Source organism: Ochotona princeps, chromosome 19 (genome assembly GCF_030435755.1).
Source record: "Ochotona princeps isolate mOchPri1 chromosome 19, mOchPri1.hap1, whole genome shotgun sequence".
Classification (NCBI taxonomy): Eukaryota; Metazoa; Chordata; class Mammalia; order Lagomorpha; family Ochotonidae; genus Ochotona; species Ochotona princeps.
The window spans coordinates 41,109,422-41,181,510 of record NC_080850.1 but is presented as its reverse complement, the minus strand read 5'-3'; positions in this window follow the sequence as shown (position 1 = coordinate 41,181,510).

The window sequence follows — 72,089 nt, the reverse complement described above, 5'->3', positions numbered from 1 at the left end:
ACTGGCAACCACTAATTGTATTTATACTACAAGGTAGAATCTGCTTTTAGCCCTAAGTACCTGAAAATACAATAGTCACAGCGAATGCTGAAAAGAAATTACAGCTGAGTAACTTAAGCCCATGATATTGGTTTGGAGGTAAGATTTTATTTTGCTAACAGTGTATTTAAATTATCCCATTAGGATTTAATAAACTACCATACTAGCTCAGTGGCATAGTCCTTTAATAATAGTTATAAGTTTTCAAGTTTAACATTCTACTATTTAACTATATCATGGCATTGTATGCATAGTCAAAGTAGAAAATTAAATTGGCTAAGGGTAAGATTCAGTATATTTAAAGAATATTTATGATAACTTAAAGTTTGTCTTTGGACATTCTTAGAATAATACTATAAATCTAAATAAAGATAACTGGCTGGAGGGATTGACTTAATATTTTTAAGATAGCATGTACATAAAAACCTTTTAAAAGCCTAGTGAAGAAACATGAAAGGTGTTGATACTGAACAGAATGCTAAGTTTTGACTTGATATTTTCTACCATTGAGTGTACTAAAAGGGCTCAGCCCAACACTGAAAAGGGGACTTGAAACTACTAAACTCAAATAAAAATGGTGAATCCTTTCTTCCAAAAAAAAAAAGTGAATCCTAGGATATAGGATTTCAACATATTTCAAAATTCTTGGCAACTAAATGTTACTCAACTTGTCCTAGAATTCGTCTTTCTTCACCTGGACAAAATCTTACAAAAGACCTGAAACTCATGCCATATAATGGCTTTAGCCTTGAACTTGGCAAGCCCCTTGACAGCTCCACTGAAGGTAGAGACTTGGGTCTTACAATACCTCATTCTCAAAGCACTCACGATGGGAAAGAGACTTCCACCTTCTGTACAGTCAGCCGTAAGATACCAAATACAAGGCAAATGGGAGAATTCCTCCAAACTACCTCAGTGGAGGGACAGCCACTGCAGACCTGAAGAAATTCAAGGACTGGGGGAACCTGGCAGCCTGGCCTGTTCACTCCTGGATCTCAGCTCTCTGGAGGCATGGGAGGAGGTTTCCTGATGAAAAAGAGAGCTTCTCCTGTCTGCGCACTGGTTTCTGTGTATTTCTTCTTTGTGATGCTTTTGCTGTCCCTCCAAATCCAAGGTCTCCTGAGATTTTTACACTGGGTCACCCTTGACCGAATCAGCTTTCCACTCTGGGCACAGTAATGCCACATGATTTAAAAGGCAGCCACTGCAGAAGCTTTGCTACTGTCCTAAATGTGACAAAGGCAGGCTAAGCCTCCTGGAGCCATGGGAGCCACTTATCTATTTCCATTCTCCCTTCTCTTCTGCTGCTTTTCATGTGTCTGTGTGTGGGGTTGGGGAGGGGAGAAGAGGGGGTGGCCACATTCATGCCTATTTTAAAGCAATCTTAATGTCAGGTTCACTCAGAGACCCTCAGAATGCCAGTCTCAAAGACTTTCTCTGAAAACAGATTACAGAAACAAAGTCCAAGAAATGCAAAGCTAGTACTTGGGGAGTCAAAATTGGGGCAGGAAGAAGGAAAGCAAAAAAATAAATAAATAAAAACAGACTACTGTTAAAAGCAAAATTAACTATAAATTAGAGGCTACATTTCCATGGCCTGGCAGAAGAAACCAATAATTCTGAATTGTAGATTATATGAGGGGTGCTCCACAACATCATGCAAATAGGTATTAGCAAAACATTAGCAATGAATTTCGATGATTTAGCACCAAAAAAAAAAATTCCATGTTCATATGAACTGTTTGAACGTATTGGCCAACATCTTGACTCACACAGTTGCCACTTATATCCCAAACACCTTTCCAAAAAAGCAAAACCTCATTTTTCGGAATTGAGAAACACATGGACTTGCCCTGACAATGAAATGGCCTTCAATTCAGGAAAAAGCTCAAGACCTGTGGCTTATTACTCAGCACAGTTCATGAGGCCTGACTTCTAGCCTCATCCTGTCCTGCCAGCACTGTGTGTGCGTCCTGATGCTGGGTGATTCCTACAGGTCGCATTTGCTTGTAGTGCCAGTCCTGAGTACTTGGTGAGTCCTTGCTTTGGTTTGGGGGGTCCTTCCCCGCCTCATTTCATTTTTGAAACATTTTTTATTCTTACGAGGTTTGTGTTTATGAACACAACCATGCCAACAATAGAGAACATTCTGGGTACTAAAGCTCAGTTACTGCCATAGCCAGAATATTTTTATTATAGAGAATGATTTTATAATGGATTACATCTGCACATTTAATCCAAATATTAAGACACTGTATTACTCTGCGCGTGTGTGTGTACATACCCTGTACTCCTGTACTCTTAGGGAACAATAAAGCAAAACAGGAATGAAAGTATGTTTCTGTAAGTTTATGAAACAGGCAAATATCGCTATCTGTGGGGAGATCTGTCTCCATCACAGCATGACATTTTCCCCGCAAACTAGGTGGTAGAGGATATATTGATTCTCTTTGTACAAAAATAAATATTTCATCAGCAAACATGTCAGATTTATACTACATCTATTTTGTGGCACCCATAGCACAATCTCAGTTTATATACTGAGTTAGATTTGCCAAATGACAATAATCCTTTAAAACCATAGAAAAATAAAGTTCCAAAAAATTTGAAATTGATCCATAATTCCAAGGTTTAATGATTTCACTTCAGAAAACATATTACAGAAGATGAAAATACACCTATAATCTTCAGTCTTAAAATCTGTTTACTTAGTTAAAAACGGGTCAAGAAGCTGGACAGATATCTGATCACTGAGGATAGGCAGATGGCAAAGACATTTGAAAGGGCAGCCTATTATCAGAAAAACGCAAATAAGACATTCATGAGACATGTCCACAACCTATTACAATGGTCAAAACACCAAGCAGTGCCAACACCACAGGCTGGCAACCATTTGGTGCCATAGAGGTGCCTTTCAATGGTGCTGGGAAGATAAAATGATACAATCACTGTGCAATACAGTTCTGCAACTTCTTACAAAGCTACCCATGACTCACACCACAGAATTCCACAGTCACCCCCCTCTTAATATCTACCCAGAGGAATTGAAAACTTATTTCAATCTGGAAACATTCACATGGTTTATTCAAAGGACATCATTATTAATGATTGGCAAAACTTGGAATCACACAAAATTGTGATATACTCCAACAACTGGAGAATATTCCATGCTGAAAAAAAAAGAACTATTAAACCTTGAAAAGACATGAAGAAAGCAAATCTATTTCCAAGTGAAGGAAGTACATCTGAACAGCCTAAACACGGCATTTCACTAACTACAAAGGTACTTAAGTGCATGAAAAATTGAATTAAAAGATAAGTTTATATTATATAGAAATTACAACAACATACACAAGATATTCTGGAAAACGCAACTATGTCAACAATGGAAATATCAATGCTTGCCAGAAACAAGGGAGGCAGAAGTGCATGGGTGGAGTCCAGTGTTCTTAAGATGGTAAGACTGTTCTGTAGGATACCAGAAAGATTCACTCAAGAGAATAAAGCCTAACACAAGAGTACATGAGAAGTTCATACACATAAGGGCATGTATCACACACAACCAACTTTTAAATGACTACTCCTGTGTGCCTTCTAGTTTGTCATCAATGGAGATTATCTACAATTATTGGCAAATGTTATTTCATATTCCTCCCATTTTGCTACTTCTGAGTAAGAATATGCTTTCTTCACATGTGTCAACGAAAAATAACAGATTACAAAAGTGTGATCACAAGCAGATATAAAACTTGGCGATAGAAACAGATAGATAATACAAAATGTCACTCATCTGCTAATATAGTTTTCTTTTGAAACATATATATTTACCACAATATGTGTTCTGATATTCTATATATATTAACACTAACACATTAAAATATTTCCTGGAGTTCTGGCTCATAGAACTTCCAATCTACCCCAATATTAATTTAAACTTCAGCAATTTTGAAGATTGACAGTGTACACAATCTTATATAACTTATGGTAAGTTAAATTTCATCATAAAAGCACATAATACACACAAAAATTATTAGTCATACATAATTTTATTTTTGTTTCTCTAAGTTTAAGCAAATATATAGGCAAATATATAGGCAATATATAGGCAAAATATATAGGCAAATAGCTATGAACATTCTAATTTCAAAGAATAAAAATTGAAGGTATATGAAAAGTATTTAAGTGTACTTTATTTGGCTACGGTAAGAATAAGTACAACTTTGCTATTTCTCCTTTAGAATTAATAGGATTTTCAAATTGTGTTCAATTGCTTGTAAACATTAGGCTGGGAGGAAAACTAAGGTAATTTTTATTTCCTAAAATTCATAGATCGCCTTCTATCATGAACTTTTATCAAAGTCTAATTAGGAAAGAAAGCATGACTGAAATCCCCAAACACATGAGCGTTGTTCCCTTCTCGACATTGCCCATCCACTTGTTGCTGTGCTTCCTTCACTCCAGCAGCAATCTGCCCAGCCTGAACCAGTCTTCTGGTCATCTGAGAAGAGAGACCAACACCCCCCAGGAGTTCAGAATCCAAGGAAAGAGGAGAAAGGGCCAGCAAATTAAAATAGCATATTTATTCCAGATAAAATGCCATTTGGATTGCAGGATAGAGTTGGACTGGCATATAAATCTTCCCCTGAAATTAAAATTCTCTTTTACAATGTTTGTCAAATCAGTCCTTTATAACCACTCCAGGAAAGGAAGCACTTACAGTAGTGTGGAAAATATTAGTGTTTATATACAAAAATGATATGATACAGATTAATACTGCTTTATTATCTGGCAGAAAGAGTTAGTTTCTTTTCTAAGCACAGTCACTTTTTAAAGTAGAAAATGATGATCACTTTTCAGCCTTTTGGCTAAGATCAAGTGTAAAGTAGAAAATGATATTCTTCTCTACTTCTAATCATGGTACTAAGTCTACAACATTCTCATTTACAACCTAGGTGGCGAAGAATCGTTTTTTGAAAAACTATCATCAACAACAACAACAAAAAAAAACATTTAGAAAAACAAAAGAACAAAAAATAAAAACTATCATTATTTTCTCCAAGTGGCAAAGTTAGTTAGATCTATTTCTTTGCAACTCTTGGAAGAGTTATACAAATTCCTCATTATGATGTATTTAAAAAGAGATACAGAAATTTATCTTTTTCCACATTTGGATTGTCTTCACAGATTAAACTTTGGCTATTTCTTTTTTTTTTTTTTTTTTTTTTGCTTTTTTAAAAATTGTTGACAATCTTTACATAGCTAATTACAGTAAAAAGGTTCAGGGGTATAGGGAAGTGGGTAAGACTATTATGTCCATATTGTTTCCTTATTGTATCTGAGGTAAAGGGGGCTATTGAGGGAGAAGCCCCACCCAGTTATTTCTATGACTGGGTTCTCAAGCTATAAAATTTTCCTCTCTAGTAAATCTTACATATGGTTAAATGTCTTACAACAAAATATACATCACTTACACCCCCTTTTATATCATTTTTCAGGCACTGTGAGTCGCATTTCTGAATAAGGAATGCTCATGCACTTAACAACAGTTTCAACAGACATTAACCAAGATATGTCAGACTGACAAGGAAAACCCAATTCTGTAACTGTGACTGGGGACTTAAACACTCTTCTCTCAGTAATGAATATGCAGCAAAAAGTAGGTAAACAAGAACGGAGGAAACCTGAGGAATGCCATCTATTAAACGGATCTAGTTGATATTTATAAAACACAACACTCAGCCAGAGCAGAATACATACTCTTTCAAGTGCACAATGAATATAAAATAAATAGATATGTAGATACACATAGATACACATATATTACCATAGATGAAACGTGTAATGAAGTTTGGATGTAAAGATGTGTTACAGTATGCATCTCTACTCCAGAATAAAAAGAGGACCCCCAGTAAAACTGTTTAATATACCTGGACAATAGGATGCTGACTATCCAGGATTATCTATAGCTACAACACCTTGATGCACTAAATAGCAGAATCTATTTGTGACTGTTGCTTAAGGGCTATGCTATTGTAATAACACGGGTGGGGGGGAATAGTGGGTGGGATGGAGGAGCAGGGAGAGAATCCCTGTGCCTATAGAATTGCATCATGAGAAATAATCACTTAAAATTTTAATTTAATTTTAAAATGACAATAATAATAAATAAAATGTCATAGAATAGACAAAAACATCAAAGACAAAGACAGCAAGGAACACAAAGTAACAAGGTCATTAATGAAAGAGGAAATACTTAGGCCTCACAGAAATTCACAAGACTATTGTAGTGCTGTGAACTTCTAACGCCAGTCCAGAAATCTGACCACTTAGACAACAGTTCAGTTCCTCAAAAATCACAACCTATTAAAACTCATCTATGATGAACGGCATAACCTAAAAGTCTCTAAAGAAATTAAATTCATAGTTTAAACCTTTCCCCAAAGAGAAATTTGCAGGCCCAGAATGTTTTATTAGTAAAGTCTCTAAAATATTTAAGGAAAAATAACAGTTAATTCTACATACTATTTCAGAAAATAATGAGCATTCCTTCATGGTTTTCCAAGATCCATCTGGAAGGGATTTTTGTATGAGCACATCCAACAATGCATGAAAAGTACATAAACCACTGTTCTCTAGATGCAGAGATGGGAGATAAGATAGATACTGTGTGTTATTTATTCCATCTACATGAATGCGGACTTGAAATCTCCATATTTTCAAAATGTTCCTGTGTGGCAAGCAATACATAAAACAACTAATAATAAATTTTCAGGAAAATCACCGTAAGTAAATTTTATATGTGTATTTTTTTCTTACATCTCCTAAAACAAAGGAAGTGGGACAAAGGACAGCAACAGAAAGAGAGAGAAACAGTGGACAGGATTCCCATTGCTGACGCATGCTCAGGAGTGAGACTCTGCTGTGTCTTCAGCAGATCTTTGATCCCGAGTGACTCATAAAATCAGCACCTATGCTTTTGAATGTACACACGTGTCCGCTACAATTTTTATATGTATATATAAGCATGAATCTATGCACATGTGTCGGCTATACTATATATTCACACAAATAAACACGTATCTATACATTTTACCAATATTTATGGCATGTAATTTGTAAAAACTCTGAGAATAAAAGGAAAAAAATGCTAATAACTCATTAAAGGAATGATCAAACACATGACAATGAATGTGGACTAAGAATGCTGGAGAATGAGAAAGCCTTTGAACACGGAAGAGCAAAAAGGGCATTCTACTTTGAAAAGAAACTGGCTCTCCAGCTCGCATACACCCTGAAATCTCAGTCAATGGATTAATGTTAGTGGTTGATGGGCTGAGGGTGGAGATTTCACGAAATTAGGGTTTCTAGGAGGTGGAGCCAGTGAAAGGCCTTTAGCTCATTGTTTGTGTGGCCTCAAAAAAGTAGTTTTGATGGAGGGTTGGTTATTTAAGTGGAGTTAAGGGGCTAATTTATCTTGCTCTGTGATCCTTCAGAAGGAAAAGCAAACTACAAGAAAGAATAAACCTCTTTTCCTTTTAAGTTAACTACTCTCAGGTATTTGGACAGAGTAATGGAGGCATAGAGAAAGATAGGTGTCAGTGGTCGGCACTGAAGAGCACAGTGTGCCCCAGCACAAGCCACTAGAAACAAGACCACACTAAGCATGCATTCGCACTCAATTCTAACAGCAAAATGGCCAACCTTCCACTAAATGGGACAATCATTACATGACCTACCTAAGCAAATATGAGATTCTGTGATCTTTCCATCCATGGGGTTGTTACATCAGTCTAAAGAATTTACTCCAAAATGTTCCTAAGCAGCTAACGGTGATATTTTTTCTGAACTGATCGTGTGTTGTAATAAATATTTGTTTACTAACAGGTGCCTAATTGAAAAACGATTACAATTCATTCTGTCAGAGACTTTTGCCGAACTGAAAATCACATGGGGATACTGAGACTTCTCCCTTCAGTTACCTTCAGCCTGATCATATCCTTCAAAGTACCAATTTGATTTACTGGATTTAACATAACTTAAAATGACGTTTTTGCTCTATTTTTTGTTCCACCCACCCAACCAACACTTACATTTCCTGAAAGTAGGAATTGTGGTTGGCTGGAGATGCCACTGGGTGTGTAGTGCTTAACAAAGTACTGGATACAGAGTTTTCAGTAACTATATCTCCTCCAGTTGATAAGTAACTGGGTTGCTTTCATCCATCAGTACTGTGAAATCCAAGCAGATTTTAATTTTTAAAAATTAAATCTGAAACACTCTTTTTAAAGGATCCACTATATAGCAAAAACACTTCTTCCTTATAAAACCAGATGATTTCACAATACTATGTAATTGTTCATGCAAGTATATAATTGTATAGATGAGGGATGAAGAAGCAGGGAAATTAGGTCAGTTCCTCACAGCTTAGCTGTGAATGGTACAGGTAAACTACAATCCCAGTTCCACCTGATCCAGAACTCAGACCTATTCCCTGCACTGTGCGGCCTGCAGGTGAGCACTCATGATTCACAGATAGCTTCAGATTATCCCCACAAACCCTGCACTGGAAGCTCATTGCACTCCAGGGTTCCTCTCCATCCCACATGCCCTGGAATGCACAAGCAGGAAACAACTGATTCCTGTAGGAAGCACTGCAATCACATTATTTGTGCTTCAATTTCCCTGTCACGAAACTGTCGGGAAATATGATTATATATCGTTTTGCTTAAAGACATCTCATTTCCATAAATCTTAGACCTGGATTCTTGGGGTATGATCCATTTGCAGATGTCATATTTAATACATATAAAACTGATGTTTCCCTGGATAACTGAGTCACTGAAATTGCACAGAATATCCATTTCTATATTTGAGGGAAAATGTGTGATGAAAAGTGCAACCACGGTACACAGTACCAGGGCAGACCTAAGCTGTTGTCCAGCCTACATGTTTAAGACTCAGAGTGGAACTCAAGGTGCCTAGGAGTTCAATCATGGGCATAGCTAGCAGCAAACTAATCCTGCTATAATATGCACATTACTAGAGAGTTACTGGGCTAGCCAGTGGTGAAAGGAGCAGCATGCTAAGCACTTTATAATACACACTACTTATTAACTACTCTTTCCCCTGTGCATGTTTCATTAATAATAAATTCTAACATTTCTTCCTAAGAGTGCTGTGACTTCTTACTTCCTGACTTTGGCATAATTCTGCTTTGCTTCAGTTCCAAAGTCCACCTTCTCATTGAGTGCTCAAGTCTGTCACTCATGCCCTCGTAGCACAAAATTGATTAATTATACTAATTGGACAATAAACTATTACTCTACAATAGGGGAAATGCCTACTAATTTCAGGGATTATGAAAATGGAAATCCCATATGAACTATATGAGCTTGGAGGCTGGATTGACACAGTCCAGAAATCTTAGTAACAGTCGCTTTTGACAGTCCCAGATTTGCTCCAACATTCATACATGAAGTCAACACACCCTGACCTGAACATTTCACATGGTGTAAGATTTGCTTACATAAGCATGGAAAATTTTCATTCCTTGCTAAAAATGAACTTGCAGATTAGTGGCATGAATATATGGTAAGAGAGATGGTTACAATATTATGACATAATTTCCTGGGGGAGGGGGGGAAGGTACAGGTGAAGTGATAGAGAAAACTTTGGATGAAGCTTACTCTTCACAAGAGGCACAAGTCACTTGGGAAGGTACACTTGCCCAAGAGAGGACATGGCACAGATGTACAAATGAAATGAGGAGGACCTGAGGAGGTCGCTAGTTTGTATAAGATGAAGCATGCACACAGAATGCTAACTTATCTAACAAAGGCAGCATAAAGAATGGATGCCTATATATTTATTTGTACTAAAGAAATTAGGACAATTATAAGCAAAACTATGAGAGAAGGTGAATAACAAAAACAATTTTCTTTTATCTTTGTTTCTTCCTTAGTTTCTTCTTGAACATCTTATTTCAGGTAAAGATATACTTAAACAAATTCCTCTAATATAACTGCCACCACACAATATTACACAACAACAACTAATTAATCTTTGACAAATGAGCTAAACTCACTCCCTAGACAAAAGTGTGAGATTTCCACATGCAGAATTTTGGAACAAGATCTCTACTTTACACCCTTTAAAAAATTAGCTCAGGATGAATTAGGGATCTATTTTGAAGACTTGAAACCACCAAACACTACAGAAATACTGGAGATATGCAAGACATTGGCATTGACAAAGATTTCTTGGATAAATACAGACAGTTCAAAAACAGGAAACCTGGATTATATCAATCTAAGAAGCTCTATATAACAAACAAAACTGTGAAGAAGCAACTGACAGAATGGGAGAAACAATTTCCAAACTACGCATTTGATGAAAGATTAGTACACAGAATTTCTGAGGAGAAACTTGACAATAATGAAACCAAATGGATCAAAAGAAGTGATCGGGCATTTTTCAAGAGGAAATATCAATGGCAAATGAACACATAAAAAATGCACAGGACAAGCGATCGGGCAGGTGCAAGTGAAAACCACAGTCAGGCCTCATCTCACCCCACTTAGGAGGGCTAGTATCAAAACCTGAAAAAAGCACTGGCAAGGCTGTAGAGAAAACGTATCCTAATACACTGTTAGTGGGAAGCTAAGCTGCTGACACAGAATAGAAGACAATACAGAGATTCCTCAGAAGATGAAAAATCTATCACATGACCCAGCAATCCATTTCTGGGAATATATCCAAAGGAAACAAAATCAGCATATGAAAGAGATGCCTGCACTTCCATGTTTATAACAGCTCAATCCACAATAGCAAAGATATGAATGTCCATAAAGTGATGATTAAGCAAAATATTACAAATGTTATGTATATGTGTGTATATATGTAACTCTTTATACACATTACATATATGTGGCTGTTTATATATTCAAATATTACTCATCTATAACAAAAAAATTAAATCTTGGTATCTGCAACAAAGTGGATACAAATAGAGTTCGTTGTGATAAGTAAAATAAGCCAGACCCCAGAATACAAGCATCATGTTTTTTCTCTTACTTGTGGTGGTTAACATATACAGAGGATAAAACTTGGGTATATCATGTCATCTGGTTTATGGTTACAAATATTTAGTGAGTCATACAATGTAAATTACAATATGCTCTTGCATATTAAAAAAGGAGGTAGAAAACAGCAAGAACACTGGCAGTACTAGTAATGCTTTGCTCTTAAGTTTGGTGTTCAATACGAGTGGCGATCAGATGACAAAAGGATGTTTTATCTGTATACTTTTTATCTGTACTTTTTTTAAGCGTTAAAAACAGGTATGGCAAATATGGATATTTCTATTCAGAAAGGATGATGACCAGAGCTGGCAAAATTAAGGGACAAATAGTTTTGAAGAACTATTTGCCAGCATCTACTTAACATTGTAAATAAGCAAACTTTACAACCCAACAATTTTACTTGATATCGGCATTAGGAAAAAAAGTCTCATGTGTGCAGGTGCCATGGTGCAAGAAAGTTCATAGCAAACCTCTGCAATTAGAGATCATCAGAAAAACCATATTTACAGAAATAGATCATATTAACTGTACTATTAAAAGATGTATAGGGCTCGGCGGAGTGGCCTGGTGACTAGGGTCCTTGCCTTGATCCCATATGGCCGCTGGTTCTAGTCCCGGCAGCTCCACTTCCTCTCTATCTCTCCTCCTCTCAGTATATCTGACTTTGTAATGAAAATAAAATAAATCTTTAAAAAAAAAAAAAAGATGTATAGAAGTTGACATAATTTGAGAATCTGAAATGCAAAGACTTTAAAATACACGCTTGAGGAGTTAGCACTACTGGCTAATCCTCCATCTGCAAGAACCAACTTCCCATCTAGCCACTGGTTCATTTGTTGGCTGCTCCACTTCCAATCTAGTTCCCTGCTTATGGCCTGGGAATGCACTGTTTGGGAGACCCAGAAGACACACCTGGCTCCTGATTTCAGATTGGCTTAGCTCCAGCCATTGTGGTTATTTGTGGAGTGAGCCAGCCAATGGAAGATCTTTGTTGCTCCATCTCTCTGTAAAATTTCCTTTCAAACAAAAATAAATAAATCTTATTTTTAAAATAGACTGTTGAGGGTCTGGCCTGATCGCGTAGCCTAATGACTGAAGACCTTTCCTTGAACACGCCAGGATCCCATATGGGCGCCAGTTCTACTCCCGGCAGCCCCACTTCCCATCCAGCTCCCTGCCTGTGGCCTGGGAAAGCAGTTGAGAATGGCCCAAAGTTTTGGGAGCCTGCACCCACATGGGAGACCTAGAAGAAGTTCTTGGCTCCTGGCTTCGAATCGACTCAGCTCCACCCGTTGCGACTGCTTGGGGAGTGAATGGAAGATCTTCCTCTATGTCTCTCCTCCTCTCTGTATATCTGCCTTTCCAATAAAAATAAATAAATCTTCTAAAAAAACAGATTGTTGAGCACATAGCACATGAGAGAAAAATACAAGTTAGCAGATCAAAACAGCATTTCTTTTAACCATAATTTGATTCTGCTTTATGGAATGTGTATAGGGTTGTGTAAATATACACAAGTTATATGACAGAATTTCTAATTGTAGAGAACTTTGGAAATGAGAATGGTGGGTCAGGTGTAACATAACTGTAAGCTGTTTATAAGAATGGTCTATAATGAAAATACATACATGTACTGCCTGTGTATTTAAAAGTAAATATAAGCTTTAAAGAAAAGAAAAGAGATTCTGAGTGAGCATTTTCAGGGCTTAACATTCAGGAGCTGGATTGGGCACTCCAAGAACTGTGAATCAAGGCCAGGCAGCCATTAGTTCCTTAATCCAGAGACCTGAGATTTTATTCAAAGGAGTAAAGAGAAAGCCTTTCTCTATTTCTTTTTATATTATATTATATTATATTATATTATATTATATAAAAGGACCTTTGTCCATGTTATACCCTCTAACTGTTCTGTCCTTTTGCAATGCACGTTTACCAAACAGCATTTCTCCCTGCTTATGTACTCTGTTTTTGCCAGTAAGGTTCTAAAAAGGCCCTTATTCATACAGACTTGCTCTGGGCTTGTGCTGGAAGTGAACATCCTGTGTCTCTCACTACAAAAACTGAGTCTGGGTCTTACGGTCACCTTCTCCATCTTTAGACACCTGACTGACGCAGTGAGTCCTTTCTCATGGTACTCCTTTGAGTTGAACATGATATATGTCTACATATCAAAGTTTCCTTGTAAACATCTTACTAACAATGACATTTCCCTACATTATCTGATCACTTTAGATGCTGTAAAAATAATCTTGCCACAATACAACTTAGCTCTGGTTTATAGATGTTATCTAGATCGATTTCATTAATTAGTTTAACTGAGAGGAGAGAGAGAAAACAATTATGCTCCTAAATGCCCACAACAGCTGAAGCCGAGTCAGACGAAAGCAAGGAGCCTTCTGCAGGGAGGAGAGCAGAGACCCAGCTCCTCAAGACATCGCCACTCCCTCCAGAATTTTCACTGGCTGAAGCAGGAGTCAGGAGCTAAAGGGCAAATCCACGTAGTAGAACAAAGAATGCAGGCATCCTCATCACTGGATTAACCTGGAGGCCAAATGCTTGCCCTAAATCTCTTTTTAATTATGTTTAAAAGCACTACAGATTACAAAAAAAAAAAAAAACACTATTCATACATCAGTACCAGTGAACAGATTATGGTGAGATTCATGGCAGAAACTCATTCATTCATTCATTCATTCATTCAACTATTCATTGATCATTATTTAGTCTGTACCAGGCATTTCCCATGTATTGTGATGTACAAACAGATCTAAACTGACAACAGAAAATCCTACCTTATGGCTTCATGAAATACATACTTTAACAACAGGTAAAAACCATTAACATAATTAATAATTAAATTGCATGCAATGAATCCAGATGTATCAGATACATGTTATGAGACAGAAGGGGGAAGAGAAAAGTAAAGAGGGTATGGTGGGAAATCAGGTAGGAGCAATTTCTTGTGGCACTTTGGGTCACTTTACTGATTGCAAGAACTTTGCAGAGATGCGAGATTTTGCTGTAGTCCATCTACTGCCAAATCTCACAAATAAGATCATTTCTGGCACGGATGAGGAACATCAACAAATACAACCAGAACGAAATCCAAAAACATGGAAGTTTAAAAGATGAGGAAGATCTGGCAAGAATGACTGAAAAATAAAATTCAACGATTTTAAAGACAACCCAAGAAAGTGTAGTATGGAAACCAGCATACAGGGAAGTGAAGATATCCTGCAGTATGCATCTCTGCTCCTGAATAAAAGGAGGACAACCAATAAAACTGCTAAATATATCTTGATAAAATGACACTAGACTTTCTACCATTACCTACACCTTGTGACTATTGTTGAAGAACTACACTATTGTAATAAAATTGGGGGTGGGGGCAAGTGGTGGGGAAATGGGGAGGGTGGAAAGGGAAATTAAAAAACAAACATAGTATCATGGAAACCAAGCTGTCAGGATTGTAATGACCCATCTGGAATAATGAGTCGTACAACATGAAAGCGGTGGGTAAAGCAGCATGCAGATGAAAATCAGAGCCATGAGATACGAACCTTTCAGTGACCTTGCAAAGAGCAATGTCAGAGAACACTTCAACACTGGAATGTTACCAGGAGAAAACACACAGGACTGCAGGCCCGATGCTGCTAGGGATACCAGCGGCCCACAACAGAGCACCCGCTTCCAGTGTAGCTCTGCTGGTCTCCATGCAGCTTCCTGTCACTGTATACGCAGGCAAGCAGGAAATCACGCCTCAAGCACTTGTGTCAACACCATCATGTGGGAGACCAGGTTAGATTTCCAGGCTCTTGGCTTTGGTGTGGCCCAGCTCTGCTGTTGTGGGAATTTGAGAAATGAACTAGCTTGACTGGAAATTTCTATCTGCTTTTTAAGTAAAAGTGAAAATAAAAACGCAACAATTTTTCAAAAGAATTAGACTAATCCTAATACCTATATGCACTTTTTATCTTATATTCTGCATTCTCGCCCCGCCAAAAAAATCTCACAGAATTTTATGCTCATCATCTCCTTATATTCTTTATAATTTCATCATCAGCAGGGTCCCAATCTTTAGGCCATACTGCACTGTTTTACCAGGCCAGAAGCAGGCAGCTAGATGGGAAGCAGAGCAGCTGAGACATGAACCAGCACCCATATGAGGTCCTAGCACTTTTGAAGGGAGGATTAATCAACTGAGCCTTCACACCAGGCCTACATAGACCAATTTATAAAAAGAGATCTATTATGTAAGATTGGCTCATGTGATTATGAAGCAGAGAAGTCCCAGGATCAACAACCCATACGTTTGAGATCCAGGAAAGCTAGTAGTGTGATTCTAACCCAGATCAAAAGGCTTGAGCACTTATATCAGCTCCTGCCTGTTTAGGAACCAAGCACTGACATCTGTGGACAGGAAAACAGACAATGCAGATCAAGCAAGGAGACCCGATTCCTGCCTCACTTCCTTGCAACGACCTATCTCACTTTCTTCTCTTTTAGGGGATGTTAGTATTTTGGGATCTTCTGGTTTCCATAAACATTTTAGAAGTGTCTTAACATATATATACATTTGCAAATTTAGTTTCAGAGAGTGGCACCTTTCTTCATCATTGAATTGACTTTTGATTTTATTTTCCATATATACATATATGTGTGTACATATACACGTGTATGACAGCATCTTTGGCTTGACAGTAAGTGCAGCTGGACTCACAACAGAATCAAAGTTCTCCTCATTAATCTGCTTGAACACTCAGTATTTTTGAAAATGAGGCTTAGTAAAAGCTACTTACAGAGCTTTCCTCCTTATCTATTTGGTTACAACAGCTGGCTCTTCAGATTAACTTTCCCTATTAGCTTTTAGATTCACTTTTGCTGTCAATTTTTCTTGAATGAATCTTGATAAAGTATTTTTCTGGAATATCATTATTTATTTTTATTCAATTTTTTTGAAATATAAAGCTGTGTGTGGAATTCCCTTGTTTTCTGTTTTTTTTTTCACTATCCACTTGAGTTTACAGTCACCCCTTTCATTTCCAATTAATTCTCAATTCTTGACTTTCTTCTCCTCATTTTCCTGCGCTTTTCAATATGTCATCTATTGCCTTTTGATTCCCACAACTCAGTTCTCTATTTTCTTGATAATATGTGAGTTTGCATTTATTAACTCATCTCTGTTATTTTCTCTCACTTTATTCTTTGCTTTCTGACCTCTCAGTTCTATTCTTGGTCAACTTTCTCTTCTCTTCCTTTCCCATATAAACATTTAAGGAGAAACTGCTCTTAAATCTCATCTGCTATACATCCAAATTTGTGTATTTCAGATTTCCACTATGATATCTGATTTAATCTGTGCATTTTAATTCATTTGTTCTCATTTTGAAAGTGCATGGCTTTTTTCATGTTTTAATTGTTGTCAGTGCCAGTTCTTACTTTATATTTTCTTTTTATTGTCCCATCACCACAGAGCAATAAGCATTTTTTTCCCTAGTGTCTTCTTTCACCACTTGAAGTCTAGGAACACAGAGCAAAGAAAAAAAGTCCTCATTTCAAAGGTTTTCCAAAGGCTGACAACTAAAGAGAGATAAAAAGCTCTCAGGAAAAATCCAAGAACTCAGTTCTTGTGCTTTAACGCTGCTTCTCTGAAGGGAGGGGCAGGCCTTTGTAGATGAGCTGTTTTCCCATGGAGGAGAGGTGCAGTTTCTCAATAAGTCCCTGAAGACATACTTCTTTCTGCAGTGTATTTCATAACGCCCTTTTCACCAAAGCATGGCCTATGGGAGACAACTGCAAGGAGAATCTGTGAAACATGCTACATTTCAAGGATATCATTTTTCATTCAATATGCCAGCGAGGGAGTCTGGGGATTTATGTTTTCTACATTTCATGCACATCAGGCTATTTATGAGATGCTACGTATCCTCCTAAACTTTCCAAATTTTCATAATACTGGGCTGAGTCCAGTTTTGGAGATCATGAAGAGACCACACTGGATCCAGTGAAAGAGGACACAGATCAGGCTCTGGTTGATAAAGGGAATTTGGGTCGCAAATGAGACATATGAGTGAGTATTGTTTTGGACAAAAAAATGTATAGCAAGGATTTCAGTCATGAACTTCAGTAGCTATCTAATTTTTCTTAGATGGGTGTTTCCACGTATCTGTCGCAATCTCTACAAAACAGTTAACAATAGAATGAACTGGGATGATTTCGAATGAAGCAGCAGGCTTTTAGAATCGCTAGAGAAGAGCCAGAAATGTGATACTATAAAGTGTCCATTCATTATATTCCGTGTTCAAATAGTTAGGTTAGACAGCATATCCAAGCATGATGGGACAGAAAGAATTTTTCAGTCAAAAATACAATGTAGTTTCACAGTTAAAGGATGTCTTACTATGGCACATGCCAGATATTTTACTACACAATGGCTGGCTAGCATTCCTGGCAAATCACAACTTCCAACTTAACATTGATTGCAAAAAAAAAAATGTGTAAGCACAGTGTACTCTGAGGAGTGATCACATTTTGGTTAACTGAAGGACCCTTCTCTGATTTGGTGACCCCCTGCCAACAAGAGGAATAAATCATACCTCTACTCTGCAAAAAATTTGGTCTTCAACCCTCATTGCATAGATGAAATTATTCATGTGGAAATCTAGGAGGAGAGAGGTGAGAAAAGCTTTCTTTACTTTCCAATATCTTCCTAAAAAGAGGGGACACCAGTCTGGCAAGTTAAAACAAATGATCTCCATAAACCTTCATTAAAAAGGAGACCTGATCAGCTTCAGGGAAGACAGACCTAAGGCAGCTTTTCCCCATGGTCAGGGTTGACAAAAAGAGTTGCTTTCAGGACCCTTGGATCCCTACTATGATGAGTATAATGGACGCTGAGAAAAATAACACAGGGGTTGGAAGTTAAACATCGCAATAAAGGTAGATATGACATTCATAACAGCAAGAATGACAACCAGGGAGTTATGGTTGAGACCTGTGGCAGCGAGTACCAGAGAACAGCATCTCCAGAGAAAGATGCAAAGCAGTGTTGACTTACACAAGAACACAAATCAAAAGCTGGTAAGCAGAAGGCTGGTATCTACTTTAGCAGTGGAGAATCCAACCCCTCATTAACTGAGATCTCAGTAAGGCCCAGCCCATTCCATGAGTTCAGCCTGCTGAGACTCCCTGAACTTAATCCCCTTGATGTTCATCCTAACTCCTGATCCATGGAAATTATATGGTAATAAGACAGTATGCTTTAAGCTGCTAAATTTATGTCAGTTTATTATATGGCAATTGAAACCTCATACATTCAGCCAGTCTAGGCTTTATTGAACACCAAGCAGTTCATTTGATTGGTTTGTAAGTGTTGTATATGAGCTGGCACAAGAGAGTACTTAGTATATGCTCCAGCTTTAATACAGTATGTTTAGACGGGCCATGTGATCCAGTAGATCCAGCAGGATCTGGAATAACTGTGACATGGGAAGGCTATGCCCTGTCACTAATAATCCCTGAGTTACAGCACAGACCTTCATAGTGCCAGAGCAAGGCCATGATCTGGTGCAGAGAAATATCACTTGAATAACCGCTCCTGTCATACTACCAGATGCTAAGCAAACTGTCTAACCATGGGGCATTAAATATCCCCTATATGTCAATGTGAGATGGGTACAAGACCAAGCAAATAAAGCAGTAAATTCTCATAATAATTCCATGGATTTATAAAATTATAAACAAGCATATATAGACAAGTAATTTATTCAAACAAAAGGAGCAAAATATTTTAACACCTCGCTCTTTTGCACTGGTACATCTGCCTCAGTTCCCATTTAAGACCTTGTAGGAGAAATCCTAAATCAAGTTCATAGAGATGTTGACTCAATGTTTTGCTGCTTGCATCCAATGAACTGCAGTTATATCAGTGTCCCATTCCAGAGGTGACACTAAGAGACAGCAGTGAGCAGAAATTTTTACAAGTAGAGAACTTTAAGTTTCATTAGAAAGAAGGAAGTATTCTCAGTGTCACTGGAGAAGACTCAAAGGTTGCGGTCTCCCTGGGGACATCAACTGTTGTATAGCAAAGGCAGGAGAACTGTGAATCTGGACCTTAGAAGAGTGCAATTTGCCTGTTTTCTAGATAAGCAACCAAAGGATCCTAAGAATGAGCTGAAGGAGAGGGGAACCTACATCGGGCGGAGAAGGAAGTGATGCATGTCACTGTCACTTACTGCCTTGGAACCAGCTGCAACAGCTTTTACACATTGCACTGAACTTCCTACTAAAAGCCATTTTTAGAGACTGTGGCCAGCTACAGCTGTCAAGTGTCAGCAACACAGAAGATCAAAACAGCTTGAATGGTGCAAAACAATTTTGATATCACTCCCCAACCCCTGTCTCACTTGCCCTCTAAGTTCACTTACGGCTACCACTGACAGTTCCCTACATGTTGACAGATCCTGACTTTGGCTCTTTGCTAGAGAGTTTCAATAGCACAATGGCTGATTGCTCTTTGCAAGTGCAAGGCAACAGAAAATGGCTAGAGATTTAGGTCCCTCAGCACCACACTGAGCCTGGGACGGATAGGAGATAATGAACAAACACTTCAACTGGCCCATTTTTATAAGGTTATTCTTGTGTGGTCCTTGACTACATAGAGCTCTTTCAATTGCAGTAAATAATGACTATTCAAAAAGCAATGGTCTACACACTTTTTGCTTGCATACATTCTTGAAAAGCAGCATATTCTTGAACATGGATAAATCAGTAACAAAATGCTTTCCTGTAAGTTGCTTCTGAACAATAATAGTTTAATTTATAGATCACTGCCATACATGATATTATTATTAAAAAGTATACATATGTATACTTAATATGCAATTCTGGTGCATTCACAGTTTAATTACATGTTTAAAATATACTTTTAGGCCAGCTGGCCTTTTCCCTGGCTGTTCCAGACTTTCTATATCAGTGTCTCTCTCTCTATATCTGAAAAGCCAAATGGTAAGCCTGATAGTAAGGTACAAGCTGAGCGATTATCAACTAGCTGACCTTTATTAGTCTATCTGAACTAATTTTGGGGCTCACAAGCAACCCTGATGGTCGGTATAAGAGAGGGCTGGGAGCCAAAGCTGGAACTAGATAAGGACCAGAGAAAGCTCCTCTCCTTGGGGCCAGAAGGAAATTTACAATCCTTTTATCTCTGAGTGCCATCTGGGCCTCCTGGCTGTAGTTCCAATGTCACCAGACCCTATGAGAGAGTTCTGGTCAGGCTCCCTATTTACTTCTCCTAGACTTTACTAGGTAGGCTGCAGAGTTAAATTCTTCCTCACTCACTAGGTTGTTGGGGATTTCCCTGCTCACCTGCCTAAAACTTTCCTATTCTTCAATTGTTAAAATGCGAAGTTCTGTAAAACTGTGCTTAATCACTATATACTGCAAAGTTTAAATTGTGGCTTAAGACTCTCTTCAAAAAACTGTATTAATGTATGACTGTTAATGCTAAGCAAGATGTAACTGCATAGAAACTTTGATGTTAAGTTTGTACTCAGCTGTTATATACCATGGATGTTAATGTTGATCCTGTCACTGTTCCTGTGCCAGTCTAATTTAGGTTAAACTCAAAAATATGTTAGCTTGGGAGAAAAAAAAAGGTTTATAGTAGCCGGTTGTATATATACTAAAATTGAGATGTCAAGGAAGTAGTTATAGGATGTGGTTAAGAACTTGCATTTTCTAACACATTGGTCACTCAATACCATGTTAATTAACTTCATGATGTTGTTAATTTCGATGTTTCTTCCTGTTGTTGAAGTTGTATAGTGACATCTCATTGGAAGGGATGATATCTGCCAGCTCTACTTTCAGACCAAGGATGGTCTCCCAATGAAACTGTTTAATTTATCTGGACAATAAGATGCTGGACTCTCCACATGGTCCATGCCCGCAATGAAGGAATCATGACTGGTTATGAACTGTACAACTGCAACAATATGGAGGAATTCTATATGGGGAGAGGGTTTGGGGAGGGGCTGGGGGAATCCCAGAGCCTATGAAACTGTGTCATAAAATGATATTAATTAATTAATTAATTAATTAAAATACACTTTTACCAAATCTGGGGACTGCTGACTTAGCTCATTTGATTTTTTGAAATTATTGACCACATAACCTAGCAAGAAAACAGCCTATATTGCTAAGTAACATTTATTGTAAAAAAAAAGACACATTTTCCTTTGCAATAACAAATATATCAAATTATTATTTAAAGATAAATGGGTGGATAGATGTAGAGATGGGATATAGAGACAGACAGATGACAAGCAATGCTGAGGCTAACTGCCCTGTATAGGTGTGCAATGGGAATGGACCCTTGTTACAACAAATTAACAAGAAGCAAAACCACAGAAGCTTAGTAGCATTCGTCTTTCGTGTATTTCACTTACACACAAGATGCTTTCAGAGCATGAGCCCTCAAAGAGGTAGATCTGAATTCCAGCCCCTATAGCCATCTTCAACAATAAACAGTAAACTGTTAGAGAATCTACAAGAAAATAAATAGGATTTAGAATCTCTATGGATGGCAACTTGAGAAGTCAAACAAAATAATGGCAGACTACCTTTCACCTTTGTAAATCTATGCCCTGCACTTAGTTACAGGAAGGGCAGGGAGCGCCTCTACATCTGGCTGCTCTTACTACTTTTCTTTTTTTTATCTTCTTTTTTTTAAATTATTATTTATTATTTTTAATTCATTAATTACATTGTATTATGTGACACAGTTACATAGGTACTTGGGTTCTCCCCACCCCTCCCCAAACCCTCCCACCATGGTGGATTCCTCCACCTTGTTGCATAATCACAGCTCAAGTTCAGTTGAGATTCCCCCATCGCAAGCGTATACCAAACATAGAGTCCAGCATCTTATTGTCCAGTCAAGTTCAACGGCTTCTTAGGTATACCCTTTCTGGTCTGAAGACAGAGCCAGCAGAGTATCATCCCAGTCAATTGAAAGCTCCAACATACCATCAGCAAAAATTTACATCATTATGGAATTAATTGACATAGTAATGAGTAACCAACATGTTAAAAGTAAATGCAAGTTCCTAGCCACCTTCTGTGACCACCTCACTTACATTTCAATTTTAGTTTATACACAACATATAACATTCATAACATAACATGTTATACATAACATCATATCATCTTAAATTAAGGCAAACATGTGGTATTTAACCTTTTGGGATTGGCTCATTTCCCTTAGCATTATGGTTTCCAGTTTGGCCCATTTGGCCACAAAGAACTGCATTTTGTTTTTTTTAATAGCTGAGTAGTATTCCATGGAGTAGATGAACCATAGTCTTAATACTTTTCAATCCAGCAATCCTCTCTACTTCGGGGGAGGCATATTCTGGTCTCCCAAAAGAGTAATCAGCAGTTCCTTGCATGAGCTTAACACCCAGATCAAGTAAGGCTCCGGACTCCCATGGTCCTGTAGGAATCTCACACTCTCACGCTGTTATGTGTCTTGTTCTCATCTAGCTGGGTTTGGAACAGTCTCTGCTAGGGGCAAACAGCAGATGTTCTAGCCCATGAGTCAGCCTGGAGGAGGGTCTTACATCCCTCTCGTGATTCAGATCACAAACCAGGGGTGACACAGAAGGGACAAGGAGAATACTCAACATGTCAGCGGTCTTTTTAAACAATGTAAGTGAAATGAAGAAAAAGAAATTTCCTAAGATAAATAAAAATTATCATGATTAGGTAATAAGCATAAGAAATTAATCTCATAATATCCCCGGCTTGACAACATACATTTATAATTTAAGTATCAGAGCCATCAATACCTAGATAACTGACGTTCTTAAGTGACAATACATTCTTCAGACTCAAGTCTTCATCTACCAGTGAAGACACAATCCTCAACTTACCGATCCCTGGTAATGATTAAGAAATTATGTTTTGTAAAAATGCTGTAAACTTTAACAGTGCATGCAAATACTAGAAATTATTATTATAGGAAATTCATCTTCTCACATTTAGGACAGTTAGTATTTGCCTTAAAATTCAGTGCAAAAAGAATAAAGTTCTACATGTCTATAATTAAACAACCCATCATTTTAAAAAAAAGGCAGGCAGGTACAATCAAGTTTACTCCTTACATGTTGTTACTGAGTTATAAATTTTCCTATTTGACTTAGTGGCACATTTTTATAGTCATACAATACATATAACAGCCTATGTTAGTCAGGAATTAATAAAGGACACATTGAACAGAAAGGTAAAAACAGAATGAACTTAATATGAATAGAAAATAACCTATGTGGACAAAGAAGCAATAACATTTGGCCTTTATCTGGAGAAGATTCTGCTTCCAGAGGATCTTCTTCATTCCCTAAAATTCTACTGTACATCATGGATTGAAACAGACAGGCACAGAAGTAACAGGGAACTAACATCATCTAAAAGAAAACCATTTCTGAATTCCTTTTTAAAGACAAAAAGGACCTCACGTGCCCAGAGACTCCATCTCAGGTCCTGATTAAAGGCAATCACAGCACCAAGCCTGGCAATCTTGCCTAATTTTAAAGCTATCACATCAAGTGGTAACTGTTAATAACCACCAATGTTACACAGCTTGGAAACAAAGGTCAAATGTTATAGTTTGCATTCTTTAAATACAGTAAAGAATAGAACTAGTTTTTTTAAAAACAGGAAAAGTTTTGCTTTACTTTAAAGTTATTTTACCCTAAAAATGTGTTTCCAAACCACGTATCAGGCTGTGTTTTCTTTCCTAGCATTCAGCAACAACCAAAACAAACCTGTCCTCTCATCACTGGGATAACGGGAGGATAGGATGTTCCTGTCCACCACAGTCAAGCCTGTTCCACAGTGACTCTGTTTTCCTTCAGTCCCCAAAACCCAGCAAAGACTTTTCCAGAACAGGTCAAGGTTTTTACTAAAGATAAAATTGCCTAACATTGATACTCTCATGTTCAAAGAAGAAATTCAACACCTTCCTATTACAAGTTCCCTATCCCAGGGCAATAATTGTGGTGCACTGGCTTAAGATATTACTTGGGATGCAGGTGTGCCAACTGGAGATTTTGGGGTCCGACTTCCTGCTAGATGACGGCCCAAGTATGTGGGTTCTTGTTCACAAGGGAGCTTGTCCACATTGCTGGAATTCCTGATTACTGACTTCAGCCTAGCCATCTCAGCTCTTGTAAGCCTTTGGGGAATATTGTTCCTGAGAATGCTAAGGAGGTCAGTATTGCATTGTATTAATATTGCAGTGTTCTGGGATATCCTCTAGTTTCGTTCTCTCATCAGCTAAGACCTGATCATGGGCCCTCCCCCCTAGTATTTTTGCCCATCAACGCTTTATATTCCTAACACTACAGCCAGAAATAACAAGGATATGTTTGCTCATTATGGTAGTAGTATCCCTTACTAGAATGCAAATGGAATAGGGAGGCATTACAGTAAATTCTTACAGGACATGAACAATTAAAATCTACTTCTAAGTCAAATTATCAAGCAGAGCCTGGGGAACAGGACATCCCAATGTTGGCAGAAAAACCAAACAGACAGGGATCTGCAGAAGATTTGATCAAGAGGAAAAAGTTAAACAATTTTCAACAGTCAGATGGATAAGTACCACTAAAAGGAAGACGCAAAGGGAAAGAGGAAACCTAACACCCACTACTTGATGGTCATGGACCACTGACCTTGAATCTGGCTCTACCTACCCCTACCTCATGATCTAAGCAACTTCCTGTAAACTCTCAAAAAGCTGTATATTAATTTTGAATGGAATCATAATGGTTATGACCAAATATTTCCATTTTAGGGAGCTACACACACCTGTTGTCTTCAACGGTTGTGAGACTTGGCGGTTACAGCTACAGAAATCTCCCATTACCTGCCCTATATATGTTCTCCAATACTTCAGTGGATGCCTAAAACTAAGTCCTTCACATCTATTTTGATGTTTTTAATATATACATACCTATGTAAAGCACATAAAGCTTAATTCATAAATTAGGCAGAATAAAGAATTAAGTTTAATAATAATAAAATCCAGCAATTATAATGATGCACTAAAATAACTTAGTTAAAATCCCTACTTTTGCACTTCAGGGCCATTATGAAGTCCAGTAAAGTATTTTTTGAACATTACGTATTGCGCTACCATGACAGCCCATCTGATCAACCAAGTGGCCATCAAGTGTTGGATGACAGGTGGCATGTACTCCATGAACATTCAGAACACAGGAATAAGTCAAAGCCAGAGCAGTATAAAGCTGCAAGTAGAAAGTTTCAGCAAGGATACTTCCAAGATATGAATTATTTCTGGATTTTTCCAATTGATATTTTCAGACCATAGCAGATAATTAGAACCATACATGAGTGGCTACTACTGTATCTAAGGGAAAGGAATTGAGGTCATTCAGTGTGCCTTTAAGTGTTCCCTGGGGCCTGGTACACACAAGAAGCTAGGTTTTGCTGATCCACTCCTTCTCCTTTATAGATAAGCAAAGGTTGTACACAGGGTAAGCCTCAAGTCACAGCTCCTGGAAGACCACACGCATATGAGTAGCAAAGATTCCAGGGAAGACGCACTGCACACTGGGGGTGGGCCCAGGGGCAGCTGGTGGTGAAGGAATCACTTCACCTTATGGAAATGTTAGTGCAATGTTTTATTCATCTTCATGGTACTCTCAACTTCACTTCAAACTTGATGCCGAGACATTGTTCTTTGCAGTCACGTTACAGCAACAGGAAGTACTCAGGACACTGATTCCCAGACCATTAACAGGTGGATGGCCTAAGATTCTTTACGTGGGAGAGTCAGACTTTCCATCACCTGTCAGATACTACACAAAATTCATCAATGAGAGTTTATTTGTTACTATTTTTCACCTAAATGTAGCTTGGCTGACCCTCCAGTGAGTTTTTCCAAGGTAAATTTATCAAAAATTGATATTCAACAGAATATTGGACTAGGGCTAATTCCACAGAGTGCTTTCCAGGTATTTCCCTCTCCTCTGGAAAGAAATGATGGAACTGCCGCCATTAAAACATGGATCACTAGGAAAGCACAAACAGTGTGCATCCTTAGCCCCACTACCAGCTGGGGAGAGAATTTCATTCTTCAGATTCACTTTTGTGCCCAGTTTTCTACTGCAAAGGTTCTGCCACTCTCAGAAAATAGAAATTGCATTGCCTAAAAGTAAAAGCAATGCTCTGATATTAAAGTGAGAACAGAATGAGAGCACCAGGAAGCAGTTTGCAAAGCCATTAGCATGCTTACTGCCATTTGAAGGCACAGTGATTGAAGTTATTGTCTTAATGCAAGATTACTAAATAATACATCCCATAAAAGAAAGGCATTGTATTGGCCGTAAAACGTGCATAACTGCAACAGAATTCATACTTATTTAATGACACTTTAGAATCAGATGGTAATTAAAACGAAGCAAGAATTTTTAAAAGGCAAGAGAAATTCAAACACACCAGTACATAAAATGAAGCATTCTCTTTGTTTAGCAAGCATATAAATAAGTTTCACACAGGGCTTCTTTTGGTTTTTTTCTTTCTTTTCCTTTTTGGGCCTACTGGGAATGGCACAATTTTGACTCCTCAGTATCTCCACTTCTCATTGCTAGGAGGGTTCATTATCAGCTGTCTAAAGTGCAATACATCAACCTTGCAAAGCTGAGCTACAAAAGACGTTCACACATCTGATGGGCTGCTGTGCTAAATACATCTTAATTTGTGCTGCATCTGCTGTTTTCTAATTTGTTTGTCACGCTGTGAATGCTACAGACTTTGTTAGAACAGCTCCTTGATTTCTTTCCTTTAGGAATGCATCAATACTTCATCTTTAAGAAACGATTGTCTTCCATTATTGTTTGTGTATGGCTTGGGGTGCCATACACTCAATTCCAGTAAGCACATACATGTACAAAAATTCCTGTGCATTTAAATATATGGATGTGTATACATCTCAAAATTGATGCACATATATTTGCCTGTGTATCAAGCCAAACAGTCAGTTTAATCATCTAAAGCAAAACAAGCTTTCTTCAGCCTTAAGTGGTTACATAAAGTGAAATTCAAGCCAATCTCACATCTCTGGCATGGGAAAAAACGCTTCAAGTCACCAAAGTCTGGTGTTGGTCCCCTTGCTATACAGAAGACATAAGCAAGATTAGTGCTCCAAGTCCAAACCCAAACAAGCTGCAGTTCAAGTGATAAACAAGCATATGGGACTCAGCAAGATCCAAAATAAACCAATCACCACACTACAGAAACAAAACAAATACCACCACATCAGGCCCATGTCTTGTTTTATCACAACCAGTGGTGTCCAAGGTATATGGAGGCTAGGCCAGCTCTCAGGCTTGTGACCCACACAGTCATGAAATGCCTCATGCTTAGCAACATCTTCAGTTGGATTCAATGCCTGCCTGTAGCCATTCAGAAAATTTTCATGACTTACACCCCAAGGGGTAAAGTCATTCCGATTCGGCCGTGGACCAGGTGAGCCAAGGGTGCAGGTAGCTTTCCAAGGTCACAGGTGGACAACCAAGGGATTTGCCCTATAGAGCTGTCAGGGATTTCATCTGTAAGATCAAAAGAATTCACCTTTTGAAATAAACAAGAAAGGAAGGCTAAGAAGGAAGTGGAAAGAGAGAAGCAAACAGGAAGGGAGGGAAAACCAACGAAATTCACTTTGTGTTTATGTAGTATTGTGGAGAACGAAAGATGGAAGCCAACCTGTTCTAGGGATTATTCATTAACCCTGAGCAGAACTCCTTCAAATAAAATTGATGATAAGGACAGTGCCTTGGGACCACAAGGCAAAACAACAAAGGCAGTCCATGACTTAACAAAATAGCTAAACAACCACACTCCAATTCTATTTTTACCTTCTGTCATTGCAGACACACATACACAAAGTACTTAAGGAATCTTCCATAAAAACCAAGTATCTGGAGCAAAGCAGTGAGCTCAGCACTCAGTCGGAAGATGCTGGCACAGCAGCTGGCCTCCTTATAGTGTCTGTGATGACGGGTCAGGTCTGCAGACACACACCGTGGCTTCTGCCGCTGTTGCCTCTCAGGAGGGTGACAAGGACATCCTATTGCACCACGCCCATCCGTCCCAGGTGTCAGGTCTTCCCAAGAAGACACAGAAGTGATCATCAAGGCAGACACGGGGGCTGGAGGAGTCACAGGCAAATCGGGGCTCCTGCCAACAGAGTGTGTGTAATGAACAAAGCCCACTGCTCAACCAGGGCTGAGAAAAACCCTCCTAAAGCAGCAGCATTTGTAAAGGTTAATCAATTCAGCTAATTGTAAATGCTCTCAATTGTCAGTCCCTAAGCAGTCTGGGGCTCTTTGTAGCTAGTAATTCACCCTGGGATGCAGCAACTCAGAAGCAGGAAGCCAAGAAGGAGGAGAGAGCAGTCAATTTCTCATTTACTCTCTCCATGTTGAGCTCTGTCGGCATCTGCAAATGTCAATAGATTTACCACAGGGAGAGCAACTTTTTTTCCTAGTGGTGCTATGTTGCCTGCTTCATTTATACACAAAACACAGTAAAGAGCCTAATTATCTCGGTGCAGGCAGATGGAAGGGAAGTTAGGGCATTGCTCTCCGAAGCCATCACCGAAGGAAGTGTGTATGGCTACTAAAGGAATGGGCTCTCACGGACATGGCATGGCCATGGCCCACAACTATCTCTGGGAACAGGGACTCCTTCTGCCCTTCCTGTCTTTGTTGCCTCCATTTCCCCAGCAAGAACAAAACCATCATGGAGGGTTTCACAAAATCAGTACCTATGAAGATGGGAGAAGAAGCAGGAGACCAGGCCAACAGAAAGCCGCCCAGAGAATTCTAGTCTGAAGTGACAACCGGATCATGGCAGTGAGCACAACCCACCACCTTCATGCCACCAACCCACTGCTATCTCCTTTCAAGGCTTCACAATCAGAGTAGCCCTCAACCGCAGGCCCCAGAGGAGGAGAGGTCCTACTAGGGACACAGAATATGATTTTTTAAAGATTTACTTATTTTTATTGGCAAGGAAAATTTTCAGAGGAGTTCAAATAGAAACATCTTCCACGTACTGGTTCAGTCCCTCAAACGGCCTGGATAGCCAGAGTTTGGGTGATCCTCCACTGCTTCCCCAGGTCACATGCACGGAGCTGGATAAGAGATGAAGCAGCCAGGACAAGAAATAGCACCCATGTGGGATACCAGTGCTTGGAGGTGGAGGATTAGCCACTTGAGCCACTGTGCCAACTCAGTTGTTTTTTAAATGATAGAAAAGTACTAGAAATGGTGATACAGGATAAATGATGAATGTTCATGAAAAAGTCATTTTCTTTCTGAAGATCTCATACATGTATTTTCTGTCCTTCACTTAGTAAATGTAATATGGCATCACATTTCAGAACGTTTTGTTTCACTACACTTTACAAAAATTCAATCTCCTCAATTTAGAACATATGATGCCTTTTATCAAGGAACACTTACCAGTCAAAAACGGAGACAAGAAGTATTTGAGTAATCTGATGGTGAAGGCAGCAGTTTGGCCTTACATTTAAATTGCCAAGTGGGACACCACTCAGCCATACTGGAGTGTCTGGGTCGAGTCCTAGCCCCCAGACTCCACTAATGCACACCCAGAGAGGCCACAGGAACGGCTTCCATTTCTTGAGTCTTTCCCAAGCATGTGAGAGATCCAGATTGAGCCTCTGGCCCAGCCTTCACCTTTATGGAAATCTGGAGAATGAATCAGCATTGGGAGAGTTCTGCCTATCTGCTGCTCATTGTCTCAGCCTTCTATCTGCCTCCTCTTGCATAAATAAAATCTTCAAACACATTTTGAATTACGGAAACACACATTTTATTTTTATTTTATTCATGACTTATTAAGTGTAAATCTTTTTTCTTTATAGAGGTTAGTAAAAATTTGAAACTACAGAGTTATGACATATTGTTAATCCTACAATCCAACAATTTGACAAAAAATAAAGCATCCTTATCTTTCCACATCTTAATTTCACTTAGCAATGAAAAACACTGTAAAATTCTAACTGAATCAGGGCCTTTTTCCCACTCTCCTTTCTCTTTCTTTTCTTTCTCCTTTTTCAAACATACAATCTTCTCATCTGGCAAAGCCACTTTCCTGTAATTTCAACAAAAAATGTCCTGACATTTTGGATGATACTAAAAATTAAAGTTTAGTCTTTCAGCTACAATTTTTCACCCTAAAGAAATTAAAATATCTGGTAGACTTTCAATAACTACAGCTTCCTACAGGCAATGAGTTACAGTTAACAAAATAAACACCTCCAGGACATGCGATTGCATTTCATTTACTGATTGTTCCTGAGCCCTTGGTACCTTCATCTCATTTATATTCATTTTGAGCCCACACCCTTTTATATATAATATAATTTTCTTTCCAGAGGATAAATTTTTATATCAGTTTAATAATTTCTTGGAGTTATACTGGAGTATTGCTCAACTTGCTTCTAAATTAAAGCACTTATTAAAAAACTTTGAAGCACTCTCACAATTTTAAATCACTACGCACATAGCAATTTAAAATTATGGGAGCAGCTTTATAAGCACTTGAATTTGGAGGTGATCAGAGACCTGAAAATGTGAAATATAGAGTAATTTAAAATTATTAGAGTACTTCACGTTTTTTATAAGCTCTTCAGCTGGGAAGTGATGGAGTTCCAACATGTGGGCTTACACAGCACACAGTGAAGTACTCCTCAGCCTGAGATGATTCACTCCATTAAATCAAACTCCTTTAATCACTTTAAAGGGGTGTACACTGAACATGCCCAGATCTCCAAATTCACTGTGAAATTAAAAATATTTTTCACTTCCGACCCACAAAAGACACTTGTGTGATAAAGAGGCAATTTAACCTTCCAATTTCAGATTTCAAACTGCCCTCCTGCTCCTAAAACAGTTTTCCATTGATAAAAAAACCAAAATATTAAAAAGTTTTGTTAATTTCCATTAAAAAATGAAAAGTATAATACTACCAAATTTAACAACCTAGTTGTATGAGAAATTATTGCAATCTTAAAGCAAACTTCAATGTACCAGCTTTGGCCTGGCTTTTTTTTTTTTTTTCATGAAAGGCAGATTTCAGAGGGAAGGAGATACAGAGAAAAGATCTTCCATCCACTGGTTTACTCTACAACAGCTGGAGCTATGCCAATCCAGAGCCAGGAGCCAGGAGCTCCTCTGGGTCTCCCACATGGGTGCTGCGTCCTAATGCCATCTTCTTCTGCTTTCTCAGGCCCTAAGCAGGGAACAGAATGGTAAGTGGAGCAGCTGGGACACAAACTGGCACCCATATGGGATCCTGGCACATGCAAGGAATGACTTTAGCCCTAGGCTACCACGCCAGTTCCCCAAGTACAGTCTTAACCAGGGTGCCACATCCACACTCCACCACTATCCATTTTAAAATCAAGAATTGGCTAAACTACCCTCCCTGCCCCTGCAAATGCAAGCATCCCATATGGGTGCTAGTTCATGTCCTGGCAGCTCCACTTCCCATCCAGCTCCCTCCTTGTGGCCTGGGAAGGCAATGGAGGATGGCCCAAAGCCTTGGGACCCTGCATCTTTGTGAGACCCAGAAGAAGCTCCTGTCTTCTGCCTTCAGAATGGCTCAGTTCCGGCCACTGCAGCCCCTTGGGGAATGAATCAGTGGAAAGAAGATCTTTCTCTATCTCTCATTCTCTCTGTAAATCTGATTTGCTTTTCCAATTAAAAAAAATATATATCTTATTCACCCAACATTTCCTAAGCAATGCTAGTTTACGGGTTTCAATTTTCAGTGCATTATTTTCTTTGCACTCTTTTACAGGATATTATTTATTTCCATTCTGTAAAATGTATTTAATCAGCCAGCTCTGATCAAAGTTCTACTAATAATGTGTTATGTTGCTTTTTGATGATGATGATGATGATAAGATCTTCCATCTGCTGGTTCCCTCTCCAAATGGCCTCAATGGCTGGCAATGAGCCATCATGCTGGGCCCAACAGCTACTCATCACATACATAACATCACATCTATTACCCTGAAATAATGAAAGGGTTTTTGTGTTGTTGTTTTGTTTTTTCTTTTGTTTTGTTTTTTGGTGTTTTTTTTTTTCTTTTGCAAAAGGGTATCTTTTTCATTGCCTGAGACAACTTGCATGACCACTACTATTTTTCCTGTAGCACAACACGGACCAGAATGCAACAATGCATTTGTAACAGCACACTGTCACCTATCCTTTCTAAAGGATAACTTTTTATATCAATTTAATAATTTCATAGAATTTGACTGGAGCACTACTTAAATTGTTTTTAAATTAAAGCACTCTTTTTTTAAAAAAAAAAATTGCACAGGGTTCAGGGGAAGGACAACAGCTTCTTGTACAGTTCACCAAACGCACTTTGGGCAAACCTGACTCTTAGATAAGTCAGTTTATGGGAATCTTTGCTCATGCAAAATGTGAGAGTTCCTATAAGTTAGTCACTTGTATGAATAAACAACACTGGTATTCTGTTGAAGGGGATCCTAAGCACCTGAAGATGGAACAATTACATTCTGGTACATTTAAACACTGTTATTAATTTAAGATTTGCAGTAGGGCTGGACAACTTACAGATTTATCTTGGTAATTTTCTCATTCCATTTAAACATGACACTAAGACAAAACAAACAAGAGAAAATGATGAAAATGTTGAAAAGCTAAGAATACTTTTCGTTTTTTTTCTAACAAGTATTGGTAAGTTGTCTTTCCCTTTGATCCTTTCTTCTCTCCCTTCCTTTCTCCATCCCTCCCAGCCTCTCTCTTTGTCTTTCCATCTCTCTCTCTTTCTCCACCACCATACACTAAAAATTCTAATCATCTCAATTCCAGCTACCAGCAAACTGGAGCTAATGGAAAGCAGTCACTTAGGAACTATTGCACTATAGTAATGCTTTGAAATTTATGGTACAGCTGAGTTGATTTTAATCCCCATACTTAAGATGCAGAAGAGCAAGAAGCCAGGAGAAAGCACACGTCAGTGTTAGGTGTTTCATCAAGGAACAAGACTGTGTTTAAATGACCTTCTGACCTGAAACAAACTGCCAGCCAGAGCCACTGCCTCTTTCATTACCAACACACACCCAAAAATTATGGTCTTTTGTGGGGGATGAAGGGGAATAGTTGTGAGGTCCTTTTTAAAAATAAATATATTTATTTATTTTTATTGGAAAGTCAGATATACAGAGAGGAAGAGAGATAGGAAAATCTCCCATCCGTTGATTCACCCCCCCAAGAGGCCACAATGGCAAGAACTGCACAGTTCCCAAGCCAAGAGCCAGGAGCTTCTTGTGGGTCTCCCATGAGGGTACAGGGTCCCAAGGCCTTGGGCCATACTCGACTGCTTTCCCAGGCCACAAGCAGGGAGCTGAATGGGAAGCGGGGCAGCCAGGATTAGAACTGGCATGCATATGGATTCCGGCACATTCAAGGCGAGGACTTTAGCCACTATGCTATGGCTCCAGGCCTAGTTATAAGTCCTTTAAAAACACTCTCTTGGAGAAATCTCTTTCAGAAACATGCAAGAGTATCCAAAAGCTTAAGAAGCAAAATAGTTTGAGGGTTGTTACAATAACAATTTAAACTTCATTTCAAGGGCCAAACACCAAACACTCAAGGTAAATTGGGAAATGTGACTCTAGCTATTTGTGATGAGAGAATGGGTGTCTAGAGTGTGTATTTATGAATTCATTAAGGGTAGAACGTACATATTACCCCAACCACCATCTCCCATCAATTTCCCCAAAGGCAAACTTTTCCAGTAGAGTGACAAAAACAAATTTGAGGGATTTTCATCACAATATATCCATGAGTGCACTGAAATCAGATATACTGTCTCACAACAATATTCTGAACTGAACTGAAGAAATAGACATGAGTTCTGTTCTAACTGATACTTTAAACACATTCAGAATTTTTACAGTACAGTACAAAGCATTTTGAATTCACTGCATTTGCACTTGTCATTATTATGCTCAAATTGCATTGATTACCATATTAGTCCCAACAAAAAACAATGTTCTAGAAGAGAGTAAAAGAAAACCGTTTGGGAGTAGAACTTCGCAGTATTTTGACACTTTGAACTCAGTGGGATCATTTATCAAGAATAACTTAAGCGAAAATGATCACCAAAGATATTCAATAGCAGAACTGTACCAAGCTCCACATAGGAACTAAAATGTCTTCCAAGAAGGTGGAAATTCTAAAATAAATATCAGCTAGAAGACTAAAGGGTATAGTGAAATAGTGTGTGCCTCAATTAAGGGAAAATTTTAGGTATAAACGTAGAAAAAATCACAATAGAATTTCTGAAGGTTCTTGTACATCATAAAGAAGACATATGAATGGAATGGGAAGCCCTAGGAATTGTTCTCCAGGGTGTACAGGTTGACAGGTTGCTAAACAAATTTTTTGCTACAATGAATAGTTAAAAGAGGTAAAAGTGAATCTACTATGACACAATGGATTTGGAAATCAATCCAGAATTTTCAAACTAAGTGGCTATGAAAAAGCAAAAATGTACTTGCAAGACTAGCCTCAAGAAGGAACTTAAAAGACAATGGCACTCCCACCCACACAGATTTCACAGTCAAAAGGATACAACTTGTATCCAGGACCATTTGTCAAAGACTAAACTCTGGCCTGTCACTGTATTTCACCAAGGTACTCCCTGCTTGCCGGTCCCCTGAACAAAAGCAGATAGAACTGATCCTGGATCATGCCAACCTATGGGTCTCCTGTATACAACACGAGCATTGAGACGGGCTCAGTGCCACAATAAGTCCTTCACTGATACACTGTAAAGTGTGCACATTCAGATACACTTTTTAAAAGTCCTTTGCATGTTCCTGCAACAGTACCAATGTTCGTCTGTATGACTATTTTCAATGTCACTGCATCTGAGAGCATCACTAAATAAACAAAAATGTCACTAATACTGTGGCCATTTTAAATAAGTCTTTGCCTAATGATACGAAAAGCCCTTTCCTTTTTGTGCCTGCTGCAAGAGTTAATCCACTTAAGTGAGAAAACATGTTTTGTCAGATTGTGTGAGTCTGACAATTTTTTGAAAGAAACGAAGCCTTTGGAGAATTGAATTCCATTTGCTTCAGGAACAAAAAAAAAGTGACTTTCTGGTTCAAAGGAAAAATGCTTAGAAGTCATATTTGAAAGTCTCATAAGGGGTCTTACACATCAAATAGCTCTTAGAAAACAACATTCTGGCGAACTAAGTGTAAATTAATTAGAAACACACACATTTCTTTTCTCCAGCTATCCACATGGATTTCAAAGCTGAAGAAGGAGAGTCTGACATAATATGTTTAGAGTTTTTGTGACCCAGAAGCACAAGAAAGTAGTTCAAGATGTTTCTGGGAGACAAAGATACTCATTTTTCTCCAGTGACTTTTGCTAACAAAGATCTAATGAGCCATTACTCATGAACACCGAGACTTGAGCAGGCACTGCACTTTTAGTTCATCACAGATGTCTAAAGGAAGTTATTTCCCAGCAAAAGAGAAACAAAGGTTGATTAAGTCATCATAAATGCATTTGAACTTCACAGTGGTGCTGCTGAGAGGGAAGCCGTAGGTGACATGAGCATTGCAGTATGTTATTGCCAATCTCCCACAGCAAGAGTGGTAGAAGGCCACACAAGGATGGGTGTGTGCTGCAGGTCTTTGCAGGGTCTAACGCTTCTGTGAGGCTGGCTGCATCACCATGGATTATATGGTTTGGGTGCAGGGAATGCAGTAATGTGTGTGTAACAGCTGCAGGTATACAATATGCAATGAGGAACTGCAACTGGTCAACAAAAAAAGTGAATGATTGTGGAAATATATGCAGAGAGGAGTTCCCTAGTTCCACTATATGACAGAGTATTTTCCAATGTTATTAGCCAGCATATGCCACCTGGCTAGATGGGACTGAAAATTAAAATCATCAAAACATTTATAAAACTACCACTACATACAAAAAAAGGAAAAATCAGACATAGAAATTAAAAACAAGGCCTATTAGTGATGGAGTCCATGCAGTAGGTGTGTATAACACGAGGGTGTGAAGAGAACAGCTCCCTGACTGGCAGGGCCCGGGGAGCTACCAGCTGCTTAGCAGGGCTAAGTGGATTCATCTCTGACCACCTTGACGCAGTTTTCACTCCCCTTCGCATGGGCACTCAACCACCCCACTAAGAATTTTGTAATCTATTGAGGCATTGTCTGCCCCTGTGAGATGGCTTTTACAACCAATGTGAGCTTAAGAGTTAATGTTACTGAGGATGTCCTGGTGAGTGGGCCTTTAACTACACATAGGAGTATAATTAAGTCTGTGCTGTTTACCCATTGCCATAAAATCTGGTCCAGATATTTACCATGTTTTCTGGGGAATGGCTTGATAAGAGGAACCCTAAAAGTTATCCTGTTACTGTGACCCTAAAGGTCATTCTGCTATGACAAAGAATATAGTTACTGTGACCCTAAAGGCCATACTGCTATGACGAAGAATATAGCTACTGTAACCCTGAAGCCTATCCTGCTAAGGCAAAAAAATATGGTTACTGTGGTCTTAAAGGTTAGCCTGTCCTTGCAATTCTTCAGAATATAGAAAATGTAGCTGTTTTAGTTGTTTTCATAAATTTTTAGCTAGAGGAAATACAGGGTGATTTCACTAACATCATAAAGATATATTTTTGATTATTGTTTGATCACTTATGAAGTTGTAGAGCCTGCAGTTGTAGAGGAACGTAATGTTTATAACTTTTTGTCTTAGATCTTCATGTTTTTTCTCTCTTGATGTATTTCTCCCATTTAGTGATAGATAAGTTGAATAAGAATTGTATTAGGAGTGTATTACTGTATAAGATGTGTTGTCTACTAAGAAACTCTTGGTTGCAACGTTGGAATGGATAATGCCTTGTCTAATACTGAAACAATTTGTGGAATTGTCTTTGGAAACACTCATCCATTGTAGAGTTGAAACTTAAATAGAGTAACTTAGCTCATTGCTAACTGCAATTCTTTCCGCCGTTTTTACCCTTGCTTTACTTGTTTGGTTAACAAACTGTGAGCTTACAGACCTATGGCCAACTAATGTCAATAACCCCGATCCCCATAGACCAAGGCCCCAGTCCTTTTAACTCATACGTAATTCAAGGTAGGGGTCTGGTTGACACAGATGGCGCCTAGGTTATAGCCCAGACCTGAGAAGAGCAGATGAAGACTGGCAAGCCAAGATAAGCAAGGAATGTGGAATCCTTCCTCAATCATTTCTCAAAAAGTTGTAAATTGTGTCCCCCTGAAGCTATGTCAATATGCCCCTAAGAAAAAACTTTGTACTGCTTCTGTATAAATAAAGCAGACAGCTTTCTCGCTTGGTCCACTACGATCAAGGAATCTGGTGGTCCGTCTTCTTTCTTTCTCTCTTCACGCCTCATCCACGCACCCTTCCTGAGCTCCGAACCTCAGCCGGAGCTGGACTCCGGCATATTAGCAAATATAAAATTAGGATATTCCTTTTTCAAACTCAGAGATAAATTTGTATGAAGATGGAGGGTCCATGAACAAAACAGGACACATCCAGTCAGAAGTAACCGAATCCAACCTCTTTAAATTGCTGAACTCTGGCCCTCACATGTGTGAGTTAGTCTGTAATTTCAATTTACTGTAACAGGGGCTTGTTTTCTAATTTTTTTCATGGTCCTAAGAAATCAAACTTCTGCCAAAGATTAGCAAACTTTTGAGATACTCTGAAGTTAGACTTACATAAAAATTATAATCACAATATCAAATACTTGATAGGATTGCTGAAAAAAAAACAACCCTCATTACTAAGCTAACTATGACCATGAATTAAATTTTGGAGTCACTTACATAAATAGTTCCCTAAAATATATTGTGTAGTTTTCCATCTCAAAATTTGAGTGCCATTTTTTTAACCAAACAAGTTTGGGTGCAGTTTACTCAGAGAGAGCCGGCTGCTGAGACCCACTGAAGTTCTGGTCAGTTCTGTCTCTAATGAACACACTCACAGGCCAATGCCCTGACTCCAGGACTCCAAGATTCCAGAATCAGCAGGAGAAAATTTAGCAGAGACAGAAACAACAGGCTGGCTGGCCCTGTGTGCCCAAATGAATGGATCCTGTCTTGTTCCAGCCAAACTAGTTCAGTGTTATATCGTCTGACATTTTCCAAGAGCTTGTTGTGCATTATAATGACCTTCCAGGGGACACATACTAGGAAGCTTGCCATTTGTGAAACACATTTATAATGCATTTGACTAGAAGTTTCTCATTATTTTCATTTTAAACTGCCTCTTCTTTTGGCTAAAATATTTTTGCATCTTTAAACAAGTCCCAAAACTATATGGCATCTCCAAACCTTATGCTGAAAAATGGTACTGCCAGTTCCCAATTTTCTAAATGAAATATGCTTGCATTTGTTACAGTAATTCTGTTCCAAAGTAGCAATTACTTCCAACACAGATCAAACGATACACAAACAACCTGAAGATAATACAGAACAGGCCTGGTGATAATGCATCTCCAGATAGGATGGTAAAACAAACTTCCCAAATCAAAACCACTTCTTCCATTTCCACAATGAAGGCAAAGTTAGAACCTGGCCCGAATTAATGGTGCTCTAAACCCTGAGTCTCAGGAATCCTTCACCTCTAAAAACCAAGGGCCATTGCACACCTTTTTATATGTAGATTCTACTGATGTTTACCCTGCCAGAAACTTAAAAAAATAAAAGTAAGCTATTATTCACACACACACACACACACACACACACACACACACACACACACGCACAGAGGTTTAAGGGAGAAGACAGGAGAGTTTTACATGTTGCAACTCCTGATGTTTAAGACAGCTGGATCCTCCTGCCTGCTTCTCCACAGAATCCCCTGCCATGCTGGCTCCTGGAAAAGACTGCTTCACAATATGGAAGAAGGAGGGTGAAAAAGGCAGACAAGGTCTTAGCATTGTTAGAAGATATTGTACACACACCTGACCTTGTAGGCATCCTGAAAACTCAGAAGGCTGGATCTGTAAATTGAGAGCTAAACACAAGCATCCAACACATAACTGTGTACATGAAGGTTCTTTAAATGTCTGCAAAAAATAGAATTAAAAAAATTAGAAATTCATGCATATTACACATTGGAACTTAAAATTTTTGAAGACCTCTTGGTATATAACGTAGACTGAAAAAAATTGAACTGCTTACTGAGCTGTAGATAGCTTACCTTGTAATTTAAGTTCAAAGATTCAAAACGTTGCCTTCAATTATGTAAGCCTGCAGGTGCACAGTGGCAAATGAGAACAGCAACAGAGAAAAATGGATGATATTGTAAGGGAGATCTAACAAGATGCAATTGTGAACGTCACTACTAAACACATTTTCTCAAGAGGTACTCTTGTGGCCCAAACAATGAGATAGATGGAATGAACATTATATTGTTTGATAGCTGAGAAAAGTGCACAGAGAGGAGGAAAGTGACTTCTCCAAGTGCCATAGCTAATGGATGACAGAGCTGGGACCAGCTCCAGCCCAGGACTGCCTTGGGCTAATCTCTGGGCCAACTCGCTGTGCCAGAACACATGGCTGAAAAGTGGAAATTACTACTGGGGGTGTTGTGTTGCTTGATTTCTCCCTTTGTAATCCGTCACTCTGCCAAATATCTGCTTTGCTAAGTGTGTGGTGGAAGCTTTTATATTATTTTGCTAACTAGTCTGCCTTAATATTTTGAAATGCATAACTACTCCCTCTGGCCTTAATTTTCATCACATAAAAAATAGAGATCACAAGAACATAAAGGATTCAGAAATAATCTATTAATCTAATTACAAGAGGTGTACTCAGAATCTAGGATTGAAATTAAAAAAAAAAAGTCCTCCCAGATTCATTAAATATATGGGGTACGTTCTGTCTTCTGAATCACAGTACACGGATTTTTTTGGAAGGCAAATGCTAGCCGTGGTTGACATCTTATGTTGCTACCAAGAATAACACACAATCAGGCCTCCTTCCATGTCCTCACACGGCTATCCTGAAAGTTACAGGAGGCTAAAATTTTCTATATAATCTTATCAGCCTGTCTTCTAGCTATGTTTGACCTACAAATAAAAGCTCTTCACTCAGAGCTCTAATATGCACTGATTTTCAAAAGAAAAAATGCAGCTACCATAAAAAAGAGCGGAAAGACTACTTAGCACTGTCCAGATGTTTACTAAGAATGGCCCGTTACGTTAGCCGATCATATTGTGGCAGTGATGCTGCAGTCTGTGTTTGCAGAGGTCACAGCATGATAATTCTCCAGATCTACTGCCCAACTACTTGAACATGAGCATTCACATACACAGGAGAACTCTGTCTATTATTCCTCTTCTTATGTTACAACTGAGGTGTTTTATCAGTGAGTGTGAGTGTGTGTGAAGTGGATGATAGCACCTATGCAGTTTTCATTACAAGATAATAAAGGAACATTCATATACACACAAACACATGCACACACACAAAGAGCTGTATTGCACCTCGTAGGATCAAGAACCATGGAATTCCTTTCTTCAGAAATGCTTTTCCTTTCCCCAAAGTTGAGTTTTAAAACTATTAGTAGAATTTCTCACATGCACAATCCTTTCTGAAACACTATCCAGGGTTCTTCCCTTTGTGCTAGGAAAGCAGTGTAACAATAGCTTCCCCAGAGCTGAGTGCAGGCTTTCACAGGCTGGGCATTGTGGGAGAGCGATGATGACATGTTGGATCGATTCCAAAGAGAGCCATGCAAGCTGCATTTGCTTACCTAATTTATTCAGTCTCAAGCTCCTCTGCAGCAGTAACCCCTGCTGTTGCATCGGGGTCATCACTGCAAACACATACACACTGCTCTCTCTCTGCCTTTCTGGGTTACAGAAAAAAATGTAGCTCAAAACATTATTGATTTCAATGAGCGAAGTCACAGCGTCTGTTTCAATCCATATATTCTCCCAAATATCAGGGCTTACCATGCATGCAATTGGTTCAAAATGAGGTGTTCTTTTCAAACACTAATGATTTCTGTCAACAAATACTGAAAACTTGGTATCGACCACTAGTGTGTCATTTAGTAAAAATGATTCCAAGCTTTAAAATCAAAAAATTGTCATTCATACATTCCACACAACAAATAATTAGGATGCTGTTTTGCTATCTGTCCTTCAAGATCTCCATGGCTGCCTCCAACACCAAGAAGTATTTTTGTTAAGATGTATCTTTCATGCTATATGCAGTCAGAGATTTTTTTTGAAAATGCAAAAGGAAATTACTTTTCATAATCATATCATTTTTCCCATCTGGAAGACACTCACTTTTTTTTACTTTCTGTTTATAAAACTGTCTGAATCAATACGGCTTGAATAGTTGGGTATTGGCTTACCTGATTATGTTAGGGACTATGAAAAGAGCTGGGAATGGCATTTACTTCTCTGGCTCCCTCAAGTTTGTGGCAATGCTTCATTAGTACCATACATCATTAATTTATAACAATCCCAGTGCTAATAGTGACAATTGGTTTCTTTGTTGAATTTCTCTATAGGCAAATGGCACACTTGACAGCAAACCCCAAATTCAAAGTCCCTTTGGGATTCTGGATTGCATCTTTTAAAATCATTAGGTAGGATGAACTAACCCACTTAGTATTTTTCTCTCTGTGACATTTAGAAGATAAAAATGCAATCTATTGGGTTGTTATAAGGTTAGTTACATCTAGTACAAGATTAATAAATGTTTTTGCAAACACAATGATTCCTTCACAAGTTTCTCTTTCAATTTGGATTGAATATTAATTTTGTGATTATCTTTGATGAATAGCACATTTGTTGGTATTAAAAAATCTCCATTGTCCCCCAAGGCCTAAAGTCAAACTTTTAGGGCACAAGCAAGAATTCTCATTGAATAGCACCTAGATAAGCCTGCTTGGAAAAAGAAGGTTTCAAAATCTTTGTATAATGTTTTCATAGCATGCTTTCTTCATGAACTTTATGAACACACTCCAAATATTGACATTGAAGTTGCCAGCCAGGATTTCTACTTTAATTTCTTCAGCCAGCCATACAACAAATAGATAATATAAAATATATGTCTTCTAAAGTATATATTAAGGAATAATATCATGTACTAAATCATCCAACTTATCTCTCAGCACACTGTAAAAAAAATAAACTCTTGATAATGTATTAACTCTTGAATTCAGAACCACTGATTTCAAGTCTGTGCCTGCCACTCACAACTGGGTCATCTTACTTAGGTAATGTGCCATATTTGCTAAGCCCAAACAGGACAACAAGCAGACAGTGGTCATCAAATTCATAACTGTGATATAATCAAGAAATGAGACACTCTATCTTCCCATCTAAAAGCAGCAAGAAATTCATATAGCAATCCCAGGTATGATGATGTGACAAATGGGTTGATTTTAAATATATAAATGAATAGCTTAAATCTAGTCTCCTGGCTAACAGATGACAAGTACAGCTTCCTAAAAAGCAACATGTTCCCAACAAGTAAAATTTTTTTGTGATTTGCAGTGGGAGAAAGAAAGACAAGATATTATTGAACCACTAATAAAATCTTTATATTTTTGAAAATATGTATGCCAATGTTAGATCCTAACACAGGACAGCTCAGACCAAATACAAACCTGTCAGGAGAGCACAAGAACATTGTAACACAGGGCTATAGGCGCTACTGTGATTCTTGGTATGGGTGTTGCTTACAAAGATACATGTTCTGCCATTACACATCTTGTCCCATTTATATTGCATGGACTTTTAAATGTGAGTTGCCTTTTATAACCTTTCAAATATTAATTCTGAATTTTATAAAGTAATTCACTGAAAAAAAATCAAGTCATAATCACGCTGCAGCTACATTTACACCCTCTCAAAGTACACGAAGGCTTCAACAAACCCATGGGAAATGTACATTAGAAGAAAAATTGTCCATGTCGTTCAAATCTTTCCTGCACCAAAGCAAGCATATCTAATTCAAGTTTTTCACAAACTCTGGGGCTAGCCTTACGTACTTCATTCATTTGGTCAAGGTGTGCAGGTTGTGTCAAGAACGGCATCTTCCATCATAGAGACAGATCGCTTGTCTCACAGATTCTTCAAGAATGGCCTGAGAGTGAGGATGCAAATGAACTCATGCTCAAATTTTACGTATTACCTTAAAAAAATCAATCCCTGACAGAGAAAATACAATTGTAAAGGAACTGATGATACCAATTTACCACAAACGCTGAGAGGTACACCTGCTAGGGTTTGCATGTTAGTTTTGATGGTGAATAACCCTTAAAAGCCTTTAATGGTAAAGGTTGGATACCCCAAGTCTGATATTAATGGTACCAAAGAAAACTCACTCACTCTTAGAGTTAATTAATTTTCTCTGTCTCACCTCTCTTCCTCTCTCTCCTTCTATTTTATCTGAATTGAATAAAAAAAAAATTGTAGTAGGGTTCAGTGTGTGGCATAGAGAGTAACGCCATTTCCTACAAGGCCAGAATCCAATACAGGCACCACCTTGAGTTGTGGATGCCCTATTTCCAACCCAGCTCCCATTAATACTCCTGGGAAAGCAGCAAAGGGTGGTCCAAGTACTTGCACCCATGAACCCACATGCAAGACCCAGAAGAAGCTCCTGGCTTTGGGGAGTGAACCAATGGATGAAAGACTCATTCATTCATTTTTTCTCTCTCTCTCTCCCCACCTGCCCACTCGGTAACACTAACTTTCACAAATAAAAGAAAAAAAAAACAGCCTTAAGAATGTGGCAATAATTCTAATTTGGAAAGTAAATCATTTTTCCAGATTATGAGTTTATTTCCCACAGGAAGAAAATGACACAGTAAGAACCATCTAAGTACTAAGTATTTTGATGCAGCAAACATATCAGAGACTTTAAGACAGATATAAGGAGATCATGAGAGTTGGTCAGTGTTTTTCTTTCTCCCAGGAATCACCGACCAGAGTGGACAGGGGTTTCCCATTTGTGACCTTTCAGCTAAAAGTATCATGCTGTTGGGTATATTTCTATACTCCAACAAAGTTCAACTATGTTTACAGTAACGAACTACATTAGTGAAGTCACAACAGCTATTCAAGCAGATAAACCCTGCAATCTCAGTAGCTTAGCACAAAGCTCAGGGGCTTACCACATGTTTCTTTGTGCTCCTGTGAATTCCTAGTGCTTTTCTGCTCAGCAGTCTCTCATTATCAGAACCAACACAGAGGGAACTTGTGGATCTTAGGCACACAGTTGAATGTTTCTTCTGCAGAAGTAATATTTTCAGGAAATCTGTTTTTCAGGGAAAACTCAAGACACAACCATGTAGACACCTGACATCAAAATATTTCTTTTTAGGTTGAAACAGTCACAAAGTGGTACCATTTAGCAATGTTGATATGGAGCTTCCACATACAATAAATTACAGCAGGCTTTGGAAAGTCATAGTTCTATAGCTAATGGAATACACTAGCAATATACAAAAATGTTCAACAATGTAATACATACAAAACAGCACACATTAGACATTGCTTTTACAGATCAAAAGCACGTTATGTAAAGTTAAGTAATTTGAGAAGACAACTGGTATACTGACCCAAATGGTATCATCACTGCAAATAACATGAAGGGGTTAAGCTGTGGGTATTTTAATTTTGATGGAGCAGGTAGCTTTATTCCCAAGGGAGTACATGTCTCTGAAAATGACTATCTCTAAATCAGCAGCAAAAGTCAGAGTGGTCAGGTGACTTTCTCCCCAGTAGCAGCACAGTGCCAGAGGAATGCTGACACAGTGAAACAATTCCGAAATATCATTCATGAGGTGCTCTTTGGCAGAAGGAAGAATTTGTCTATAGCCAAACTACCATCATATTTCAAGTAACAAAAATCATCAAGAAATCTTCAAAAGCCTAGGCAAAGAGACAGATGAACCAATATTCTGATGAAGAAGACAAACTGTCAGAAGTTCTGAAAAGTAAAATTTGAGAACTGCAAAATGGCCTGAAATGCTCAGAGCAGGGAAGGGACTTCATCAGATGGCTTCCACCAGAGGCTGGAAGGACTTGTCACAATGATATCCACAATGGAGCAAGAAGGAGAAAGCTACAGCTGAAGTATAAGAATCAAGACAGAAAACGGTTTTAAGTTAAATGGAATTGGACTCTCCTGAATGGGTGTGGGAAATCACACGGGAATCTACTGCTTTCACTCCAACAGGTTGTTCTGGTTTTCATATCAAATTAATGATTTATGCAATGGAAAATTAAGAAAATAAAACAATAACATTTCACAAGTCATAAATGTTTCACAAGTCATAAACGTTCCACGTATGGCTTCTACTAGCAAAAATTTTACAAAACTGATGTTGATATTTCCACACGTAATGTGCTAAACACCACATGCAATCTGAGTTGCATCTGCTGTCCCATGGGTGCCTATTGGTCCAGGTAAATTCAATGAGTCTAAAAGCCAATACTTCCCCATTCTTCCAAATCAAGATAAAATTTAATAAAAATTACCACATGCTACTTCTGTCCTTCAAGGCTCCCCTTAACTCTGAAATCCTCTAAGAGGCATCATGACATGCCACGAGAGAGAACTCTTAACCATCTTGGAAGGGAATTTCTATCTCCTTTAGAGCATTCTCTGTTTCACAAAACACTCTTATCTACTTGTGAAATGAAGTGTAGAAAATGCCAGCTAATGCCTAGTCATTCATATATTTGCAGAACTATCTAAATTTCAGAGTTCAGAGACGCATCCATACCATAAATCTGATGGTATGGACAATATGAGATCACATCATTTTGTTACACGTTTGTATGAAAACTAAACATGTGAAACCTAGATTGTAAGATGTATTTTTCCTACTGATCTTATACAAAAGTATTATTAATACACTGTTACAAGAGACATCTACAGCATTGCTGGTAAAAGCCTGCAAGTGGTAATTCCTTCTGAATCCTTTCTTGTAATAGCTGAACATTGGCTGCACAAAACCAATGCAATTCACACATGCTGCTATGGAGCAGTAGAACGATTATTGCACCATTTATTCCCTAAAGTACCTGAGGCTTTAGATGATTAGAGAATAGTCTTATGTTTTAAACTTCCTGCCAACAATGTGGCTTTGAGTTGCAATGGATTGAGGACAAATTGTAGTCTAATGTATGTTGACAGTTTAATATCGTGGGTTACCATCCTTGGTGTACTGTATGATGTAATACATCCTTGTGGGTGCCTCTGGAGAACTCTGCTGTGATTTTCAAGGCACAGAAAATTCAATAAACTCAAAGAGTCTGAGTAAAATTTCTGCCTTCTGTATACTTTGGACATTTTCCTAAGAAATAAATAGGTGCTACCCTTCTAAAATATATTTCTGACATGACTTTTCTGTTTTTTCTTCTCAAGCTGTAGAGAGTAAGATTACTAGGGTAAAATTCCTACTAAATTATACATTAGAAATATTTAAAAGTCTCTTCCCTAAGACAATAAACAGTCTTTTCTCAGGTCTCAGAGGTAAAGCTCCTTCTCCATACAAAGCTGTAATTGTGGTTTTCAAAAATCTCATTAAATATTTAGATCTTTTCTAGCACAAGTGTTTTCTGTTGAGGTTTAAACACATTTAGACTAATTATTTCTAATGTTTTGACCATTGTATAAATACTTGTAGTACTAAATAACTCACAGCATAAAATAAACTCGCACATCTTACACACACAGTTCATGTAATTACTCCTTGATTTGCTTTTCATCAGGATATTTCTGGGTGAAGCAAAAATGGCAAGACAATGTATTTTAAAACAACATAATATGTTATTTTAAATGTGACTCTAAGTATAGACATTACTTTATAGAACCTTTTTTCTATTTACACTTTTTATAAGACCATAAACTTAAGAACCTACTCAAGTGCTCAAGGACATGAACGCCATTCTGAATTCAGGATAGACAAATGTGTGGTATTTTAGTAGGTTATAGGAAGGAAAACATACCGAAAAATCCTAAAACAAACTTTCTCGAATTACCACTTTATTTTTCTTTAAAAGACCACGGCGTTTTATACTCTATGAGTACACTGAAGCAGGAGTTAGGAAAAAAAATCTACATAAATCACCATCATCCACAACTAGTATCACTTATCCATTATTATTTTTTAAATAATATGTGAATGTGAAACAAGAGAAGGTAAATTTCCTGTCTGAAAAGCAACAAACTTTCTTAAGTATTCTATACGCTATAGGTACTGTGGAAAATATTTTACATACATGTAGGTTTTTTTTTTTTTTCATTGCACCACACAACCCTAGAAGGGAGGCTCCTCCCCATCTCCATGAACCAAAAAGGGACTGGAGCTGGGGTTCCCGCACACACTGAGTTTTCAGAGCCTTTAGTACTCTGCCTTCCAGGCCAGCCAAGCCATTGATTTAGACTTAAAAACCAATGTGCAGATGTTCCAGTGAAAAATAAGAGAAGCCCATACGACAAATATGAAATGAATTTAGATTTCATATGTTACTCGCTTTACAAATAGGAAGCTCACTCTTGTAGAAATGTATCTTGAAATTTCTTCATGTCAGTGTCCCGACAGAACACAGAAGCAGTTTACTGACCTCCCAACAATTCAACCTCATGGCTCTTTAAAATATTCACCTGGGGCCGCATGGTAGCTTAATGGCTAAAGTCCTTCCCTTGCACGCGCCAGGATCCCATATGGGCACTGGTTCTAATTCCAGCGGCCCCACCTCCCATCCAACTCACAAGCCTTGGGACTCTGCACCCGCATGGGAGACCCAGAAAAGGCTCTGGTCTCCTGGCTTCAGATCGGCACAGCTCTGGCTTGCCATTTGGGGAGTGAATCATCAGATGGAAGATTTTCCTCTCTGTCTTTCCTCCTCTCTGTATATCTAACTTTCCAGAAAAAAAATAAATATTGTATATATAGATATATACACACACACACACACATGTTCAGGGAAGGTCACTGGGTCCAGCATCTAGGACACCACTTAGGATGCCTTGTAACTGACATCAGAGTGCCTGGTTCCCAGCTCCCTAGTCACCCCAGGAGCAACAGACTGTGTCTTGAGTCCTTAGGCAGCCCAGACTGAGTTCTCTGTGCCTTGTTTTCCTTGCACTGAGACCTGGGGGGTGGGGGACAGGGCCGGGGAATGAGAGCTTTCTCTGTCTCGAATTTCAGAAGTAAATAAAACAAAAAAAATCTTACACTGTTTAAGTCACTTCACTATCATCATTGCAGCTAAATTTTCAATGCCAGGCCAGAGGCTGTCCATTTTTTGTGTTCCAATGAACATATACAAAATAATGATAGAGGCTTTTGTGAAGCCCTTGAAAATTGGTTTTTAAGTCTAAAAACTTTCAGATTTGAACGCTAGGCTTAAATCAAGGGAGAAAAAGTCACTGCCCTTGAATTCTGGCCTACATGGACATTTTTGCTTCCAGCATCTTTGTTTCTTTTTCTAATTTTTTGGCCCAAAGCTCTCGCAGTTGGCTCTTCCCAAGGTTCCGCCAAGCAGACCCACTTGTAAGGGATCCCAGCCAAGAGCAGAGGTCTGAGGAGTACTGAAGTGGTTTTCTTTTTAATCACTTATAAAAACAGAAGCCACACCAATCACCGGCCATGTGATTTGCTCCAAATCCCTAAGCCTCAAAATTCCCCAAAGCTGGAGTCAGCTCTTTCCCAACAATGTGCTATTCTGAGCTTTTTCTCAGTTTTTAGAGCCTTACAGGTCTAGAAAGGCGAGTGAGACAGAAGGAAAAAAAAAAAAAAAAACAGTACTAGAACACAGTCATAACACAGAGAGCACAGGACACTGAACTCTCTGGCACAAGTGCCCGCACCTGTCTGCTCCATTCCAGGTACCTTGGTACAACCTTTACTGGTCGCTTCCGGTCATCGTCCTTTTCCCTAAGAGGTTAGCTGTCAGAAAATTATTCTTGAAAAGCTAAACTAGGAACCAATGATGAAAGGGCCAGAATCAATCTGATCACAATAGTCGTCACCACAATTTATGTAATTGATATTTAAACAGGTACTTTCCTGACAATTTCAGAAAAGGACACAGTACTGAAAGAGGTGTGGGAAGCCTCATCGTGACTCATTCACATTGGCACTGGTACAGTAAGTCCCACTCACACACTCCCAAACCTTCTCCCCCGACAAAAATTAAAACTCCAAGGATTGTCTCAAGGAATTAATTTCATTATATTATATTTACTTGGTTGTCAAGGCCTCAACCCAGCCTAGAACACAGCCACGCCCACCTCAACCACCTCACCCTCACTCTGCAAACTCAAACCAAAGCGTTACCTTTTCTGTCCCCAAACAATCACATCAGCAGACTTCATCAGTGTGGGCTGAGCCCCAGGCACAGGAAGATTACTTCAGCCCTAAGATCCTTTGAGGCTGGCACCAAATGGCATTCAAAGTGCTGAACACACAAGCCGACCTGGAGGGCATGCCAGTTTGTGTTCGTTTCTCACTGGAACAAGGTAGATGCTACATATAAAACACCCATGTTGATAGAAGCTTTTCCCATCTCTTTATAAAAGGAGGCCCTTGTCTTTCTGGGGCATGAGATGTCGCCAAGAATATCCTGCGGTAATGTAGGGAACTTGAGAAAGCTCAAAATCCACCACCTACGTAAATTACAGTTAAAATATTAGGAAAGGGTGGTACTGGGTCCTGGCTGAGCAAGGCAGCAGGGGACAGACAGCTGACTTCGTGCTAGAGTCCAACTCACATATAAAGGGCAGCTTCACATCACAAGTAAGTGTCTAATAATGTGGTTGGAAAACTTGCATCACTCACCTTTTCATTATGAAGAACAGGAGTTTATTTGGGTTCACGGCTCTTGGAGGTTGGGGGCTCATGTGTAGTGACACTGTCCTTGCTAGCACAGGCCTGGGCAGCAGAAAGCATCACATGGCAAGATAGGGAGGTACATGTGTTTGTCTAGTCTCCCTCTGCTCCAGGCAGCTCTACTCTAATGACATAATCTGTCCCTAATCACTTCCTGGAAAGCTACACTTTGAAACACCAAGGTCAGGGCCCGTTGGCATGGCCTAGCGGCTAAAGTCCTCCCCTTAAATGTGCCGGGATCCCATATGGGCGCCGGTTCTAATCCCGGCAGCTCCACTTCCCATCCAGCTCCCTGCTTGTGGCCTGGGAAAGCAGTCGAGGGCGGCCCAATGCATTGGGACCCTGCACCCGTGTGGGAGACCTGGAAGAGGTTTCTGGTTTCCGGCTTTGGATCGGCATGCACCGGCCCGTTGCGGCTCACTTGGGGAGTGAATCATCGGACGGAAGATCTTCCTCTCTGTCTCTGCTCCTCTCTGTATATCTGACTTTGTAATAAAAATAAATCTTTAAAAAAAAAAAAAGAAACACCAAGGTCAGATTTCATTCCATCCCTTAACACCATTAAGTTTCAACCATTAAAATTCTGTATCAGTTCAAGTGAACAAATCAAATTTAACATGCACAGTCCTTACAAATATGGGACAGAGGTTGCTCTCATATATTTGCATTCAAAAATTCTCACACAAACAGAACATCTAAAGAAAATCCATATTCTACTATTTATGGTTCAATGAGACTTTCGATTTTTGTTCAGCTAATAAAATGATGGAACTCTTCGTTTTGCTTTGCAGAGGAGGCAAATAGTACCACAATAGCTCATTTAGTCTATTTCAAGAGGGATGGCTTACTTGTACTTTTATTCTGTAGGAGGTCTAGCAATTACACTATTTCGGGTATCTTACCAAAAAAGAAAAAACAAGACAACAATGATACAGTTATAGAAATCAAGAATACCTTGACACAGCTTTCCCTAGTTGGTGATATAAATCAATAGAGTGGACTTTTTGAGTGGGACAGGAATACAATTGGCTCACAACTGATTTTCACATGAAGTAAAATTGTCAGTCATTACAGGGTTAACAAGAGTCACATTTCAGTCAGGTTACCTCCTAGGAAGACAAACTACATGGGCTATGATGATTTGTTTGCACATAGTAGCTACGTACCAAGTAAATGACTGATCGGATTACAATGGTGAGAGCCACTGCAAAGTCCCAAATATATAATTGGCAGGGTTCCTCCAAGTTAAAGGTGCTAATCTCCACTACACATCAGCCCTGACTTGGCTTGGCTTGTTAGGTAAACAAAATGTGTCTTGCCTGTCATTGCCATAAAATATTAATGCACTGGAAGTCTCTAAACCTTGCTAAGCATAAGGCCTATTATCACACTTAAGAGCAAAGCAATCTAACAAATCGCTGGCTGTATAAAAACTAAGTCAGCTGGCAAAGACAGTCATCTCCCTAAGGGATAGTAAGAGCCTCATCTCCAACTACAGCAGCTGCAGTTCCAGAGAAATTATATTTCTTCTGCTCAGTAAAAATACATTTACGCTGAATTCTGTTATTTAAACTCTAATGGAATCATTAGGATCTCCATACATTAGGAGAAATAGAAAATTAACTAACAAAATCATCTACAATGCTGTCATATAACAGGCAGAGTATTTTTCTTGGGCTTGCATTTTAAAGGGCTAAATCTAGTGGAAAATCAAGGTGCTTATTTCTAGTACCTTCTTTGAAAAAGCATGAGCCCCCATTCATGCATAAATAACCATCTGTAAACACTGAGTTTTGAGGGGAGACATCTGAGTGAAAGAAACTTACTTGTTCAACCCGGTGTGAGGTCTTTCAGGCACCATGTAATCACACACAATACCATGACTACCCACCTTGAAAATAATTAGGAAACTGCTATTACACTGCCATTCTATGTTTTACCTAACCAGTCTCTGAAAACCACAAGAAAAATAAATATCTCCACCTACTTTACCCCAAACACATGCTAAATTAGTTTCATCAACATATTTCCAGATATGTAGAAAAAATAAGCAAATTTTCATAGTTCTTTCCAATATTATTTCATTGAAACCTCCTAATAACCCAGTTCATTAACCAGTTATCATGCAAACATGAACAAATTGCCAACCTGCCCAAAGTTAATCTGCTCACAAGAGGTACCAGAAGTTCTCAAATCACAGCCAACATGATCAGCACACCAGTACAGTGAGCCAAGTTGCTTTGTCAATTTCCAATTCACAAAGATACTGCTTCAAACAGACCTTGAAAAACATTTAGCACAATCATATATGACTGTGATCAATGGATGGAAATCTGAAGCTCCACAATTAACAAATACTGTGTACATCTCATGTGACTTTCAGGTGTAAAATAATAATGGTCTACCTACATCAAAAATGAAAAAAAAAATTGTCATACTTAGAATTCTAGGAAATAAAATACATTTAAATACATTTTCAAAAAAGTATTTTTAATCATTTAGAAATCATAAGTTTGGACCTTCACAGTGAACACAGCATGCCCCTTACAAAAATTCTTCAAATATGTGATGAATTGGCTGCAGTAGAAAAACACAGTACTCACCTGTGTATTGCTAATGAAAGCGTCAATCTCAATAATACTATGCCATATTCTCTATGTTAACAGTAACCTTGGTGTCACAGAAACTAAAGAAAATCATCATGGTAACTAAAAGCACATTATCTGTTCCTTTAGAAAGAATTAAATCATAATAAATTTGAAGCACAAAGATCATGAATCCTGTGCAAGTGGACCGGGAAGTTACACATTTCCATAATGATGCTGAAAAATGCTACGGGATGCAGTGACATCAGCTTCTCTAAATTCCAAACTCTTAATAAGTCCATTCTATCAGTATGTGTCTGTGTATAGCAGAGTATGAACTGCTGAAGTTACAAAAGTGACTGAGCAGGCACCTATCATCAGCATGACCACATTTTGGAATGAGCAAATTTGTGAAATCAAACCTAATCTAGAACCAAGATTCTGCTGGTCACACTTGACACCAAGCACATCTTCAACCATATTGATCTCCTTCATCCCACTTTCCTTGGGCCTTGGAAATGGCAGATTCCCTCGAGTTTTAGTGAATGTGATCCATCATATTTTGTTGCCGTGGCTCATGCTGCTGCACCACGATGAGCCAGCATTGTGTTTCTGAGTTGGGGGACCAAAGTTTGGAACTCTCCTCTGATCTTTGTTGAGGCCCCCAGGAGCCAATGGCAACTGGGTGGCCAGTTTCTACCTCTCTAAAATGTCTTTCTATGCAGTGTTAAATTCAGATGAATTTCTATTTGGAGGGGGAAAAGTCAATACAAACATAAGTAAAACCAGTAGCACATTCTTTTACAGTCAACAGAAACTAAATAACACAGTGGTGTTGATCTATTTTCTTCTTCTAAATAACCACTGTCTCATCCTGTTGCAATGACCACACAAATGCTAGAAAATGGTGCAGATTTATTTCAGTCCAAGTCTTATAACAATAAAATGATTTTCTACAATCCCTTTTCCATACTTGTGCATGAAATTCTGTCTCCTGGAGTCTCAAAGCTTGGTTTACATATTACTATTCCTATGAATTCTCAATGTGTCTAAGCAAAGAAAAGTATTACTCTCCTTTGCTTCTACATTTTAATATCTGAATTATATATTTGAGGTTATGCAAAGGATCCTCAAAAAGTTATGGGAAATGCATACTAAGAAAGAAATCCAATGTGGAATTTGAAAATATATTTTATACAAAGCCTGTCTCTAACTCCACTTCTCCATGAATTTTGAAGGACCCTTATGTTGTAATTATCTATTCACTTACGTGTCTCTTTCCTAGATTACTATTTGCAATAGTATTCCCTCTAGCATGAAGTCTCAATATTACAACACCAAGAATGACAATATCAGGGTGGCAAAAAGGAATTCAAGGACAAAAACAGTGAAGATTGAGGCTATTAATGGACACCGAGGAAAACAAACCAATATCCAAGAATACTCATTCAATTCATGCAGTTCAGTGAGAAGAGAGCTGTCAACAGAAGGGGCAGGGTTGGGAGATGTCATCCAGCTAGCTGTTCCCTTGGACACAAGAGGCTTTCAGAGATTGAAGTCTAACACTAGTTGGCGATGTGTCGACATGTATGCAAGGGCTGATTAGTGGTGATAGTAACAGTCCTGGAAAAGAAGCACAGATCACTGCAGAAGACAGTAAAGGAAAGAACCCAGGAATTTTCACACAGAATTCCTTTATTAGCACAGTCACCAGCAGTGTAGTAATAGTAACAATGAACAAAATTATCAAAAGTGATAGTAAAGGAAGTCAAAATGGCTGAAACCTTCTGGGCCAATGTTCGAGTCACTCCTCGCACAATATGTTTCATATTGAGAAGTAAATATTACCATAAGCAACAGGTAGACTCTCTCCGACCTACATGTGATGGGGTGAGAGAAAATGTTGCAGCCTGGTTCTCAACAAAAGCACTGGGGAGAGGAAGGAATCAAGGACGTTCCCATAAGCATTTCACTCTCTGAATCCTAAAACCAGCACAGCGTTCTTAAAATCATCTGTCTACAGATAAACCTGTCACATCTTTTGCATTTGAGGTCTGTCCTATGAGGAATAAAACTTCAGCACTGAAACCAGGCAGCCTTTAATGTTCTACAGGTTTCTACTAAATCTCAAATTAAGATACAGTGAAGCAGGAGATCACCAGCACATAGGGATCCTCAGAAAAAAAAAAGAGTCCTGCCTTACACCTTTACACACACACACACACACACAAAGTAATAGTAAAGAAAATGGCCCCCAAAATCCCCAGCATGCTCTCCTTCATATCCCATTAAGCAGAAATGGCTAAATAAAATGCAATCAAATGTGCTGATAATGAGGATGACATGTACAGTGATATAAGAGATACAAAAGTGTTAGAATTCATAATGTTCCTAAACAACTTTAATCTTTCAGATTCCAATTGCTAAATGGGTCCAACCATCTTCCTTGCTTTCTCTGGTCTCAGACTTAAAGCAGGGAGCATGTTCCTAGGATCATATTACCACTCCTATATGGGCAAGGTCAGATGCCTTCTTGGTTGCGTTAAATAAATGATAGACCCCCTGGGGTAACTTGTCACACAAATTCAACAAGAAAAATGGGAAACAAGTATAGCATAGACTACCAGCAGTATCTAATCTAACCAGGATGAAAAGAGGTAACCCCAAGACACCAAGAGCAGGTGAAATGAGAAGACAGACACAGAAGCTGGACAAGTACTCAGATTACAAAAGCCAACAGGGTGTATGCATTTCCCAAAGGAAAAAAAAAAACAATAAATAACAAGGAACCTCACATTTCAGTGAGTGATTTCTTTAAATTCTGGGAATTGAAGAAAAATGTGATAGCTCAAGTTGAAAGATACAGTAGCGAACAGGATGAATCAGATCAAGCCCAAACATAACGTTTTACAGTGAAGATTAAGAAAACAAATGAACAATGGAGGTTCTTGGAGGTTCCAGACAGGAAATTCTGACCACCTGTAAGGGAGTTAAGTTGGACTGACATTGGACTCCTCAAGGGCATCATTATATCTAAGAAATTCAATGAACTTTCGCTTTCAAAATGCTGGAAGAAAAACACATTAAACCAGAATTCTAATTCGAACCAAATATTCTTTTTAACTCTGAGTATACACTAAAAATTTTACAGGTAGACAAGGCTAAAAAAGTTTGTCATGCAGAACTCCTTGGACACATTCTTCAGTGAGTATAGAAATACATCCAGGAAGTTGCTGAGGAATGAAGTGTGAATTAAAAATTCCATGGAAATATTTTATCACTTAAAAAAATCAGCACTCAAAAAGATAATTCTACAAAAGAAGACTATACTCAAAGCAATCAAAAATTAAAACTTGAGATCACTAGGGGATAGAAAATTTTAACCTATTAAAATAGAACATATAGATAGTTTAAGCTTGAAAAGATGAATAAAAAGCTAAATTTCAGCTTAAGTTTTAGTAAAGGATAGCTACTTTTAAAATCAAAGGAAGAAAATATACTTACTATTCAGTACTAGATACTAGAAAACAGGGAAAAGGGAATTCAACGAAACCTTGATAAATATAAAAAGGTTAGTAGTAAATCTCAATCTAGCACAAACAGAAATAATCATGATCAATGATCAAAAGTCTCTAGTGGATTTCTTTAAAAGTTCAGGAATATTAGCAAAGTTTTGAATTTTGAAAATACATGAGAGTGGCTGCACACAAATATAGATAAAAAGAAATCTGGAATAAAACATATTTTAAGACAAAAAATATGAAAAAGAGCTTATACTCTGGTGTATATGATCAATATGAATCTATAAACATTTAACAATGCAGCTAAACTGCTATTTAACTGCAGATGTAACCACAAGCTAAAGGCAGAAAACAAAAGTCACAGGTGAATTAATACCTAAAACTAATACCTAAAAACTGATAAAATCAAGCAGACTCAAAGTGCTAGTATATTTTATAAATTAAAAATCCCAATGAATAAACTCACAGCAACAGATTACATACTAACTTTAAGCAAAATTAGAAAGCCAAAAAAAATTAACCTTATGTAAAGCCACAAGGAGAGTCTCAATAAATTCCTAAGAATCAGTAATATAAGCCTTTCTCTCTAAAGCAATTACATTATTAATCAATAATAAAGAGATATCTAGACAATCAATGCTTAGAAGGAAACATTTCTCAACTAATCCTAGATTCAAGAAAGAAAATTCAAACGGGAAATGATGAAGCCCTAAGAACAGTAGGATAGTTACATAGTCACATATCAAAATTTGATTCTCCATGTGATACAGCTTCACAGTTAGGTTGAGGTTTTAGCTAATCAAAAACTCCATAGGGACCAGTATAGGTTCAAAAGATACTGCACCAAAAAATTTTAAAAACAAATTTAAAACATAGCATCCAAAAATTTTAAAAAGGCACACTTCACATTGAATATTGTATTCTGAACTTCATGCTGCTGTAACAAGAACTACAGATAAAGATAGGAAAAAGGGTGCTAGACTGAAAAAATACCAAGGCACCATGTCTTATTCAGAAAGGTGCTTATGAGTTCAAGACAGGGACAAAGTCACAATCATCGTAACCGTCACATACACCAGCAGACGCCATCTGCTTGTTGATAAATTTAACATGGACAGATGGCGCACATTAGTCAAAGGGCAAGCTAACACCAACACACCACCTTGGAACTCCACTAGGCAGGAATTACACGAAGATAAAAGGATATCAAGAACAGTAAATATTGACTAAAGAGGTGCAGATTTAGCCTCATGGTTAAGCTGTCAATGAAGACACTCCCATACCACACCCCAATACCTGGGTTCAACTCCAGGCTGTGACTCCTTGCTCTGGCTTCTCGCTCATCAGACCCTGGGGGGCAGTGGTAGTGACCCAAGTATTGAATTCCTGACACTCAACATGAAAGAAGTGGATTGAGTGCTCAGCTCCCAGCTATTTGTGGAATTAAATGATCCTGAGATCTACGCGAGGTTTCCAAACATCCTCTAAGACTCCTTAGGCCACGTGAATGTGTGACATCTTTGTGAGAACTACACAAGAAACTTTGGGAAATGGCTTCTTATCCATCACATACAGTGTTAATGTTTTCTGCCACATCCTCAAGGCGTGCAGAGGACCGAATGGAATCTCAGAGTCTTCTCTAGGATGCTTAGTTTAGCACCACAGAGGTGCTAAAGATGGAGCTGTGTATCACAAGGCAAGACAAGGCACTGGAGATACTGGCTGTGTTACAAATCCAGTTTGTCGTCTTAAGAACGTCCTTCAACTGAAACAGTGTGTCAGCGCGCCGGGTCTGCAGTCTAAGGTCCTTCGACCAGAGCAGTGTGTCAGCGTGCCGGGTTTCTGAACAGATGCTCATCTCTGTCCAACTTCTTACTCAGGATCCTAATTCATACAATATTTTACCCAACTGACGTACTGATCACATTTTTTAAGTCTTCCTTCATGCCCTCAAATACCTGTTTTTCTCGGCTACCCTGTTTCTCTGGAAAATTCTCAAACTTTATTAAATTCAGCCAAGGCACATGTAAGGAGTCTTCAACTAGCTCACAGAAACATGTATTCTTTTGAAAGCTGCATGCATTTAAGTAAATGTTTGCATCACAATAATTTAACTCCATTTTTCTGTGAGCCTTACGAAGTATCTTCATAAAAAGAGAACAAAATCAAAAAGAGAGAGAGAGAGAGAGAGAGAAACAACATCACTACACTCTTTGGATTCACTTCACAAAGAGCCAAAAATTCAGCCACACTACATTTCCTAGTCTATTCTTTTCCCCATTGTTCTAGACTATGCTGGCCTAATTGATTGTTCTCTAAATCCCAACACTTTATCTCTCATCTTCAGCTCTGGCTTCCTTTCCATGTTATTAAGGATACATAAAACATCAAACACAGCACAGACTCTTCAGCCTCAGCTCCCATCCAACCCATTACTGTACCCATACTCAGTGCATTCCCACTTGTCTATGGGGTGGACACTGTGTCCAAAACAAAACCAGCCTCTCCATTTGTTCACCAGATGGCCGCACCATAATTGCTCCTTCATGTCCTCACTCTTCCTGTTTGACATGATTTTTTCCATACTCTACCACAACATTACTACAGACATACAATTGCTCTAAAAATCCCTCCACTACGTACTCCTTCCATGCCCCCAGACTCCATCTCATCTCTGCTCTGCATGTGATTACAAGATCCTGAAAATTTGCCCTCTTTTTTCATCCTCCTTCCTATTCCCCACTTTCTCTTTCCCACAGCCTGCATTCTTCCATCAGTTAACACACATCTTCCTATTTATTCCGCCACTAAAACTTAAAATAAGTATCCTGTAGTCCCACATGTCCACATGCTGCTGTGTTTCATTTCCTCTCCCAGAAACTGTGATTAGTGCCTGTCTCCAACCTCTCTCTTGTTTCTCTAGAATCTTTAGACTTTTTTGGTGCATCAACCTAAATGTTCTTCTGCAGTGCTAGTGACCCCCATTTATTATACCACTAGCCACTTCTCGCATTCCTCAATAAAGTCACCACTTTAGAATTTTATGTTTAAAATCTCGACATCTTGAAAGTTTGGTTTCAGTTCTTTTGTTTGTGAGTCCTCTTCTTCTATATTCAACTTGTCATTTTGACCACGCATATGAAGCCACAACCTCCATGCAGCAGAAGTATGTGTGCATGCACACACACACACACATCCACAAAAGGATGCATACATAGATTTATAAACATGATCCTCTCATAGCTCATTTGGCTTTTATCCAGAGCATGAATCACCCATCATTATATATTTACTCATTTCTGTATATTCTATCTATACCATTTGAATACAAACTTCATGAGGATTGACACTTCATCTTATTCACACTAAGTCTCCAGCACCTACAGCAGTGTTCAACATACAGTAGGTATTCAACAAGCTGCGATAGCTGTGCTCAAATGAGTGAAGATGCAAGTGAAATCAATATTTAAATTTACCAAATTTACTAGAAGATAAAAATAGTTATTTAATTAGCAGTGACAAATCAAACATCTTAACAAGCTGTGATATGAATATTCCATACATGCATTTATTCACTCGTAGTATTTATAACTTAACCAGTCCCAAAAATGATTTGAAGCAGCTGATATTTATATGGTACTGCTATTTATAAACTGCAGAATATGTTGATTTCAGGAAGGAAAGAGATGTTGTCAAATTTCTTTGATAAATTACAAGAGTAATCTTTTGGGAAAAAGTAGAGAACAGATCAAAACTTTTTCCTCAAACAAAATAAACTTGTTTCATTTTTATGTAGTTTAAAAAAATACCAAGGGAGTAATTCCATGCTTAGGGAATATTTGAGTTAACAGAAACCAAAACGATCCTTGATTTCAAAATAGAAATGTCAAATAAACCCCTATTTTCTTCTTGGCTCTCTTCTTTCTTCTTTTATTAGATCCCAAGACAAAGCTACAAATAATACATGCATGATTAAAATTTCTGTTCTCATTCTTTTAAATCTTTATTGATTTTCAAAGTCAGAGTTCAAGAGACAGAGAAGGAGAGGCATAAAAAAAAATCCTTCATCTGATGTTACTAAAAATGATTAAGTTTCACTGCAACTAGTCTGGCCTATGAAAGGAGTTTTCCTCCAATTCTAAAATGCCTCAGTTAGTTACAGCATGTTAAATCTCTCTACCTACATCAATTTATGTAATACAACCTTTCACTAAAGAGAGAAAGACTTTAAAATGTCTGATAAAAATGGCCTTTTTGGGATGGTACTGGCCGGGATCTGGAACTCGTTTTCCACGGGAAGGGAGGAAGCTTCGGCCATTAAAATAAAACCATACAAAACGGTGGAAAATGTGCTGCCCAGCTCCCGGAAGGCTTTGGCTGGGAGCTGAATAGGCCTTTTCAAGCTCCAGCCATTAGGATTCTAGGTGACTATTCCGAGAGCAGATGAAAGGAGTAGTTTTTCTATCCACGTTGAGCTCCTATTAGCCCCTTGAGGAAGCAGGGGTTTCAGGGAAACTGAATTCTCCCAGTGTTACTGAAATGACCTTTTTTAATTTGCTCATAAAAAGGCAATCTAATAATAGTCACATCTTCTAACATGAACAAAGCTGCAAAGTGAGACAAGTTAGAGGAATTTTCCTTAGCTTGCACAGCAAAATCCTTCCACGTCCTTGTCTTTTCTGTACCCCATGTGCCTCTTCCTTTGTGGTTTCTATTAGCTCTTTAAGATTTGATTTCACGTTTTCCAGTCACCCTGATTCAAAGCTGCAGTGTGAAGCTGAACGATTCAAAAGGGAGAGAGGATATGACTGCCACCTCACCATGAGTGAGTCCTCTGAACTGTGACTCCATCCTGCGTTTAATTACTCCGCTAGGCGGTGCGATGATCAGGTCTCCAGGGTGTTATACTATCATGAGTGACTGAGTCTGCTCGCAGCAGTAAGATTTTCTACAGCTAAGCCAAGAGATTGAAAGTATACACAGAACTTCAAGGCAGGCATTGTTTTTAACTAGCTATAAAACCAAAAAAGTAACAGCAAGTTCTTCTGAATGAGACCCTGGTTCCAAAACCATCCACTGAGGAGAGTGAGGATGGTGGAAGCAATTGGGTTCTCTCCCACAATTTACAAATTTGTGTCCAAAGCCCATCTCCCGTCCCAACTGGTGCCACCACGCTGGCAGTTTGAAAGTCAGCAAGGGATTCACTTGGGAGATGAATCAGTAAGTCGCAGTTACAGCAGCAGAGTGGGTTGTTTTCTTTCTGATTCATTACAGAAGACACATGGAGAAGTGACAAACTGTTGTCCACCATCGATGGGAGGGGAATTGTGCTGGAAACCAGATTTCCAAAGGGAGCCTAATAGGCTTGCCAGGCAAGCTGTTCACACCCCTACTGAGACCACAAACCCCTCCAGCTGTAATTCCAGAAACACACATGTGTGTAAATCAAGTAATTGCACACAAAACTATGCACTTAAGCCTCTGGGTCTGGGTGTTTTGCAGGTGCCCAGTGCACTTGGGTTGCTTGGCTCTGAAAACAAGGCTTCATTTACTTGACAGGGTGTTGTCAAATTCAAGCACACTTTCATGGATACATCTCAAAAAAAGAAGGGGGCCCTAGAAAACTAAGGAGCACAAACAAATGATCCCTGCTATATTATGTGTTGTCCTTGAAGCTGACTGAATTCTAAACAAATAACAAAATTAAAATGTTGATTCACCACTTGCAATTCATCATGTTTCCAGCGCATCAATGAAGCAATATCACTTGGAAATATTACTGCTAGGGGCTAGACTGCTCACCATCCAGGGAAGCACACCCTGGAGTCAGCCCATGGGCTAAGCTCAGACTCCAATTTTTGCAGCATCAGAGAGGTTCATGTGACTTGAAGACAGTCACAGTTCCCACTAACGCTCTATCAATGCTTTGCAGGTGGCTGTCGAGCAAACAAACATAGAACCAAGTCATACCACACACCCATGGTCTACAACTTTTACCTTGAGACAAAACACGACGTTAATTTCACAAAGATATTTGGACTGCCTATACTCCTCTCCTCTCCAGGAAGTTTACAGACAGAGGATGCTTCAAGTTACACACAGAGAGATGTCACAAAGAATTCCAAGGCTAACTGGCAAATTGTATGATGCTGCCATGTCTCCCATTTCACTTTCTAGTCCTCTAAAGCAACTCCTAACTTAGAAGGAGCACTGAAGGAAGTTCCAAATGGGCTGTAACAAAATTCTGCCTGCACGTTCCTTACATATGGTTCAGATTTTACCATAGAATGTAAAGAAATAGAATCAGAGACACTTCAAAAATAAAAAAGAAGGAGGCATAGCAACCACACATACAATCAGTCATATAACAAAAAGTGCAATACGGATGATTTTTCTAGAAAAAAAAATATCAATAGTCAGCCAGAACAAGGAAGAGAGAATTCCAAGGAATTTTTTTTACCCGAAAAAAAGTATATGCAAAATTGCATTGGTAGTTGGGTCAAATTCCCAGTACATCCTGTTCTCACAGAATGATCATCAAAGAAACTCTTCACACTTGCGTGTAACACTGGCCAAAAATAATATTTCAAACTGACAGCAACGAAATTGGACTTTTCATCTTTAATGCCTCACTCTTTTTCGGTTGTTACTATTATTATTGTCAAATCAAAGGGCTGGTCTGAGACCTTCAGAGCTGGCATGCTCCTTCTGCTTTGTTATCAAGGAACTTGAACATGTATAAGGTGTTTATGGCCTATTAAACAGCCACTAGGCTATAAAAAATAATCCTGGTATAAAAGTAGTGAGAAAAACTAGAATGTACAATGTATATGAGCTACAATCTGTTCACTGCATAAAGACCTAACAGGAGAAGCTATTGATTTCTTTGCCATTGAACAAATATATTATTTCAGATATATTAATAGGTTACAAAATAACTTGACTCTACTATGAAGGGAGGAAGCAATATTTTAAAAAAAGAACACCTACCACCTGCCACACAGTTTGAAGTGTGTCTAAGGGTATGTGGAGGGTTAATAGAACAGATTATCACAAAACCTAACATACAGATTTTGTTACTCCTTGAGTATATAAAAAAGGTATCATAAGGATATGAGAAGTCTGACTTTTTTTAACCTGTAAAAGCATTGTACTATACATATCACACATACATACACACACAAAGAAAAATCACTTTAGAGTTTTGTAATGGAGAATTCAGTCAGTACACAGGACCCAGAATGCAATGAGATGAAACAGGAGTCTGGGAACACGGTTTGAGACAGTAAGCTCAGCCTTAGACATCTAACTACAGTCCTACCTAGCTGCCTGTGGATAGCAGGGAAGACGTCCCCTCCTAGACTCTTAAGCCAGTTCATCCTCAGAGAAGGATATCCTGTTAAATGATCAAAGGATAAACACCAAATGAATGAATGTGTTAACAGAAATCTGCTGACCTGGCCTTCCAAAAGCAAAAGCGCTCCCTGTGTCTCATCTGTTGTTAGAAGGACTATAGAGCAACTCCAATCATGGGCAGTTTCCTTAGGCTTGGTTCTTCTGTCACGCAGAAGGTGATAATTTTGTGACAATACTAATTCCATGAAAATTTATAACTAATAGCAATAATTGTGTAATAGTTTGACTGTATCTCATGAAACTACTACAAAATAGTGTTTGAAAGTCATTTAATAATAATGGTTGAGGGCCAGGGGCAGCATAGCAAAATAAGCTGCCATCTGTAATGCCACCATCCCATGTTGGTACCAATTTCAGTCCTGGCTGCCTCACTGCCAATCTAGCTCTCTCAGAAAAAGCAAAGAATGGCCCATGTGCTACGTCCCTGCACTCATGTGGGAGACCCAGAAGAAGCTTCACGCTCCTGGGTTCAGCATGAACAATTTGGGGAGTAAACCAGTGAATAGAAGATTCTTTGTCTCTCTATCTCTCATACTCCATCTGTAACTATGCCTTAAAAAAAATCTTTCTTTAAAAAACGTAACAGGGCAGAATCAAGGTTACTCCTATGCAAATGTCATCTATGTATTTCTTACTGATTTCTTTTAAATGTAGTTACAGCAAGAGAGACAAAGAGAGAGGAAAGCATGGAGAGTATTCTTCCTTCTGCCTTTTTACTCCCCAAGTGGTCACAAAAGTCTGGGCTTGTCCAGACCAAAACCTGCAGCCTAAAATTCCATCTGGCTGCCCAAGAACTTGGGCTGCTTTTCTCTGCTCTCCCAGGTGTGTTAGCAGGGAGCTGGGTGGGAAGTGGAGCAGCTGAGGGGTGTTCATATGCTCATCACAGGGGGTGACTTAACCTGCTGCACTGCCACACTGACCCCCTCACTTCATGTAATTATAATATCAACTTCTATCTTGAGAATATAGCGAAGATTAAATAGTTCACTTATATTTATGCATGTATTAAATGTTTTCTGGCAGATAGACAGTGAAGAAGCAGTCCCCAAAAGGAAATATGACTTCATTTTTAACAGGAGAATGAAATAGTTACTTTATTTAATAACAGAATGATACACTTTTATAAAACAGGGCTGAATCTTAACTGAAAATGCAAGCCTGGTAAACTGAGGTCCTAGAGAGAAAATCACAGACATGCATTCTAAATTTCCCCAAAATGTTTTGCCTTCCATCCAGTTCCACTACTGTCTACTATCAACTGCTTTGGAAGTCATGGTTCTGCTTTAAGAAAGACTGAAACTAATTTACCAGAGTGTCCAAAGTCTCCTACAGGAAAATGTAAAAGTATTACCCATGACCCACTGGCAGCTGGGGAAAAGACAGAACTCTTGAGTGTCCTTGCTGGGAAGATGAGCTACCCAAACCAAGATCACTAAACGGCTTCCCTCATTTTCCTCCCTTTACTATAAAGGAGGTCAGTTCTCCCTGTGAGTCTCCACATCTCCAGCACTGGGACTTTCTAGAAATACAAACTGGTGTGTAGTCTGGTCAAGTACATGTTAATCAGCCCTCCAAGGGATCTGGATCCCTGCTCAAACTTGAAAGGCACTGAGCCATCCACATAGAAAATTCTATTCTTTAAAACTGCTGAACAAAAGCAGCAAAAAAACAATTTTACATCCTGACCATTTTCCTATTTTGTAAAACATTATGATCACACTCAAGTGCCCACAGCACCATAGCCAAAGATCTCATGTGGATTTCACAATCTCTCTAGTGCATGGATATAAAATACAATACTTGGTCTTCAGGGTATTGCTATGTGCTAACTCTAAGCCAGTCTGGGAAAACTCTCTCCAATGATTTCCATTCAAAAAATCTAACATTCGTCATCCCCTCTCCCTCATGTACTTATACCTGAGAAGCGTTTACATTCAGGTAAGCTCTAACATGTGTGTGAATCAGGATTATCAATAGAGGGATCAAGAAGAATGATGTTTCATCGCTTCTCAACCTTTTGGCTAACATCAAGTGAAGTATGACGATTTGGAATGTACCCAAAGGTGAGGAAGAAACTCCTTGAGGAACTCCTTAGTTGTCCATGAAATTTAATTTCATGAATATAGATGATTCACTCAACATTTCACAGACACCTACGTTGTTGACACTTGAGCTAAATATTTTATGGAACTTGTTAGTTATTTTAAAAGGTTGGAGTTCATAGGATATTACGATATTATTACGCGCAGTTCATTCCCACAACCTGGTTCTTTACCGTGAGCTGAAACACACCAGACGCAACGAGGTATCTTAGGAGGTTTATTCCAATGGGGCAGGAACAGGGTAGAGGTGGTGAAAATCAGGAAAGAAGGGGAGAGAAGAGAAGGGAAAGAGAAGAGAGAGAGAGACTAGAGAGAGAGAGAGCAGAGACAGAGACCAGAGAAGGAGGGATAAGAGACAGAGCCGCACGGGGGGGGGGGGGGTGCTTTTTGTCTGCAGGTGAATGCCTAGGGATGATTGGCGAGTGGGCAGAGTTGGGGAGGGGGCTGGAAGATTGGGGTGGGATTCTCAGGTGGAATGCCAGGTTACATCAGACTGGTGGATGGCTGGACCAGCCGAACTTCATGAGCTGTGAGGAAGAAGGAATGGCGCGAGGTCCAGGGAAGGATATTGGAATAACTCCTTATAGAACAGAGAAAAGAAACACAACAACAAAACAAACTCTTTTCATGAAGTTCTAATGTGATGCTCAACTGAATAAACACACTATACATTCCTATGGAACATGAAACCAATGGAATAATTAACTCCATTTCCAGAGAACAATATAAATGAATCTCACATAGAGATAATAAGTTTAAAAAGCTAAAAATCAGGAGAGCACTTGGCCTGGCAGTTAAGATGCCATTTGGGATGGCCACACCCCATATCAGAGTGAACGCATGCAAACCCGGCCTATTGTCTGGATTCCAGCTGCCGACAAATGCCTATTCCAGGAGGCACAAACCAGTGGCTCAAGTATTGGGGTTCCTACCCCTCACTTGGAGACCCAGGATGAGTTCTGGATCTGAGGCTTCAGCCTCACCCAGTGAATCAATGGATCATACATCTCTGTTGCCGGAGTCCAGCTCCAGCTCAGGTTCGGAACTTGTGAAGTGTGTGTGGAGTCGGCGCAAAGAGAGAAAGAAAGAGACGGACCACCAGAATTCCTTGATGATAGTGGCCCCTGCAATAATGCCGTCCGCTTTATTTAAGCAGAATCAGTCAAACTCTGGCTCAGACTTTCCACGTCATGGTCAAGTGGGTGTTTCTAAGGACAACCCTGCCACCTGCTTTACCCAAAAACAATAGAAGTTCCTGCTACAATTCTTATTCTACAACCTAATCTTGTATCACAAAGAAAAGGAGAACCTAAAGATTAAGGAAAGAATGAAACCCTAAATACAGGTCCCTTGATTAGCATAACGTCAATGGGGACAGCCAAGACAGTAATAGAAGGCCCTTTTGTAAGACATTATTATTGACATTAAGCTCCAAGCTCACATTGTGTAAAAAGCCAGTCTCACAGTAGCAAAAATGCCTGGACGGATTAGAATTCTTCAGCAGGGTGGTCCAGTATCCATGCAAAGGAAGGTGGAGCTGCATCCAGGTGGGGCCCTGCCTCAGGGGAAAGTTCCCTGTGGCCCTGCCTACAATGGAACAATGTCTTCACACCCTCATGTCCCCCACATCCACTGCACGGACCCCAACACTCTGTTTCCCTCATACTCTCTCAAATCCACGTTTTTAAGAAGTCTGAAACAACATAATGCAGATTATACCATTTGGTTTTTGTAAAGCTTGAGAGTAAAATGAAGTTCATCTTAAGCATTCCACACAGCAGTCACTCTGGTGGGCAGGGAAGTGAGAGCTGGGAGTGTGGGTGGTAACTAAAAGGACATACACCAGAGGAGCTTCCAGAGGCTCTGCTTGCTGACTGTCTGAGCTCTGAACATTTCCTTTGGGACAAGTCACAAAAGGGTGCTCACGATTTGCGCTTTTTTTCCTTCCATAATTCCCATATCTACTTAAGGCGTATGATTAAAAACACTCTAACAAGCTCCAAAACAATCTCCTATCTCAAATGACAAATATGAGCTAATATATATGTGTATATATATACATATATACACCCACATATATAAAAAGGACTGTAACATATAGTGGAAATAAAGACCACTCAGCTAAGAACACGCAAAACCTATTTATTCAGAGTTGTTCAGCGCACAGCCACTGTCATTGCGTCTGACGAACTCCAGGGCAAGCAGAGGAGCAGAAGAAAGGTCATCTCTGCTTCGGGGTCCTGGCACAGAGAAGCTGTGGGCAAAGCAATCAAAGGCAGGGCAGACATAGGGATTATGGAGAGGTAAATGTTAGCTTTCTTCAGTCAGTTCTAGTTTAGGAGTTTGGGACAAAAATAGGGATAGTGTCGGTTACTAACCCAGTCATGGACACTTAGGGGCAACTGTTGTAATGGTTGTTTGGCCTCCTCTACTATTTGCTGCAGATGTGGGTTTGACTTCCTGAGCTGGTTACTATACCTGGTAGCTTGGCCTACTGCATCAGCTGCTACAAGTTATGGGTGAAAGTCATACGGTCACACGAAATCCAGCCATTAGGCAAACGCACCTTCAATCTCTCCGCATCAGTCCAAAAATAATAATTAAAATGTGAATATATATATAGTTTACATGTATATTATAAAAGACTATATAAAATTTGGAAAACAAGGGTGGTAGAGAAAAAAGATGAGAGAGGAAAACCTTTAACCTCCTGAAATCTCAATAACCAAGATTGGGCCATGTTGAAGCTATATTCAGCAATTCCATCCACATCTTCCACATGAGTAGAAGGAACTCAAGAATTTATTTACTACATATTAGTAGGAAGATGATTCAGAAGCAGAGTAGCTAGGACTCAAAGCAGGTACAAAAAATTGGATGTAGGCGCAGCTTCATTCCACAATGCCTTGTGTACAAATCCATGCTGATTTAGGAACTCTCCTTGTAGAAATGACCCCACCTATACCCCCAATGCTTCTATGATTACAACAGTCTCAGCCCAAAGCTATTGTCTGTCCAGATCGCACTGGCCAGCAGTTATCACATGACCTCAATCATGCAACAAAGGGAGGGAATGGGAAAAGCAAAAAATACACAGTATTAGCATCTCTTTCCCACAGGATATATGTGCACAGCTAAGCATGAACACATTAGATTACCTGTACTTCTACTCTTGAAGAGATGTAATAAACATATAGGAAGGTAAAGACAGACTTTTTACAAAATTTGACTTGTAGCAGAGACTATGTACCTTTCTCATAAATGAAAAAAAATTATGTGTATACACATATGTTTACAGATAAAACCTACCATACAACTAATTGAAACGGAATATATGGATTTAGCAAAAGAGAAAGAAAATGAAAACCCAGCGGGTTCAGGTTCATGAGGTGCAAACAGGGAGTATTTGGACCTACAAACTGAAGGCCGGTTTTAATAAACTAAAAGAAGGTTCTTCTGTATTAAGAAGTAACAGATAAACAAAAGATACAGGTAGAGGGGCAGTTACATCTTATATTTCTAAAATTGAGGAAATATCTTTCTCATTCCTCTATTATTGCTACAAAAGAGAAGCCAGGGTTATTTCTTGTAAGTAAGAGAGAAGACTGACTTAATAGGTTGGTAAGATTTGATAACACCAAGTGATTATAAAGAAAGAAAACAAAAAGAGTTGGCCAGGGAAATGCACAGGTGCACTCTTCAATTTTCACCATGAGTTTTCTTCTTTCAGAAACTGCCAAGGCCTCCAAGGCCATGATTCCACCATCACTATTACCATGGAGCTGCCCATTGTGCGAGCTGAAATCTTAGCCAACTCTACAGCTGACAGGTGGCTCACACTGAATTGATCCTTGGGGTTTTGCCTTCTATTGTGGATTTGGGTGAAACAGTAGACTGTAGGGGAAGATCTGCCCTCCAGAGCATCCATCAGGTAACCAGGCAGCACTGCCAAAAAGATCACAAAATGAGCTCCAGGGGAGTGAAACTTGATCGATGGAAATGAAGAAATGATACAGGGCCTCCTATATTTTACTGCAAGAGACCCCTACCTTCTACTCAAAGTGCAGTTCCTACTTGCAGCACTTTAAAGCTACCATGTACAGAGTTACATGTACAGAGAAATCTTCCATTCGCTTGTTCACTCCCCAAATGTCTGTGACAGCTGCTGCTGGCCCAACTTGAAGCCAGGAGCCTGGAACTCTGTCTGGTCTTTCACGTGAACAGCAGAGGCACAAGTACTTGGACCATCTTCCACTGCTTACCCAAGCATATTAGCAGAGGTCTGGATCAGAGTGGAGCAGCCAAGACTTGACCCTGGCTCGCGTGGAATGCTAGCTTAGCCTGATGTGCCACAATGCCAATCCTGGCACAAAAATTTTTTTCATTCCATCCTTTCCAATGCTTTTTCTCATTGAAATAAGTTTTTTGGGAAGAATAGAAAGTCACTCTGGAAGTACAATCTTCTTGAAAAGTAAGAGAACAACATGCATTTATGAGCCCCTGACTTAAAAAATAAAGCACTACTGGGGGGTGATTCCAATGATAACGGGGAATGGCTTTTGTAACTTTCGCCCCTGCACTCTCCTGCACGCACATGACTGTCACAGGTCATCCTGCTTTCTGAAGAGCTAAGTTACCTTCTGTTTCTAAGCAAAACACTTTGGGAAGATTCACCTTAATTTCCAGATGCAAAAATGTCAATGCAATGTTTAATTGCTTCTATGAGACAAGAAGGATCAGGCTATGGACAAAAGCAGAAATAGTGAAGAACTCCATTTTAGCTCAAACAACAATGCCCTGAGTACTCCTGATGACTCACATAATACAGGTGGTATTGAGTTCACAGAAATTCATCAGCACCCACCTTGAACGTAACATGACAGTAAGAACCATGGAACAGGAGAACGTGAAGGGCTATGACAGGGAAAGTGTTAGTCCTAGGATGTGGGGAGAAATGACAGCTGCCTACGGCTCACAGGATAATGAGCAGTTAGGCAAGCAAAGCAGTGCGCCACAGTGCTTCAAAGTGACCCTTGCCATGTGTTTATCATACCACTTCCTAAGTCATTAAATAGGCTCCAAAAAAAGAAAAAAAAAAATCCTTACACATCATTCTTTTTTTTTTTTAAATTGAAATTAATGTTACCCACTTTTTTTTTAAAGATTTATTTTTATTACAAAGGCAGATATACAGAGAGGAGGAGAGACAGAGAGGAAGATCTTCGTCCTGTGATTCACTCCCCAAGTGAGCACAACGGCCAGTGCTGTGCAGATCCCAAGCCAGGAGCCAGGAACCTCTTCTGGTCTCCCACGAGGGTGCAGGATCCCAATGCATTGGGCCGTCCTCGACTGCTTTCCCAGGCCACAAGCAGGGAGCTGGATGGGAAGTGGAGCTGCCGGGATTAGAACCGGCGCCCATATGGGATCCCGGGGCGTTCAAGGTGAGGACTTTAACCGCTAGGCCACGCCGCCGGGCCCTACACATCATTCTTGAAAACTCACTCCTTCACCTGCTTTCCTCTTCAGAAAAAGGAAGCCAAAGAGAACAATTCCTTCATTTGATGCATAAAATACAAACACTGTCACAGAGCAAATGGAGCTAAACTTGATGCTTTTCAAAATCGGAAATGGATTTTAAATTTAAATAAATACATTAATATTCTATTTGGGCTGCCTCTCACAGATGTGGAGGTTTTTGTTCATCTCTGCTTATTTGTAGCTCAAGTTATTTCAGTAGTTAAATGTATGTCAGGAACCTTAAGGGGAGAAACAGAATGACAAAGAATGAATGGTTTTCACTTATTTTACATATTGTAAAAAAAAAAAAAAGGTCTGGCTTCAGGATTCCTAGTACATTATCAGCACTAAGCTCTTTTTTAAACAAAGTCAGCTTCAGACTCAAACAATAACATCAGCCAAGCTGTTGTTCATAGGCAGCAAGGCATTTCCCACAATTCAACGGGGAAATTTCACCTGCCCGGGTACTCTAGCATGGCTAATGACAGAGAAGACAAAGGAAGTAAGTACGTACCATCCTGCATCCCTGGAAGCTGAGTGTTACAGCAGCTATACAAAACTGACTTGATGAGACGCCTCTTTTGTCTGTTTTTTCTGTCCATTTTCATTTCCTTGTCTCCACTTGAGTCTTAAAGACGAATTATTTTTAAAAAGCCATATTTCAAGCCATTTTTGTAATTCCTGCCCAAACATTCATATCAGCAATTCAATGAATGCTCTTAGCCTTTTTTGAAAAAAAAATCTGAACTATGTGGAAATTTTGAAACATTAAACC